Below are 72,089 nucleotides of genomic sequence, written 5' to 3' on the forward strand. Positions count from 1 at the left end.
ACATGTACCCAAGCCAGCATATTCAAAACCTGACAAGTGACCATCATCCAGTGTAAGTGAGATAGTCCGGGCACGGACTGTGTAGCGAGTGCACAACGTCGACGCAACCCCTGATTCTGTCAGCAGAAACTACGAAAATAGGCCACCATTTGACGCATGTAACTCCAAAAATATAGAACCTGTGTAAAATCCGAGATAGTTTTTTGTATATGAGATTTCTTTTAAGAAAAACCTCTCTCAGTTTCTTCAAATTCTTCCTTAGAGCCTCAGAAAATGCTCTGAAAAATCATGGCTAAAACATAGTATTTGTGCAGTCCGAAAAAATGGGCTTTGAAGATGCAATCAAATATCTTGATCTGTGACATCTGTGAAAAATATGGAAGAGGTTATTGTGTCTTGGTCTGTGGCGGATAAAAACCTCCTTCAGTTTCCCAAAATTATCTCCCGTGTGGTTGGAAACCGTTCTGAAAAATGGTCACTAAAACAAAGTCCTGCATTTGTTGTATCCGTTCCTGTTTCAACTTTGTTGCTCTTGTAGTAGGCCTGCTAGATTCCATATCAAGCTTCTTGGGTTGTTCTTCATATGCAACCTTCTTACCTTTGTTTTTTGTGTGATTTCATACAATGCCTTCTGTAATGATTTTGAAAATGATTCAAAATTATGCTTACGTAATTTGACTTAATGTTTGATTAACACTCCATATGAAAACACTTGAAAATCAATCATTTGGAGTTTGGGGGCATAAAAAAATCTAGGGAAACGATGTGGTATGATGAATGATTAATATATAATGGATATGGGCAGGGATTAATCATCATTCAAAATGATGTTTAGGTAAGGGAAATTTCGGCCTAGGAACTTATACTTAGGGTAAAATGGGTGTATAGGCCTAAATAAGAATATAGGGATGATGTGAATGTTTAGGAATAGGACAATTTAAGATAGCAAGGGAATAAGGGGATGAGAATGAGGGAATAAGGGGATGAGAATAAACGGAAAAAATTGAGATATTAATGACTATATTGCTTTAACATCATTCCTTTGACTGTAGACACATGACCAAGTAGACATCGTAACCAACTCTTAGTACCTTGACTTAACAGTCGTCATAATCGCTTTCAATACTTAGACACCCCTTCCCATGGTTGGACTTTAATGATCAAGGTGATGAACATGCTCAAAATGACTTTCTAGACAGTATAAGGTCAAACTTATAACAATGATAACGTTTATGAATCCCACTCCCTCCAAGATATCAAACTAATATTTCGAAGACCTTTGACTAATAAATTAACCTACTCTAACATTGGATCCATTGAGGATGGTAAACTCCCTACGAGGTGCCAAGAACAAAAATGCAAACCATGTCCCTAACCATTGGGTAATGGAGTCAAAAATTAAAAACTAAAACTTAACTGACAAACTGAAAATTAACTACCAACTGAACTTACTTATGGCAGCAAATCACAAGAATCTCAGGGCCTTCTCCTCGGGCTTCAAATTCCAATGATAACTACCTACACATGCTGAAAATATATATAAAATCATGTGAGATGATCCCTCCAATGTAGCCAATCCAACAAATGGCTACTTACGTGAATTCTGCTCACACTTCCTTGATCAGGCAGAAAAAACAAGAGAATGACAACTCAAAATCCAATTGAAGCCAAATTCTATGGTCCATAGACAACACAAAATCTTCTTGCACTGATTTTTCCAATAAACTCGCAAAAGAATCTTCAATAACATAAAAAACTATGTTTTCTTGATAACTCAAAAGAAAAGGACATTCTTCATTTCCAACTGCTTCTTGTTTTATGTTCTAAAATTCAACAACATTCTCAAATGAAGAAATAACAACCTCTTCACTCCTCCTCTCATCCTTATCAGAAACAAGATTTGTATGGATTTGAAAATCTTCAATTGAAATAGACACATCTTGTATGACAAGAACATTCAGAAATAAGTCTTCATATATTTCAACAAGAGTATTATTTGGACCTTTAAAATTTTATGAACTTTTCAATTCCAAAGATGAAAAATCATGAATATTTTTTTGCATCATTCAAGGGGTCTAAAACAATCCACTCTTCTTCATTATTTTCTTGAAAATTTGGATGATTATCATCATGAATGATTTCATGACATGCAATTTCATAGATCTAATTTTCTTAAGTTTCTTCTTGAGACAAAAACTGAGAAAATGAATGACATGAAAAACAAATTGATCTACTATTCTCCTCCCTTTCTTGTTCATTTGAAAATTGTTGAATATGTTCATCAAGATCAAGAGAATAAACATGTTGTATTACTTCATCAGTCTCAGGTGAATGAACATGAATATCTACATCAACTTCCCGTCCAGTTTCTTCTTCAGCTAAGGAATAAATCATTGCCTGCTGGGAATCCATATGGATATCATGGCAACTGTCCTCTACCTTTTCCTTCTGTTGTTGAAAATGATTCTCATGAAATTCCTCTATAATCTCATCATCCATAAACTCATCATTTCCATAGAAAGTTTCCAAATGCTGAATGAAATTCTCAAAATGATCACACCAATTTTGTAGTAGTAGAGATGGGTGTCAAGTCAATTTACTAAATAAACTAACATAGGTGTTTTACTTGTCAATCCGAGTTTGTAGACTTGGAAGCATGTCCAAAATGGGTTTAAGGTAAAATCAATTTCATAAGACGAGGTTCAAAAGTTAAAGGAAATGCATATTACAAATAAGTTACAAGTTTAAAGAAACTAAAAAGTCTCTCATTTAATATGCAGTAAGCAAAGGAAGAGGATCCTAACTTAGGAGGTCCTGGTTGTCCTTCCGCACATTATTGTCCCCAAGAAGAGAAACTAAAAAGCAGCAGTTTGTGATGTGTAGATAGCAAGAGGAGAGGCTCCTAACTTAGGAGGCCCTAGTTGTCCTTCCTCACAGTTCTACTCCAACAACATTACCATTGCATCAAATCATAAACTGGAATTCAAGAAACAATTCAAGAAATGCAAAAAGATGATTTTTAGTTGTGATTCATAATTAAATAGAAAGATAATTTAACTTAAATTCTTGGTTTTCTTTTCATATGCAAATGAGATCTTAACCCAAAATCATCCAGAAATCATACATAAATCAAAGAAACTGAGAACGATTCGGATGATCGGGCTCTGCTAGGGTTCTGAGAGACCCGTCTTCGACGCCGACAGCTTACCAAGCAAAACTTTCTCAGCAGTGAATAAGCGGCTGCAGATTACCAGAACCGCAGCGCATCAGGGCATCACTATGGCCCAGCCTCTGGGGGGGGCGTCAGAGCCCTCCCCGTCGCAGCAAGATCCTGCGCAAACTGTCGTTTTTGGTTCCGTGGACAGAGAGATCTTAAACAGGGGGAACAAACCCCAGAATGACAACAAGGGAAATGGCAAACGTAAGGAAGGAGACAGCGCTCACCAAGAGGGTACTGAAAGGACTGATGAAGGTCCGAGGATAACCTCAACTACATGCAGACCAGTAGCCAAGGAAAGGCCACGAATCGAGCTGCCAGGAGACAAGATTGACAGAAGGATAGAGTTCATGCGAGATCATGCCCTTATTGGGAAGTTTATTGGGTTCTGGCCTACTGAAAAAGCCCTAAATGGTTGGATTGCGGCGAAATGGAAACCAAAAGGGGATGTCACGCTGCAGCTAGGGCCAAAAGGCTTCTTCACAGCAATCTTTTATTGCTTGGAGGACAAATACAGAATATTAGTAGGAGGGCCTTACTTTTTTAATTCGGCTGGATTATATCTACGAGATTGGATCCCTAGATTCAACCCAGACAAGGAAGATCTAACATGGGCGCCCGTCTGGATCAGGCTTTACTCTCTCCCGGATGAATACTGGGAGGAAGACATTCTCAAAGGGATTGGAAATGGGGTGGGAGAATATATCAGAACGGCTGAAGAAACCAAGTCTCGTAAGTATATCTCCTATGCCCGAATTTGTGTATTCATTCGCCTCAATGAAGCTCTTCCAGAGTCTGTAACTCTTGCCCATCGAGATGAGGAATGGATCCAGCCTCTTGATTATGAACATGTCCCATTCCGTTGCAGAAAGTGCCATACCCTAGGTCACCTCTTTAGGGACTGTCCTCAAAACGTCCAAACCAGCTTTCCTAGCCCTTCTGCTACCCCTGCTCAGGACGGCTTCACTAAAGTCCCTAGCAGAAAGCGCTCTCACAAAAAACCCCAAAGCGGGTTCAAACCCCAGCCTAATAAGTCTCATGGCCCAGTAACCAAGAACAGCTTTGATATTCTTGGACAAGCCTCTGAGGATCTCTCCACCCAAGCTGATGCCATCCCTGACTTCCCATCTTCTTCTTCTCATCCCCCTCCTTCTAACCCCCCCCCAAATCCCCGTCCCCCATTATCATCCCCACCATTCTTAAAAGGGATCAGAAAGATGCTACAGAGGCCCTCAAAGACATGGAAGTTGAGGGCAAATCAGACCCTCCTCAGAATCCAGAGACCGACATTGAAGACAGCGATCAAGTGCGAATCATGGAAGAAGAGCCAGAGAGCATTACTCTAACTGGACTAGACATCTTGGAACTGGAGTCGGCCTGTAAAAAGAAAGCATATGATTCTATTTCAGAGCTCCAACTCGACAGGCTCGAAGAGATCATTTCGCGAGCTTATCATCAGAACCAACTGGGGATACAACCAGGCAGCCAATGGGATGGAGGCCAGCGCCCAAAAGACTCCAAAAAACGAGGAAGAAAGACAGATTTGCAGAGAACAATAGAGATCGGGAGAGTCCTGGTAGATTCAGGGAGATATGCCAAGTTGACAAAGTACTACAAACCCTCTGTCAACGGTTGATCATGAAGCTGGTATCTTGGAATATAAGAGGGCTTAACAGCCCCGGAAAACTCAGGATATTAAAAAACATGATAAAAAAGGAAAAGCCACAAATGTGCTTTCTCCAAGAAACTAAGTGTAACAGCAACACGCTAGGCAGAATTCTTTCAAAAGCCTGGCCCGGATGCAGCTCGGTCGCAGTAGATGCTTCAGGAGCTTCAGGAGGACTGGCAATAGCATGGAATACCCAAGCGGTATCCCTTTCAGATTTTCATGCAGCGCACCACCTCATTCAGGCAACCTTTCACATCCTGGGTACCAATATCTACGGTAACCTTTCAAATGTTTACTTTCCACAAGATACAGGAAGTAAGGTAGCGCTCCTTGACACGATTGAGGCCCTAAACAATAGCAGAAGGTACCCTCTCTGGATAGTTGCTGGGGATTTCAACATGATAACTAAAACCGAAGAGAAGCTAGGCGGCAGAAATAGAATGGAGCCTGAAGTCAGTCGTTTCAAGGACTTCATCCAAGCAACTTCTCTTATAGACTTGCCGTTCTGTAATGGAACCTTTACTTGGAGCAATCGCAGAACTGGCAAGCACCAAATCGCCTCCAAATTGGACCGCTTCCTCATCTCTGATAATGCGATTCACCTGGGAGGAGACATCTCTGCAGCCATTCTTGCTCACACCGGTTCGGATCATTGGCCAATAGCTCTACAATGGCAAAGACCAGGTAACTTAATCAAAAGACCCTTCAGATTTGAAGGATTCTGGCTCACGCATCCCACTTTCAAGGAGTTTGTCAAGAACACCTGGGCTTCATTCATTCCCCCAGAAGGAGCAAAAATGTACCAATTCCAGCAAAAGCTAAGATATCTCAAAAGTCACCTAAAAAGATGGAACAGGGAAACTTTTGGAGATATCTTCAAGGAGCAGCAAAAGCTAACTCAAGACCTGGAGACTCTTCATCAAAAGATCATCAAGGAGGGGCACACGGAAACCACCCTGGAGCAGGAGCGCCTCATCCACAGTCAACTGGAGAACAGGAGAAAGCAGGAGGAAATCTATTGGAGGCAAAAATCTAGGGTCAGATGGTTGAAGGAGGGTGAGCGTAATACTAAATTCTTCCACAGAACTACGGTTCAGCGAAGAATGCACAACAACATACCCTTCATCCAAAACCAAACAGGGGCAAAGATGGAGTCTCATGAGGAAATTGAAAAGGAACTCCTCAACCATTTCCAACAGATTCATCAAGAGCAGAGAGAAGATCGGCTACAGGCCATTCGCAAAATCACCAACAATATTCCAAAAATCATAACGGAGGAACAAAATGATCTCTTAATGCGCCCTATTCGACCCCAGGAAGTGGATGACGCTATGAAGCAGCTCAAAGAAGGTAAAGCCCCGGGGCCAGATGGATTTACCACTACTTTCTTTCACTCTTTCTAGGACTTGATAAAGGAGGAAGTCTGGCAGATAGTTGAGGAATCCAGGGCAATGCGCTGGCTTCTTCCCTCACTCAACGCCACCTTTATAACTCTCATCCCCAAAGAGGAGGATTCCATCACCCCTGATAAGTTCAGGCCTATTGCTTTATGCAATGTCATTTACAAAGTGATATCAAAAGTCATAGCAAATCGTCTCAAACCTCTCCTTCCTGGGCTCATCTCTCCGGAGCAGTCAGGGTACGTGGAAGGTCGGCACATAATGGATGGCATCCTTCTCTCTCACGAAATTATTCACTCCCTCAAGCACTCCAAGCAAGCAGGTATGCTCCTCAAATTAGACCTTTCCAAGGCATTTGACAAATTAAGTTGGAACTATATTCATCAAATGCTAAAAGCTTTTGGTTTTTGCCCGGATTGGATCCGCTGGATCATGAGCCTGATTACTTCCACTCATTTCTCTATTCTTGTTAATGGTATTCCCTCCCGCCCCTTCAACCCTTCCAGAGGTATTCAGCAAGGGGATCCCCTCTCCCCCTTTCTCTTCGTCCTTATGGCTGAAGGGTTAGGGAGGCTCATCAAGCATGCCCTTCACTCGCATCAAATCAGAGGCATATCCGTTCACAACTCCCCTGCCACGTCCCACCAGCAGTTCGTAGATGATACCATGCTGTTTGGTTATCCTTCAGCTCAAGAAGCCACCCGCCTAAAATCCCTCCTCCAGGACTTTTCGGAAGCCTCCGGTATGCACATCAATTGCTCTAAATCTCAGGTCTTCTTCTTCCATACTCCGCCCTCAGTTAAAACCGCTGTCTCTCGCATCCTGGGTTTTCCTGCGGCTTCCCTGCCTTCCAAATACCTGGGCGCACCCCTCACAGCCTCAGGCATCAAGCAACCTGCATGGCGATCCCTTCTTGAGAAACTTGAAAATCGGCTCAATCTCTGGACCTACAGATCTCTTAACTTAGCCAGTCGAATCGTCCTCATCAAATCGGTTTTGCAGGCAATGCCTTTGTACCTATTTTCAATTCTAGCAGCGCCAAAATGGGTTTTAAAGAGTATAAGAAACCTTCAGCGAAATTTTCTGTGGAGCAGTTCTGCCACCAATCGCAAATGGGCCCTGGTGAAGTGGACCAATGTTTGCATGCCCAAAGATAAGGGAGGCATTGGGTTAAGGGATCCTGAACACAGCAATTCCATCATGAATGCCAAGATCTGGTGGCAATGGATCACTAACCCGGACAAGCCTTGGGGAAAAATCTGGACAGCCAAGTATGCGGGAAATCGACCTCAAGAAGAACTCATTAGATTCATCCCCACTGAACAGGGATCCACAATATGGAATGCAGCCAAGCAACACTATCAAATTATTCAAAAGCATAGCTTTTGGGAAATAAGGAATGGAGGTACTGCAAGATTTTGGACTGATGCCTGGAATCAAATGCCTATACTCAAGAATATTCTCCACCCTTCTCTAATTCCAGAAAGGCAGGACCAACAGCAGGAAAAAGTTCACCAATTCTGGGCGCCAGAGACGGAACATGGATTCCGAAAATGGAAACAGAGCAACCAAATTTTCAATAGTACAGATGCTCGGAAGGAAGAGGAGTTAGAGATCGAGCTAAGGAAATGAAGCATCAGGCAGGACAATGGTGTGGACATTCTCAGATGGGGACACCTACCAAAGGGATCCTACACTACCTCTGAAGCTTACAAGTTGATATGCAACTTCCCTTCCCCTCCAGACCCGGTTTGGAGCAAGATTTGGGAGCTTGGACCCTGGCCGAAAATCTCTTGCTTTCTCTGGTTGGTTGGACACAAAAAAATCCTCACTTGGGATAAACTCAGAAAGTGGAACTTTCATGGTCCCTCGATCTGTCTCAATTGCACTCAAAATGAAGAAACTCTCCATCATCTCCTGGATACCTGTCCTCTGGCCAATCATCTCTGGGATAAGGCAAGCTTCAGATGCCAGAAAAGATGTAGAGGGGAGGGTGACATTATCAACTCCCTAAGACAATGGCCAAAGCATCCCTTCAAAAGCAAGATTCTCAACCATTTATGGAGTATCATCCCGGGGATCATCCTCTGGAATGTATGGAAGGAACGAAATCAACGCATTTTCAAAAACAAGCAGTCTCCTTCAGAAGTAATCTGGACCAGGATCCACAGGAATATTCAAGAGACGATGGCGCTGCAGATATGGTCTAAGGAAGATCTCCCTTCCACTGATAATGAACATAACATTCTAGTTAACTGGCAGCTGCAGTTACCTCAAGATTCTCTCAAGACCAGTACTTCCAATAACAACTGCAAGAACGACTGCCATTGGAAAGCCCCTCCCAAACACTCATTCAAGCTGAATTTCGATGGGGCTTCCAAAGGTAATCCTGGAGAAGCCGGATATGGAGGCATTCTGAGGGATCATGAGGGCACTCCTATTCAAATTTATTTCGGGAACATAGGGTGGGATACCAACAACTCAGCAGAGTTGGAAGGGCTGTGGCAGGGCCTTTTGCAAGCTGAGAATCTCAACCTTCAGCCCTTGATCGTGGAAGGGGACTCCCAGATCCTCATCAACATGGCGACCCGCATTCAGAATGGCTCGCATGCTAGGAAAGTGGCTCCCAGCTGGAGGTTAGAAGCTAGGTTAAGCGACATAGCACATAAGCTCAGCAATTTCAGAGCCATATCCTTCACACACACTAAAAGGGAAGGCAACAAAATTGCGGACCTCCTAGCCAACATTGGAGTAGAGACCGTTCATCCCCTTCTATTTGGGAGCACAGATATCATCTCTAACAGGCAACAGCTCCAGGAATGTCAAAGCCTGATCCAAGAAGAGGCTGTCGCCCCGGATGCGGGTGTCATTAAGGCAATAACAAGGGAGACACATGGCCAGCACGAGCTGCCACGTGAGGTTCAGGGGCCTTCAATGCCCTTCGCCGCCGAGACTGCAAGGCACAAGGGCAATCTTAATGAGGGCGCGGGAGGCGATGGCGTCACTGCAGAGTGCATTCAAGGCGGACAGGCTCCGAGGGACTCAGTTGGATTTTAAGGATGATGGAATGTTGGAATGTTGGAATTGGTCTCAGAACTCAGAGCGCAGAAGCTCTAACGTGGTTATTGAAAGCTCGGCTGCGGTCCGCTCCTTGCTGGTTTCTTCTGGTCACTGTCTGGGCTCAATTGCGCTCAGCCTCGATTCATATTGGGGTCAGCAAGCCTCAGGAAGGCTACGCAGCCTCAGCGGATCCTCCGCTGCTCTGGAACAGGAAAAGGAATTGGAGGATTCCATGGTGTGGTTGCGAGAACGGATGCCTTGCAGAAGAGGCACAGGGCGTGGACAATCCTCTCGTCCCCCTGCAGCGGATGTCCATCACCATTGTTGCTGCTGCTATTGCTATAGAAGGGCAGGTGCCGCCCCAATTCCATCTGGTCAGTTTCTGGAAGCTGGTAGCTCCAATAATGGAGCACCCATGCTCCCAGCGTTTGGTTCTGTCATTTTTACTCTGGATGGCTCCAGGGACAATCCGGGAATCAATGCGCACATCTCAGTGCTTTTCACCAAAATTCCTGAGGAGGAGGAAGGACCTTCACTGGTACCTGAAGGGGTTCGTTCAGAGGGTGACAAAGGGAAGCGCCCAACGGGGGAGCCTTCAAATGCACAGGAGCATTCAGAGAGGGAGCCTCAGCAGACCCCCTTCCGAGCTCGAGAGCAAGAGGAGCCAGACGCCGCGCAGGATCCCGAGGCTTGGTTGGATGGCCTCCCAGAGGGTCAAGGCTGGAGTAGAATTCTGGAGGCAAAACCAGAAGATTAACGCTCAGATGCGCAACCTCGTTTCGGCTTCCTTCGCTCAGGATGAATTTGGGGACTTGGTGGATATCAGGTTCTCATATTTTGGTTTATTCCGTTTTCTTCCTTTCTATGTCATGGCCAGGGCTATATTAGTCTGGCCGGGTGTGGTGTTTTATGTTTGGCATGCGTCTTATGTATGTGTCGGTTCAGTGTTATGGTCTCGGCGTTTACAGCCTTTATGGGTTGCAAGTTTTGTTGGGATGCCCCTGCGTGGGCCGCTTTGTTTCAGCATGAATTATCAAAGAGTCATCAATTTTGTTCTCGTCTGGACAGTTCGCCCTGCGAGGCAAAAGTGTAAGAACGATAGAGTCACCCAAGAAGCCACAGTTGGCCCTGGGCAGACAGTTTTCCTGGCTGTAAATTTTACCTATACATATTAATATAAATTAGTTAGTATTGCTGAGAAAAAAAAAAAAGAAACTGAAATAAGAAATATTCACTACAAGGAAAAAGTACATTGATGAGGGTCGAAAAATGTCACCATAAGCTCATTGGTGACGGTCAAAAGAGCCTTCGTCACCAAAAACTGAACGTTACCGAAGGTGGCATCGCCAAAAATATAGGTGTTGTAGTAACATCAAAGTCCGTCACCAATAATGATTTATAATGACGGATAGCGACCATCACCATTTTATACGAGCAATGGTGACGGACCATAGCCTTTGTCACCAAAGGTGGCATCGCCAAAATTATAGGTGTTGTAGTGACATTCAAAGTCCGTCACCAGTAATGATTTATAATTACGGATAGCAATCATCACCATTTCATATGAGCAATGGTGACGGACCATAGCCTCCGTCACCAAAAACTAAACGTCACCAAAGGTGGAATCCCCAAAACTATAGGTGTTATGGTGACATTCAAGGTCCATCACGAATATTGATTATAATGACGGATAGTGACCGTTACCTTTTAATATGAACAACAACGATTTATTGTGATGAATCTTTTATAGCCGTCACTATTGGTGCATATATATAGTGACGTTTGTTGATCGTAAAAAAAAACAACATTGCCGAAGTATAGGTGTTGTGGTGACATTCAAGGTCCGTCACGAATAATGACTATAATGATGGACAACAACCGTCACCATTTCATATCAACAAAAATGATTTATGGTTACGGACCTTTAAGGGTCGTCACTATTGATGCGTATATATGGTGGTATTCGTTGACCGTCACCATTTCATATTTTGGTGAGGGTCGAAAAATGTCACCAAAACTCATTGGTGATGGTCAAAGAGCTTCCGTCACCAAAAATTGATCGTCGTCATTCCATATGGATGTCAGGGCACGATAGAATCGAACCACCAACCTCCTGCTTGTAAAGCATGTGCTCTTCCATTGAGCTAGCACCCTTTAAATAATTAGACTTTTAAAAATTAGACCTTGAAACTTCATAGATTGTAAATTCTACAACTTTCAATAAATTAAAAGCTCAGCAATATTTTACTAAACAAGCAAAGCAACGTTGAAGTTGCAAGTCCCAACCTAATGGTGATGGAAGTTATGAAAAGTGGGTGGAAGGAAAAATAGTTATGTATAAGAGAATCAATATGTTCAGTTGAATACTCAATTAGAAGTGAAACTATGAAGACATTTATAATCTATAAATGACCTATAACTAGCAAATGCACCAAATATTGCAAAGGAAATGGCATAAGTGAATATCATATGGAAGAAAAGCGTTGATGAAGACAGATGCAATATGTTATAAGTTGAGTGAAAGAGAAATCTCATTGTTGTTGTTGTTTGGTGTTTAGATATCTTAATTATATATAAACTTTTGTGCAAATGTAACATGGATCTCCGGAAATCATGAATGACATAAGATAAAAAAAATTATATATATATATATATATCCCCTTTACATAAACCAACATGCAATTTGGAATTTTATAAATCCGCACTCAAAACATGACTGCAACTAACAAATAAAAGAAATTGACTTTGACAGAAAGCAATAGCTTCACCTTCATTCTTGAGTTGCTTCTGTTTATTTGAATTTGACTCGTGACATTCTTTATCTGACAAGGAATCAAAATCATCACTAGTATTAAATTCATCCAACACGGACTTTGGATATCCCACTAACATCTGCATTTTTGTTGCCATGCCTAAAAACCATGGAGTTTCCTGTCGATAGTAGAATAAGATGTGTTCTTGATGCTCAAGAACACATTCCTTATTAACCATTGTTACCTGACAGAAAACAAAGAGACAACACAATATCAGCGTACACAAAATCCCCTACCGAAATATAATCATAACTTAGCAAAGAAGTCTAAAAGATATTCTTAATTAATAAATTTTGTATTTGGAAATACTGTTTCTTTAGATATAAAAAGGACTATGTTGTACAACACTTCTGTCTATTTATCGAGGAAATTATATCATATCATATGTCACACAGTAGCAATCTACAATACCTAAAGTAAAAAGACAAATTTGCTCAAGAAAATAGATTTAGAAAAGAGCTTTGAAAACTATAAGTTTGTCATCAAAGCTTTAATTAATTAACAACAAAATAGTTGGAGTTTGAAAATCAAAATCATTCATAGGAAACAAATAAGACAATGGCCAAAGTCGTTATTCATACAAATAAAGCTAGAGTCACTATTGCCATTGCAAATAATTGAAATTTGGGCAGTGGTCTAACAGTTAGAGCTTATTTCCCGGGAAGACTCATCAATACTATCATTCTTTTTCCACAGTCTATTGTGTCTCTAGATCCAGATCAGATAGCTTTCAAATTTTAAGTTCTACCTTTCAAGTAATAATTTTGGTTTGTTTTGGTTTGTTTTGTTTTGTTTTGTCAAGAGAATTAGGTGTTTTGTTGCAAAGATTCTTGTAATAAGGTTTTTCTACGTAAGAAGATGGTTCAATAAGATGAGGAACTAGATAGTGTAACTAAGGAGATCATTTTGGACTAAAGAAAATTTAAGTGAGAATTCATACCACTCCATGTTGGAAGAAATTGAGATAATGTGTGACACATGTGGATGTATGGGAATACTGACACCTCTAGTCATGTTAAATCGGGGCTCTCTTATTTAAGGCAAGAGGCCTACTTTCCTCCACCAACCATAATAAATTGCATAGGAAGCACAATTATCATTGTTTTGGGTGGAGGAAAAATATTGTTGCCTACCTCTATTTTCCTAGCCTATTTTGAAAAGAACAGCAGAAGACATCTAAAAAATGTATAGTGCAGTCATTGATCTAGTTTGAAACATAGTGCGTAGAGGAAACCACTTTCAGGAGTTTTTGAGACTCTTGCTAGACACAAAGGGGCTTGTAGTTCAACATGTTCGCTAATGATACCCCAAGAAATTAAACAACATGAAGCTTTGAATAGAAATTTGGTGCTAACACATTGGTCAAGGTGATGGTAGTTGAAGAAAGGGCCATTTGAAAGGAATATATATATTTCATCTAGGAATTCTTGAAGCAAAGGCACCTAAGGATCAAATCTTGGCATAAGATAAATGCAATTTTTTTTATCATGGCCCTTGCCAGTGAGCTAGAGCCACCTTATGGGGATGCACCCACCCTACTCCCTTGGGTTTTGACCTCGTGGCATAGCTCATGTGTCTAACTAGACTTTGCCAATCCGTCTACACCCTGAAGGAACTAATGGTTTGTGTTCAAATGGTTAGAATCTTTTAGGCAGTGGTCTTTGATAGGTAAACCAGTGATAATACAGAATAAAGGTCTTGGTAGAACCCTCTGTTGGGCACCAATGTAATTATGTGTAATTGTGATACAATTTTTTTGTTCCCCCCCTAAAAATGAACATGATACAACATGCAATGAGTAGAAAAAGATAAAGAGGAAGATTACCCATTGAGAAGCTTGCAATTGCTAGGAGTTAAAATGTTGACATACTTTGTAGCCATGATGAACCAAAGGAAACACATCAAAAATACCTTTGCAATGGGTAACACTGCAAAAGTTAGCATTTTAAAGATGGATTCTGAGTCGTTCCAAATTTTTTAGAATCATTGCTGGAAGAAATCCTTACAATATAAAAATATAATTTATTTTTTTTCATATCAGCTTTTCTCGTAACTCCTTACTTCATGTTAATCTCCTTCAGTCCAATCTAAACACTCCTTGTCTAATTTCCACTAAAAGCTGAGACAGATCCACAGAATGGTCTCAGCTTCCAGTAGTCGCGATTACAAACAATCATCAACCACGCCAAAATGAAAATAAAATATATTTTCTCAACAATAGACCAGAGCGGAGCCTATAATCACCAAACTTATATAGAAGGATATTCATTTATTTAAGAAAAAAAATAGTAAGCAAAAAGTAGTGTAACTCATGTAGGACACAATCCAGTCCAAGTTAATATAGTTGAAAAGTTATCAAACTCATGCAACAACTATATCTTGAAATAAGTGCTAGAATTACAAGGGATCTACGTATCTTGAAAATTCAATGCTTCAAATAATCACAATTTTATCAATAAATTTGCATGCAAACTGTTGATGCACAAAATTATATGCAAATGAAATTTGCTCCAAAAACCATTCAGTGTTAATAAATTTTACTACGATTCAGCTATCTGCCAAATATCTGAAATGAATAAAGAACATGGCACTCTGTTTGATACAAATAGAAGCACAATTATGAATATTCTATAGGCAACCAATCTAATATGCTCTAGATTCTGATGTAGTCTCTAAACAATTTTTATACATTTTGAGAAGACACTGTCAAAGACAGTGACTAGAAAACTTGGTCAGGGGCCCAACAATGTCTACTCATAATGCAACTAAGAGTTAAACTACAAATGAAACCTGTCACGCAATGTAGCATTATTTTACAAAGTTGTTCATGATGGGCTACTCAAGAAGGCAAAATCACGAGATTGCTTGTCTGAAGAGCAACCATCTATTTGTAGATTTTGCATAATGCATGGAACTATGAAACGATGATATAAGTACACACATAATGGCTACAATTTTTATTCACTTTCTACACTTTCTATTTTCCTCTTCAATTACATAGATTATCAATTCCATAAGTTTAGAGACTTAGCATATGCAGATCAGAACTTTGCCTCTTCAAAGGGACAAGCAAAAAATTCTTACCAAATGTTAGAATAGGCATACAAAAAGGTATGTAATAATCCACATGTGAAGCAGATTATCTTACCATTCAATCATATTTTGTAGTATCACAGATCTTCCCAATTTTGTGAAAATCAGACATAGTAGAAATAAACTAAAAACAAAGTACACAAAAAAACAACAAAGTTTGTCAAGAAAGAAAAGAAAATTAGAAATAGTCAAAACAAGAGCACATATAGACATGCATCCACAACTTGATACAAATTGCCACCAAACTAAACCCCTTACCTAAAGAGGTACCTCCACAGAGTTGGTTCATACTAAATCTTGATGGGGCAGTTAGGGTCCAAGCCGAAAGATCTAGGAATAATGATGTAATAATACATCACAATGATAGTATCATTTTTCCTTTCTCCATTGACATATCAAACAATAGTTGAATTTGAGGCTCCAATTCAAGGACTAACTTCTGTACTGAATAAGGAAATGATACACTCAATATTGAAAGAGACTTTACCCTCCAGTAGTTAGGTTTTAGAAAAATGGGGTATCAGAGATTGGAGTATTCAAGATCTCTCAAAGGAAATTAGGTGTATTGTTGCAAAGATTATTTTAATAAGGTTTTCCTATGTAACAAGATGGTACAATAAAATGAGGAACCAGATATGTAACTACTGAGATCATTTGGGACTAAAGCAAATTTAAGTGAGAATTCATACCACTCCATGTTGAAAGAAAATAAGGGAATGTGTGACACATGTGGATGTATGGGAATACTGGCACCTCTAGTCATGTTAAATCGGGGCTCTCTTATTTAAGGCAAGAGGCCTACTTTCCTCCACCAACCATAATAAATTGCATAGGAAGCACAATTATCATTGTTTTGGGTGGAGGAAAAATATTGTTGCCTACCTCTATTTTCCTAGCCTATTTTGAAAAGAACAGCAAAAGAAATCTAAAATATGTATAGTGCAGTCATTGATCTAGTTTGAAACATAGTGCATAGAGGAAACCACTTTCAGGAGTTTTTTAGACTCTTGCTAGACACAAAGGGGCTTGTAGTTCTACATGTCTGTCAATGATACCCCAAGAAATTAAACAAGATGAAGCTTTGAATAGAAATTTGGTGCTAACACATTGGTCAAGGTGATGGTAGTTGAAGAAAGGGCCATTTGAAAGGAATCTATACATTTCATCTAGGAATTCTTGAAGCAAAGGCACCTAAGGATCAGATCTTGGCATGGATAGTCAAGGATAAATGCAATTTTTTTATCATGGCCCTTGCCAGCAAGCCAGAGCCACCTTATGGGGATGCACCCACCCTAATCCCTTGGGTTTTGACCTCGTGGCATAGCTCATGTGTCTAACTAGACTTTGCCAATCCGTCTACACCCTCAAGGAACTAATGGTTTGTGTTCAAATGGTTAGAATCTTTTAGGCAGTGGTCTTTGATAGGTAAACCAGTGATAATACAGAATTAAGGTCTTGGTAGAACCCTTCGCTGGGCACCAATGTAATTATGTGTAATTGTGATACAATTTTTTTGTTTCCCCCGCTAAAAATGAACATGCTACAACATGCAATGAGTAGAAAATGATAAAGAGGAAGAGTACCCATTGAGAAGCTTGCAATTGCTAGGAGTTAAAATGTTGACATACTTTGTAGCCATGATGAACCAAAGGAAACACATCACAAATACCTTTGCAATGGGTAAGACTGCAAACGTTAGCATTTTAAAGATGGATTCTGAGTCGTTCCAAATTTTTTAGAATCATTGCTGGAAGAAATCCTTACAATATAAAAATAAAATTTATTTGTTTTCATATCATCTTTGCTCGTAACTCCTTACTTCATGTTAATCTCCTTCAGTCCAATCCAAACACTCCTTGTCTAATTTCCACTAAAAGTTGAGACAGATCCACAGAATGGTCTCAACGTCCAGCAGTCGCAATTACAAACAATCATCAACCGCGCCAAAATGAAAATAAAATATATTTTCTCAACAACAGACTAGAGTGGACCCTGTAATCACCAAACTTATATAGAAGGATATTCATTTATTTAAGAGAAAAAATAGTAAGCAAAAAGTAGTGTAACTCATGTAGGACACAATCCAATCCAAGTTAATATAGTTGAAAAGTTATCAAACTCATGCAACAACTATATCTTGAAATAGGTGCTAGAATTACAAGGGATCTACGTATCTTGAAAATTCAGTGCTTCAATAATCACAATTTTATCAATAAATTTGCATGCAAACTGTTGATGCACAAAAATATATCCAAATGAAATTTGCTCCAAAAACCATTCAATGTTAATAAATTTTACTATGCTTCAGCTATCTATCGAATATCTGAAATGAATGAAGAACATAGCACTCTGTTTGATACAAATAGAAGCACAATTATGAATATTCTATAGGCAACCAATCTAATATGCTCTAGATTCTAATGTAGTCTCTAAACAATTTTTATACATTTTGAGAAGATACTGTCAAACACAATGACTAGAAAACTTGGCTAGGGGCCCAACAATGTCTACTCATAATGCAACTAAGAGTTAAACTGCAAATGAAACCTGTCACGCAATGTAGCATTATTTTACAAAGTTTTTCATGATGGGCTACTCAAGAAGGAAAAATCATGAGATTGCTTGTCTGAAGAGCAACCATCTATTTGTAGATTTTGCATAATGCATGGAACTATGAAACAATGATATATAAGTACACACATAATGGCTACAATTTTTATTCACTTTCTACACTTTTTATTTTCCTCTTCAATTACATAGATTATCAATTCCATAAGTTTAGAGACTTAGCATATGCAGATCAGAACTTTGCCTCTTCAAAGGGACAAGCAAAAAATTCTCACCAAATGTTAGAATAGGCATACAAAAAGATAAGTAATAATCCACATGTGAAGCAGATTATCTTACCATTCAATCATATTTTGTAGTGTCACAGATCTTCCCAATTTTGTGAAAATCAGACATAGTAGAAATAAACTAAAAACAAAGTACACAAAAAAACAACAAAGTTTGTCAAGAAAGAAAAGAAAATTAAAAATAGTCAAAACAAGAGCACATATAGACATGCATCCACAACTTGATACAATTTTCCACCAAACTAAACCCCTTACCTAGAGAGGTACCTCCTGAGAGTTGGTTCATACTAAATCTTGATGGGGCAGTTAGGGTCCAAGCAGGAAGATCTGGGAATAATGAGGTAATAATGCATCACAATGATAGTATCATTTTTGCTTTCTCCATTGGCATATCAAACAAACGTTGAATTTGAGGCTCCAATTCAGGGACTAACTTAAGTACTGAATAAGGAAATGATACACTCAATATTGAAAGAGACTTTACCCTCGAGTAGTTGGGTTTTAGATAAATGGGGTATCAGAGATTGGAGTATTCAAGATCTCTCAAAGGAAATTAGGTGTCTTGTTGCAAAGATTATTTTAATAAGGTTTTCCTATGTAACAACATGGTACAATAAAATGAGGAACCAGATTTGTAACTACTGAGATCATTTGGGACTAAAGCAAATTTAAGTGAGAATTCATACCACTCCATGTTGAAAGAAAATAAGGGAATGTATGACACATGTGGATGTATGGGAATACTGGCACCTCTAGTCATGTTAAATATACAATTCCTTCAAACTTGTTAGCTCACCAAGCCATGGTGGCATCACATCCATGATACAGCTGCCAGGAAGAGACTGTATCATGTGAGGTGGCCTAAGGTTATAAAAGGTGGAGAAAACAACAAGATAATGTAGGGGATTGACAATGAATGGAGTTGAACAAAGAGGATTGGCATAATGAAGCTAAGGTTTTTAAGAACATTGAGTTTAAATGGAAAATTCTACTGAAGCTCATAAAGGATAATGATGCAAAATTCACAAATGGAAAAATCATAGACCTGGAGGACAACATAACAGATGACAACCTGAATATTAATAATAGACTGAACCATTTCAATCTTGACCAAGGTATTGGCAATTCAACTATCTAAGAGAGTCGAGGGGGTGTAGCAAACATCAGAGCCAGACTCTTCAGTAATGATGGATGAGAGCCAAGGTTTCAGGCCATCGTATTCGCAACCAAAATATGAAGAGGTTTCTTCATTTTTAAATTTAATTACAAGATTATTGTTCTTTGAAATTTGATGAGTTTTGCCTCATAAGTTTTAGAAATTACAGTAGAACCTAACTTCATACAAGGTGTTTTGCTTTTTCAAAATGGAACTGGATCCTTTATCTCCTTTTCATTTTTATTTTGGTTATTGGGTGCAATTTGACACTATGGTTTTATGCGAATTATTAAGTGTTATAGTTAATTTTTAGGATTATCTATGAGTCTAGTCTAATGGACCATGTTTGGCACTGCCCAAAATAATTCCACAAAATTACTAAAAAGGAAGGGAGTGAAAAGAAAAAAATCGACTCTCTGCGTGCCCTAAAGACTAGGCAACCCACACCATCCAAAAGCTCACCATTGTTGGAGACTCCAACAACACAATGCAACACGTCTAGGTGCACTCTTCTTCCTCAAATGCCAATTTGAATTCAGTCTTAAAGTGAATTCATGCAGCTCTTCCATCATTTCCTCGATTCTCATTTTTTCATGTCCTTTAGATAAACAATAATCAAGTTGATTTCCAAGCCAATTTGGCTCTACAAGCAAAAGAAGGTGATTTAATTGTCAATGGATGTCGCTCCACCCTCTCGAACCCTTCATGGCTCTCTCCTCATTCTTTGCCTCTTCTCGTGGCTCACACATGGATACCCTTCATAACCCTTGCTCCATGTGCTTTTGTTATCTCAAGTGTGATTACCTTGTCCCATCATAGTCTCCCCCCTGTACCTTTCTCATGCATTCCCTTGGCTCTTCATTGGATTTTCTCAATAATGGAGGATCCCATAGTTTGAATGTGCCATCATTTTAGAATGAGGGCCCCCTAGTTTAGATGTGCCGTCATTTTAGAATGACAGCTTCTAACCTAATGGGAAAGACAATTATGGCACCCTTCAAAAGTTAGTGTCTTGTTGTTTCCCTGCGACATCCTCTATTTTGGCTCTTGCCCCCTCCAGGAAATCAAAGCTTCTCCCTTGTCATTGATCTCCCTAAATTTTTTGAAGGCCTCCTCTCTGCCACCTCAGGTCTCATGGCTCGCCAAGCTAAGATAGTCCGAGTCAGCCTAACAACATTAGACTGGTGACTTCAAAGACCTCAAGTCCCAGATCGAGATGCTATTAGACATTCTCATTCAACACCCACATCTTATCCACCACGTTCATGACAAATTTTAGGCTCTCTGCTCTCAACTCAAAGGCCTCTAGGTTGTGTGACTAGCAGAAATTCAGAAACATTCTCCTCTAGCTCACTCCAAAACAGCTTCTTCAGCCTCTGCAACTTCGTTCCTCCCTGACTTAAAACACTCCCGCTAAAAGGGAATTCCAGGATGACAATACAACTCAACGGTTTTCTCCAATCTCAGGTCCTAAATGAAGTGCATTGTAATTTTTAATCTACGCATATACTACAAGGATTATACTGTAAATCTTTTTTTGATAACTTGTACTAGCATAGAAGAGTGGAAAATTAACAGGGGGGTCCCAAGTTTACTGCAACATATGTTAAGGCTGACCTAGTCAATCTAATGTGGGTCCATAAGCCCCCATGGGGAGGGCATGCTATTTCTTGAGATGTTTATAAATACACACTTAAGTGTCATTTGTAAATAATCAGTGTGAGCTGTTTTTCTCTCTAAAAGTGTATCCTGCAGGCACCATATACTATTGCACCCTCTCGCTATCTTGGTGTGACATTTGTGATCAATTATCTCTATATAGCACTCTTATGGTATTTTACTCTAGTGCATCTATGGTTCACAACTAGTGCACTTGCTCACTCTTTATCAAGTGTTGTTTTCTCCTTTCTTATTGCAGGTTTTAGGGTTTGTTAGTGGTTCCTCTCAATCCTTGCTTTCTCTTGTGATGTCACAATTTTCATGGTCAAAATATGTCTTCCATCTTCCCCACATTTTTGCCATTGCAATGATTCCAACTGAAGTTGTGCAAACTGTTGATCCCCAACCATCTATAAGCATTTAATTTTCAATTGGGTTAACATAAAACAGAATGCAATTATAAAGTATCATACAACCAACACATTTTGCACATACTATAATAATAATAAACATACATGTCAAACTATTTATATGCTAGCATGGAGTAAATTACCTCAATAGTTGGGGGAACAAGGGGCCGCTTGCCTTTGAGCACAATTACAAGAAATTCCAGCTTCTTTTCTTCATCCCATTCACTATAGGTACCCATGTCTAAATACTCCGTAATGACATCTAAAGTTTCTTAATGTTTGCCAGATTCCTGATCCACCAAAATTTGATAAATCTGACAGTCGATTGTTCAAATTATAAAGTTGGAACATTTGAACCATACTTATGATAAATACCTGGCGCAGATCAAGTTTCATCAATATCATTCCGAATGTTGAAACCTGCCGAATAAGGTCAGCCAGGCATCCATCAGCTAGGATATCTGACCCACATGATTGCTGCAGAAAACGAACTAAATTAATGATGCACATTTCACCCCGGCAGGAAAAGCAGATGCTCACTCCAAACAGAGAACTTTAGAAATACCATTGATTCATAGCAAAGCATCAGAGGTTCTAAAAGTTGTGCTGAATTTTCATAGTACTGATTAGGGTCATAATCACAGGGAATGCCCTCCAAGATCTCTTCAATCCGCCTACGTGTAGTGATAAGCTATAAGCACAAGTGTATAAACAGACGCACATTAGATATGAAACATTTGAAAGGAGAACAAGGTACGATTCAAATTTTAACGTTAATCCTAACTACGATAAATTCAATTCAAAACATTAGCTGATCTAAACAAACATAAAATACATCCAAACTTAGATGCCCCAAGATATTTGACAAAATGAACATATTCTTTGCAAACAAGAAACATAATCAATGGAGTAACAAACCTTTTCCCTTACGTCTCCAAGGACAATTCTATAAGGAGCAAAATCTGGGCGCTATGTAATGCTTGGATTAAGAATTTTATCAAAGATGGATTTACCCACATTAAATTCTGATGTTTTCTTTCGAGGACTGGAAAAACCAAAACCTGCTGTACTACTGGCAGAAGGAGTTCCAGTCCCTGATCCAGTTGAAGATGCATTTGTAGAAACATTAATTGTTCTGACATTTACATCCAGCTTTCCATCTTCATACTTCTCTGAATTTCTTGAAAGGGAACTCTTCAGCAGTGTCACTGAGCTCTCAGCATTGTGACCAGACTAAATGGCAACAAAAGATCATTCTCTTAAGTTACAAATTGCAATATTCAGTATTTGAAAATTCAGCATTTGCATCTTGATGCATGAAAAAAAGTCTTCAACTTTTTGAGAAAACGTTATGGAGAACATACTATATTTGTTTTTACTATTAATATCTGAAAAATTAATGATGAATTATTTTGAATTCTGTCTAATTTACCTCAAAGGAATCACTGTGATCTGTCACTGGGAACTCTAAGATGGGTAGCTGGGATTCTCCGTCATTGCATTCTATACAAGAAAGTAGAGGAAAAGAATGAACATGAGGCATGTCACATGACATTTGCACAGAAAAATTGTGTTGAACAAGGTATCAGCGGCAACTCTCTAATAGATGGCTATTTACCTGAAATAAGTTTTCAGGCCAACATTACAAGCAATAGCAAAAAATTTCCAAGCAAATTCACTGTAAAGAAAATAAATGATCTATATTGCACAAAAACAGAGAATATAGCAGATTCCAGAATAAACCCAAAGATAATGGAAAATAAGGAAATATTCATCGTGTCCACGAAAATTATATGCAAATAGTAAATACACAATGATAGGGAGAAACACACTGCTTACATGGGCTTCACACCATCTGCCCCAGAAAGATAAATGGGGGCACTCTGCCACCCAACAAGGAAGACATAATGCCTTCTGGAATACCCATCAATATCAAACATATGATAGTCAAATGGTCTGCCCTTTCATAATTTTAAAAAGGGATATTTCCAGCAAATTCCTTGTTTTATTTTCAATTTAATTTGCAGAATGTTTACGAGAAAAAATCTTGAAGGAATTTGTCAGAAATAGTATTGAATATTGAAAAAGGGATATTACAGTGGTGTCAGAGCTGCTTTCCTACCAGCCTGAGGTGATTGATTAGCAGTGGAAGATTTATCTTTTGTTCCCGGAATGTGAAATTTCAACAGGATTGAAACACTAGCTCCCAATTTATTGTGTATTTCCAGAGGCTGAGTTCATTATCTTTTTTTTTCAGTAGGAAAAAATCATCATATTAATATATTGTGGAATATATGAATCATGTTACATTGAGATACATTGAGATCGAAATATCTCGGAGAATGAGGATATAAGGCGCCGGAAGGACGCATTCGGAGATGCATCAAACAGCATCAGTCATACAATAACAGCATCAGGGAAATGTTCGAAAGATTATATGGAAAAAACAGCAGTATCTGAGACATGTGTCAGCAACAATCAAAATGTACAGCATATAAACATCATTCGGAGATGCACCAAACAGCGTCAGGCAGACATAAAACAGCGTTCAGGAATATGATCGAAAAATAAAGAACAGCAGCACCTGAGGCATCTGTCAGCAATATTGAAGAAGTATAGCATATAAACATCATTTGAGAAATGTTCCAAAATTTTCTTTGAGGATGAGCGGCAGCCTGTAGACAACAAAACAAGTGATTTTGTAGCAGACATGTGAGGAGAATAGCACAGAGAGCAGCCCGTGCGCAGTGTAGCTACCGCCAAGGGATCCTTATTGTGCTGAAGAGGATAAGGAGCCCGAGATGAGAGGAATGATTCATTATCTATCTGGGCCAAATTTGTTGTATTTGCACAAGCCAAGTTCGAGGGTTCAGAAGGGCCAAATTTGTGAGGGCCGCATCCATTAATTGTTGAGGCCAAGTCTGCCATTCACTGGAGCCGAATTTGTGATACTCGCAGTGGCCGAATTCGTGGGTTTTTGGAGGCCGAATAGCTGTGCAAATTCACGGGTTTTTGGAGGCCGAGCCACTGTGCAAATTCATGGGTTTCTGGAGGCCGAATCGCTGTACAAATTCGTGAGTTTTAAGGGGCTGAATCAATGTGCAAATTCGTGGGTTTTTGGAGGCTGAATCACTGTACAAATACGTGGGTCTTTGGAGGCCGAATCGCTGTACAAATACGTAGGTCTTTGGAGGCTGAATCACTGTCCAAATTCTTGGGTTTTTGGAGGCTGAATCACTGGGCAAATTCGTGGGTCTTTGGAGTCTGAATCGTTGTACAAATTCATGGGTTTTAGAGGCCGAATCATTGTGAAAATTCATGGGTTTTTGAAGGCCGAATCTTTGGAGAAAATTGAGGTTGAATCGTTGTAAGAAATTGAGGGTTGTGGAGGGCCAAACGACTATGCGCATTGGAGCGAATTTGTTGTGCGTGTTATTGGCCAGGTGAGGTGATTGACCAGGCTTCATTATGTGTTGCTGGAGACAATGATTCCTATGAAAGGGTTACTGAGTTTGGTTATGATGTTGTCATTGCTGTGTCAAAGATATTTGGTATTCGAAATGCATCAATGAAGGGCACGCCTGAGGATTCACTGAGGAGCTTTCAGTACCTGTCTGTAGATTCAGGACAGAAGCAGTGATAAGTAATTTGTCCAATTTTATGATTTTTTGGGGAATTAAAAAGGTTTGTTCTAGCTTGGTATATCTATTTGGCCAATTCCGTTGTCATTTGTTCTTGCTGTTTGAGATTAAGCCCATACAAGAGGAATATATTTAAAATTAATCATAGGCTGGCCTTGATGGGGAAAGAAAATTCATAGGTTTCGTGCATCTACATCGAGGATGAGCAGTTAAAAGATGAAGGAAAGCAGCCAAAGAGAGTGCATGATTGACCAAACATTGTCTCAATGGGCCCTATTTTAAATTGTTGCTTGCCATTCATCATTTCTTGGGCATGTAATACATAGTCAACTCAAACAGCATACAACAAAACCCCAAGCTTCTATCCTGATTAGCTGTTTGGTTTCTCTATTTTACATAAATACGTATCGAGCTCTCATTTATCTCAATTTGGTTCTATCGAATTTAAAATAGAAGTTATTGTATGGTTAAATATCGTTGAAATCACTGCCTGTCCATGCAGAATCGAAAAAAATGTTCTCTGTACTTTCCAGGCAACTGCCAATCTGTTGAGTTTAATGTATTTGTACCTGTCTTGCTCAGAATGCTTGCATATGTCCATCTCTGACTTGGCCTTTCAAAGCAGATTACTGTGAGATAAAGTCTGAAGTAAGAAGAGACAGAATGGAATAGTGGCTTGTTGTAAAGGGAAATATCTATTTCTTTTTCATTTGTCATTCAGATTACGAGCTGCTGAGGAAACGTGATCTCATTGATCTGTTTTTCAATGCTTGAGTCTACAATCCTATAGAGATCACCTTGCTAGTTCCACTTAATTTCATGGGAGGTGTATCAGAAACAGAAATGGTCGTGCATCTCTTAGGGAATTTAAACGCAGCAAAATATAGCATGTGTGCCTCTCAGGGATACTTCATGCTTTGCCCAAATCATGGGGTGTATGGGGCCTTAAACATCTTTCTATCTTTTCAAAAACCCTTTCGTCAAAAGTCAGTTGGAGACTTCTCTCCACAGAGAGCCTGTGGACATCGGTAGTTTTCAGTGTTGAAATTTGGTACCGGAGGACAGGTGGTTCCCTTAGGCTTTGATCTTTGGCCTAGGGAAAAGTGTCCAAAAGAATTTAATTTTTCTCCTAAAGTGACTTTATAATTTTATAAAGTTAAATCTAATTTAAAAGTGACTTTAAGTGATAAAGTTATTAAGTCTAATTTTAAAGTGACTTTTATAAAGTCAATGAAAAATTAGAAAGGAAAAGTGACTTTGGAAATAAATGACTAAGTGGGTCTTTATTAAAGTGGGGTGAATTAAAAAATAGAAAGTGAGATTTAAATGAGCATTTAATCTCAGCCATTGATCTAAATCTATTTCAGCCATTGGATTTAGAGATCACCCAAAAGTCACTTGGATCACCCAAAAGTCACTTGGAGTTATATTAAAGGAGGAAAAGGAGGAAAAGGTCATTCATTCTTTCATGAGCAGATTGGGAGAAGGAGAACAAGAGAGCAAGAGAGATTTCTGAGCAGGGAGGAGAAGGAGACAGCAGCTTGGCACACATTCCAAGGCAGCAGTTGAGCAGATTTGTACAGCTGATTCAGCACATAGTGAAAGGCAGATTTTTGCACAAAAATCGAGGAGCAGTTTGCTGATTTTTCTGCACACAAAACGGAGGCCGTACAACATTTATTGCTGTCCTGTTTGCTGTAATTTCCAGATTGCTGTGAGGCACGGGAAAGGAGATAAGTTGTAAATTTTCTTGCTGAATAATTCTCACTGTAAAAAGACAATTTTCAGAAATAAAGAAGAGCTCTCAAACTGGTTTTCCCCAAGAGTTGTAGGGGGTTTTTCCAGGGTCAAGTTGACCAAAAATATCAGTGTTTTAATGGCTGTTTTTGATTGCTGATTTTTAATTCTGCAATTTCCAGCATTCTGAAAAATTTCCAGAATTTGTGTTTTCAGCAATATTTATTTTTTCAGTCTGTTAAATGTATGGTTATGGGAATGGGCATTTAACTACATGGGAGAAATAAGGAGAAACTGAAAACCGGGGTGGGAAAACAGAAATTTCTATATGGTATCGGAGCTTGAGTGCTGAAGGGCAGTTTGGGACAGCAAAAGGAAAAATTACAGTTGCTGATTTTTCACTCAGAAAATTCCAGCAAGCTGATTTTTTCATAAACAACAGTTTTATCTTTACTACAGCAGTGCTATTTTTCAGTTTTAGGACAGCAGGATGTCATTGGGATTGAGGGTGGAGGATAGGTTGGATGGGCATACAAATTACAGTGTTTGGAAGGAGAGAATGCAGAGTATCTTTGAGGAGGCAGAAGTCTGGGATATCATGGTGCATACCGCACAGAACCCTGTTGTTGTGCCCACTGATGTTACTCAGTTGGCTGAGTATAAAAAGAAGAACAATAAGGGTAAGAGGCTGATTCTAGACGGAATCAAAGACCATTGCATTCCTCATGTGAGAGGAAAGAGCAATTGCCCATGAGATGTGGACAACATTGTCCAATCTCTACCAGAGTACCAATGAGAACCGGAAGATGGTCCTGAAGGAGAAGCTGAAGAACATTAAGATGGGTAATGATAGTGCAGTTGGATATCTCACAAAGATTACTAATGTGAGAGATGAGTTGGCAGCGATTGGAGAGGCCATTCCACCCACTGAGTTGGTGCGGATTGCAGTGAATGGCCTCCCCCGTTCATGGTTGAACTTTGCTGATGGGGTTTGTGCACGTGAGACCCTTCCCACATGGGAGAGGTTTTGGGATGATTGTATTCAGACAGAGATCAGGAAAGGACAGCTTGGGGCAGCCAAGCCAGTTGAGCAGGATGAGGACGTAGCACTGGTGGCAGGAGGCAAGAAAGGCAAAGGGAAGAAGCAGACTTCCACAAGCGGTGGTGGAGGCAAAGGCAAAGGTAAAGGTAAACAGGGTAACACACAGAAGGACTATTCCAAGGTGAAGTGTTGGAATTGTCAGAAGATGGGACACTATGCAGTTGTGTGTCCGGAGAAGAAGAAGAAGAAGGGGAAGAACCAGGACGTGACAGCTTCAGCAGAGATTGAGGACTTTGCAGGTCGTTTTGACCGGGAGTTTGCGTTCACTACATGTGAGTCCTCTAGTGCAGGATCACCTGCCACACAGGTTCAGAGTGAGCATGCTTTTCCCTCGATTAGCGGAGCATCTTCAGGTATGTGGTATGTGGACAGTGGGGCTTCACGTCATATGACAGGATTCCGTGAGTACTTCTCAGAGGTTTCAGAGAGTGGCACTGATATTGAGGTAGTACTTGGTGATGACAGAGTTGTTAGAGCAGTCGGGGTGGGGACAGTGACATTTCAGAGGGAGTCCAAACCTCCCTTGAAGGTGTCAGAGGTTCTTTATGTGCTAGGGATGAGGAAGAACCTCATATCCGTCTCAGCTTTGAAGGACAGAGGATATGAGGTACTGTTCAGGGGAGGACAGGTGTTGATGTATCCCAGGGGCGCTCCGGTGTTGATGTATCCCAGGGGCGCTCCAGCTGATTCAGCTAGAGTGATAGGTGTACGCCATGCAAAGGTGTACAAGTTTGCATTTCAGCCCCTTTTGGCATTGAGCAGTAGTACCAACAGCAGAGCTAGCAGTTCTGAACTGTGTGAGATTTGGCACCGCAGGATGGGACACATGTATCATGGAGCCTTGAGGACATTGCGGGAGATCACTACAGGTGTGCCAGATTTCAGTACTGATCACTTTGATACTTGCAGAGGTTGTGCGATGGGCAAATTTGCCAAATCCCGTTTTCCCAGCAGTGACAGCAGAGCGACGGGGATACTTGATTTGATTCATTCCGATGTGAGCGGTCGGATGTCTCATGTTTCCTTGAGTGGATATGAGTACTATGTGTTATTCATTGATGATCACTCCAGGAGGACCTGGATTTATTTTTTGAAGACCAAGAGTGAGGTCTTCAAGCGGTTTCAGGAGTTCAGAGCTCTTGTGGAGACTCAGACAGGTCGAAAGATCAAGTCCTTGAGGTCGGACAATGGAGGAGAGTACACCCTTGGAGATTTTGTTGACTATTGTGCGGAGGCAGGCATTAGGAGGGAGTTCACTGTTCCTTACAACCCCCAGCAAAACGGGGTTGCAGAGAGGAAGAACAGATCCAGCATAGGGGCTGCCAAAGCCATGATACATGATCAGGGGTTGCCATTGTTCTTGTGGGCAGAGGCCTGCAACACAACTATTTACTTGCAGAACAGGAGTCCGCATCGTGCCTTGGGGCTCATGACTCCGGAGGAGGCTTTCTCTGGGAAGAAGCCTGATCTTGATCATCTTCATATCTTTGGATGCATTGCATACTCCTATATACCCAAGGAGAAGAGGACCAAACTAGAGCCCACCGCAGAGAAGGGTATCTTTGTGGGCTACAGTGAGACCTCAAAGGCCTTTCGGATTTACATTCCTGCACAGAGGAGAGTTGTTGTCAGACGGGATGTGAAGTTCGAGGAGGACAGGACCTTTAGGAGGTCACGGGAGTTAGAGTATCTGGATCAGCCAGACCCTCAGTAGCAGTTGAGTCAGTCGCAGGGATCCAGTGAGCAGGGATCAGGAGGATCCGGAGGTACATCTATGAGGATGTCAGGTCCGTCAGTGAGCAGTGGCTCGCCGAGCCAGAGGGGTGGTGCTCCGGGCAGCATGCAGAGCAGTTCACAGAGCAGTTCACTAGGGAGTCCACTGATGGACAGTTCACACGGTATCTCAGCTTCTACAGGTTCAGGTGTAGGCAGGAGGACAGCAGACAGACAGTCAGGAGTTCAGGCTACTGATGATGATGAGGAGGAGGAGTTTCATTCTCCGGTGGGAGAAGTGCGCTCAGGGAAGAGGAAGCCCAAGTGGCTTCAGGACACCTTGAGAGATGCCACATCTGTTGCTGAGCCGAAGAGGCCGGTCAGAGAGAGTAGACCACCTGAGAGGTTTTGTAGCTATATGGCGATGGTTACCAGCATCCTTGACTCTGAGCCTTCTAGCTATGAGGAGGCAGCTAGCCAGCAGGTCTGGAGAGAGGCCATGCAGGAGGAGTATTCTTCTATCATGAAGAATGATGTTTGGGAGGTGGTGCCGAGGCCTGAGGGCAAATCCGTGGTTACTTCCAGATGGCTTTACAAGGTAAAGCATGCTGCAGATGGCAGCATTGAGAAATTCAAAGTGAGGTTTGTGGCTAGAGGGTTTTCCCAGGTAGAGGGAGTTGATTATGAGGAGACCTTCGCTCCCGTGGCTCGATATACTTCCATCCGCTCCATTATATCGATAGCAGCAGAGATGGGTTGGAAGATCCACCAGATGGATGTGAAGACCACATTTCTCAATGGCTTCATACAGGAGGAGGTGTACATTGAGCAGCCACAGGGCTTTGAGGTGCATGGGAAGGAGTCCCATGTGTGCAGACTGAAGAAGGCCCTTTATGGCCTGAAGCAAGCTCCCAGAGCTTGGTACTCCAGGATAGATACATATTTGCAGGGGATGGGTTTCACAAAGAGTGAGGCAGATCCGAACCTTTACTTTATTGTGATTGGTGAGGAGCCTCTCATTCTGGTGCTGTATGTGGATGACTCGATCATTACAGGTGCAGAGAGACTCATAGAGCACTGCAAGAGAGATCTTGCGACGGAGTTTGAGATGAAGGACATCGGTTTGATACATTACTTTTTGGGCTTGGAGGTGTGGCAGGAGGAGGGGCATTTCTTCCTGGGGCAAGGAAAGTATATTGTGGACATCCTTAGCAAATTCCACATGGAGGATTGTAGACCCATGTCGACACCGATGATCACCAACTGGAAGAAGCTTCATGCTTCGGATTCCGAGTTGGTGGATCCCACATTGTACAGGCAGCTGATTGGTTCCTTGATGTATTTGGTCAACACTAGACTAGATATCTATTTTGCAGTCAACACGATGAGTCAGTTTATGAGTGAACCTAGGAAGGTTCACTGGGTGGCTGCAAAACACATCTTGCGGTACTTGCAGGGGACAGTGGATTATGGTCTGGACTACAGGCAGGGAGATGGAGTGAGATTGGCAGGATACACTGATTCTGATTAGGCAGGTTGTGCTTCTGATAGGAAGAGCACTTCAGGGTGCTGTTTTGGGTTGGGTTCAGCAGTAGTGTCATGGTTCAGCCGGAAGCAGCAGTCAGTAACACTGAGTTCAGCGGAAGCAGAGTATATGGTAGCCAGTCTAGCTAGTTGTGAGGCTATCTGGCTTCGCAAGATGTTGTTTGGCTTATTTGGTCAGCCGTTGAGACCTTCAGTGATTTACTGTGATAATCAGAGTTGCATTAAACTCACGGAGAATCCAGTATTTCATGACAGGTCATATCATATCGGGATCAGATATCATTTTATCAGAGACTATGTTCAGAAGGGAGCTGTGAAGCTTGAGTATATTTCCACTGATGAGCAGGTTGCAGATATCCTTACCAAAGCCTTACCACGGGGCAAGCATGTCTACTTCAGAGACAAGATGGGTGTGGTGAGGAACACCTTCCTCGGTAAAAGGGAGTGTTGAAATTTGGTACCGGAGGACAGGTGGTTCCCTTAGGCTTTGATCTTTGGCCTAGGGAAAAGTGTCCAAAAGAATTTAATTTTTCTCCTAAAGTGACTTTATAATTTTATAAAGTTAAATCTAATTTAAAAGTGACTTTAAGTGATAAAGTTATTAAGTCTAATTTTAAAGTGACTTTTACAAAGTCAATGAAAAATTAGAAAGGAAAAGTGACTTTGGAAATAAATGACTAAGTGGGTCTTTATTAAAGTGGGGTGAATTAAAAAATAGAAAGTGAGATTTAAATGAGCATTTAATCTCAGCCATTGATCTAAATCTATTTCAGCCATTGGATTTAGAGATCACCCAAAAGTCACTTGGATCACCCAAAAGTCACTTGGAGTTATATTAAAGTAGGAAAAGGAGGAAAAGGTCATTCATTCTTTCATGAGCAGATTGGGAGAAGGAGAGCAAGAGAGCAAGAGAGATTTCTGAGCAGGGAGGAGAAGGAGACAGCAGCTTGGCACACATTCCAAGGCAGCAGTTGAGCAGATTTGTACAGCTGATTCAGCACATAGTGAAAGGCAGATTTTTGCACAAAAATCGAGGAGCAGTTTGCTGATTTTTCTGCACACAAAATGGAGGCCGTACAGCATTTATTGCTGTCCTGTTTGCTGTAATTTCCAGATTGCTGTGAAGCACGGGAAAGGAGATAAGTTGTAAATTTTCTTGCTGATTTTTTGCTGAATAATTCTCACTGTAAAAAGACAATTTTCAGAAATAAAGAAGAGCTCTCAAACTGGTTTTCCCCAAGAGTTGTAGGGGGTTTTTCCAGGGTCAAGTTGACCAAAAATATCAGTGTTTTAATGTGTTTTAATGGCTGTTTTTGATTGCTGATTTTTAATTCTACAATTTCCAGCATTCTGAAAAATTTCCAGAATTTGTGTTTTCAGCAATATTTATTTTTTCAGTCTGTTAAATGTATGATTATGGGAATGGGCATTTAACTACATGGGAGAAATAAGGAGAAACTGAAAACCGGGGTGGGAAAATAGAAATTTCTACATTCAGGAAATACATTTCCCCCTCTCGCTTGATGAATGGATCAGAAAACTGAATAAAATGGTGCCAAACTCTTCAATTATCTGGAAAGTTGTTATAGCTTCATTTAATATTATTGGAGGTGGCCTCACTTGGAAGGTGGGCAATGGGCAGAAAGTTAATATCAGTTTGGAACCATGGGTTGGCTGCCAAGCTAATTTTAGACTTCCTTTGGATCTTGTGGCTTTCCTGAATGAGCACGACAAAGTTTTCCACAATCAGGTTGTGGATGAGGATTGGACTACTTTCTGGTGGCAAGGTTGGCAGAATGTGGCTCATTTGGGCCTTTAAGGAGAGCATGCTGATATGTGGTAGGATTATATTATCTCTCTCAGAAGGTCAAATGTCAGAAAAAGAGATAGGGTGGACTCTTTGTGTTGGGTTCACTCTCCTTCTGGGGTATATACCCCAAAATTAGGATACAGTCACCAGATAGTAGAAGTCAAGACTTTTTCTATGGTGTTTATTAAAAAACAAAGTGACAACTTGGGACAACTTACAAAAAAATATAAAAAGAAGGTCCCAACTTGTGTATTTTATGTAAAAATGCTAAAGAGTCTATCTCACACTTGTTTCTTTTTTGCCCTTTCTCACTGCATATTTGAGTTAAAGCTAGGAAAATATTGAATTTCAACTTGCAGTGGAGAGGAAACAATAGCTTGATTGAGGCTTGGAAGTCGCAGTGGGATTCGTCAAACAACGAGACCCTCAGAAACATCCCTCCCCTCATTTGTTTGGGGGTCTAGCTTGCCAGGAACAAAGCCACTTTTAGGGACTCCTCATCCGCACCCAATCTTATTGAGCTGAAGTGGGTGCAATTTATGCTCTCCTTCCATCAAAAGACTTTATTCACGTGCCTCGCAATATCATTGAAGAAGAGATCAATCGACACATTCCTTGGTCTTATTTTGATGGTGCTTCAAAGTGAGGACAGTAGTTGTGGTGGTGGCCTCGTTCTTTTCATAAATGAACATCATTTCATGAAGTCAAAAATTGGTCTAGGCAGAGGATCTAACAATATTTCTTAACTATCTTTAAAGATTCTACTCTGCTAGGCTCTAGAATATGATTGTTTCTCTCTTCCAGTCTTCGGGGATTCTTTAAATGTTATTAATTGGTTTAATGAAGTTCAAAGATGTCACAACCACACACCTTCCCATTCTAGAAGAAATTCTTCAGATTAAACAAGCTTTTAATAATATATCCTACTGTCATATCTACAAGGAAAGGAACCATGAAGCAAATTTTCTATCCAAGGAAGGTGCTAGAAAGGCTATGAGTGATTAGCAGGTCACGGAACATATGAATGGGACCGTCCAAATTTTCCAGCACCACTCTTTTATAGATATGTGATGCTTTGTGTTTCTCCTCTGTGTCAAGCTACAGATATATTTCTCTACCCTTTTTTTAACAGTTTGTAAGATATTTGATTTTTTTGACGTAAAGATTTTGGTTACAAAGGTCAGCTGTTGATTTTTATTTACTGCTAGATAGGACTTATTATGAACAGATCAGTATATATCATTTCTTCTCCGACGTTGTGTGGATGTAACAATTTTGATGTTTGATCTCAGGGTGCTTTTTATCACACACAAATTATTTGGAGGTTGTACTACTCACGGCTTTGGCCATTGACAGATGGTTTTTTTGCTGAATGCACATAGTGCATGTATTGTAACTTTTTGTTGCGATTTTTTCTTCGGAAAAAAATAAAAAAGATTGTTTTCCTTGATCTGCAATTCAGGCACCATAAATCTTAATACAACTATTCTAATAAATTGAACTATACAACCTTAGCATCCACATCAATGAAGGTAACAACTCTTTTGCTAAGTCAATCCTGGCATTTAACAAATTTCAAACCATATCATTAATGAATTTCAAAACCTAGCAATAAAAAATTTAAAGACTTCAAAGCCTTTCCATTACGCCAGCTAATTACTCAAAAAGGCCAAAACTGTTACACTAAACATAAATAAAAAAAACAGTACAGATGCTAAAGAAGAAACCTTGGCCACCGCAAAAGAGACCTTGACGCTCCTCACTCTGTGTTTGTCCAGGGCCAAGTCCAGCAAAATTATCCCCACCCCACCAAGTAAGAACATAAACCCCGATGAGAGCCCTTCGATAATATATTGCCCTTTCACTCTTCCAGATAGGAAGACAACCGGTTTTATGTTCATGTGACAGGACCCTTCACGCTCCCAATGCCCAGTGACTCGATGATGACATCGTAGATGAAGCTGAAGACCACCAAGAAATAGGTGGCCAAGACGAGGGAGAAGACAATCATCGTTGAGGGCAGCGAAAAGGAGGGCACCTTCAGGCGCATGCGGGGTACTCTGAGAGCACTATAAGGAAGCTTTAGGATGAGAAGCAAGGGATCCATTGAATATGGCGAAGATAAGTCTATGCTTGATGATGTCGAGCTCTGGTGATGAACAGGAACCTCTGTCGACATTTTTCCAGTGACAGGCATTTTGCTCAGAGATGAAATTAATGACCGAATTGAGGATGAATATTTAAGCTTTTGTTTTCCCTCCGTCACTTGGGTTTTTGGTGTGACCCTAAGGTATTAGTTACCCAGCCTTTAGTTAGCCCAAAACAATGTTGCAAGAATAATGAATCCGCTACTATAACACACAAACAAAATTCATCACTCCAATAATGTAAAACTGAATTAAATTTTGATTAAAATTTATCGAGAAAGATGCATTTCAATAGCTTTTTATAAATGGGTTAAAATAATAGTCTGAAATAAATATTATCCCATAAAAATTGAAAAAGTGCATCTTGGTCGAAGTATGAGATATTTTCGATTTACTTCAAAATTTTATTGGAACTTTGATCATACTATGATTTTTACTAGAATTTTGGAGAAATCAATTGTTACTATGAATTTAACTTAATTTAAATCAATATTATTTTATTTTTATTAAAATTTTCTAGAAACCAATTATTGACCATTGTTCATTTTAAATAAATGTTATTATGTACCTAAACTAGCATCTAAGGGTTTAGTTTTCAATAGTGGTGGTTCAAGCTTACATACATGTTAGCTAACCCTAATAATATTATTTTGGAACAAGTTTATAAATTGATTCAATTGGTCTCATTTTTATGTTAATAATTCAATCACCTAAATATTGGTAGTGAGATTGAAAATGGGGTTGTTCTTTAATGTTCATGAAACATGAGCCTAATATGTATTGCATGTGGCTTTATTTTAACCTTATCCTTGATCGTTATTTGAAAAAATTATTTTGTCAAAAGAAAAACCTAGGTCTCCTTGTGGTGAACCCTATGAAAATCGATGGTAAGGCCATAGAGAGTCTTTTTTGTATAATCACTAATGACGAGGAACATACTTGTAAATAGAATATTAATATATTTGAGAGTTTAGAACTCATGGTGCTCCCATTGTAGATGAATTAAAACCCTAAAACATGTGTTCTAGTTTTGTCCCTTGGCCAAATCTACATGGGCTTTGGCAAAGTCTTTGGGTTGCTAGTGACCCTTGCTAATATTAGATGGAATGCAATCTTGTTAGGAAAACATCTTCCTGAGGCCACAAAGTTTCATTCTTCTTGGATTGTTGTTCATGTTGTAGTGTTTTTCTTTTTGTGAAAGAAATGCAACGAAATCTTATTTTATGATAAAGAGCCTTCATAAACTTTCTCGTGGTATGATAGCACACTAATTTGTATGAAACTACGCTTGCAGATTATAATGCAAGTGCAAAGGATTTAGATAAAAGGGGTGTCTTTTTAGCAACTACTAGAATTATAGGGTGTTGCCCCTTGCAACATGAGTAAGGAGCCCCTTGGCCCTTTCGCCACCTAGTCAAACTATTCTTAATGTGGTGATAATAGGTCGTGTCACATGGTTAGTGGACATATTTGTTAAAGGAAGAGACACAAACACAACTAGCCTCATTCTTTAGTGAATAAAAACAAATTCTTGAGTATTGTGTCGAGCATTTTTTTAGGCATTGAAGACTCATAAGACATGATCCTTTGGTTACTATTGGAGTCTAATCGAAGGGGTAAGGCACAAAATTGAGTTTCCATGTTAGTGTAAGACATACATCCAATAGTTAGGTGCCAGGGTGTTCCAACACGTGCTAGGAAGTGTTAGGGAGTGTCAGGGAAACAAAAGGGAGAACTAGGTCAAATTAATGCATGGAAATGAATGAATAATAGTTTGTGACAAGAAGTGTCACTGAGTTCCAAGTGTGCTAAGGAGGGAGTGACAAGGTATGCTAGGCAGTGCTAAGGCTTGCTAGAGGCCAGGGCAACATGCCAAGATGTGCCAGGTGCCAAGGTGTGACAAAGCATGCTAGGGAGTGTTAGGGAAACACGAGGGATCACTAGTTTCAAATGCATGGAAATGAATGAATAAGAGTGTGTAACAGGGAGTGTCATCGAGTTCAAGGTGTGCTAATGAGGGAGTGACAAGGAATGCTAGAGTGCCAGGGCGGCATGCCAAGATGTGCCAAGTGCTAGGGTGTGTCAATGTGTGCCAAGGAGTGTTAGGGAGTGTCATGGAAACACAAGGGAGAACTAGTTCAAAATGCATGGAAATTAATGAAAAAGAGTGTGTGATAGGGAGTGTCAGTGAGTTTCAGGTGTGCTAAGGAGGGAGTGACAAGGTTATATGCTACGCAGTGCTAAGGCATGCTAGAGTGCCAAGGCATATCAAGGAGTGGTAGTGTGTGCTAGGGAGTGCCAAATCATGCCAAGGAATGCAGGGGATTCTAACACATGCCACATAGTGCCAAGGCATTCTAAGACATGTCAAGTGATATGGCATGTCAAGATGTAAACTGTGTTGCTTAGTTGTTTTACTGCCACGGTTGGATGTGAGCCTTGTCTTGGTAACTTGTTAAGTGGGATGAGTTGATATTGGACATGAGTAGCCTTAGATGAGTTACATGTAGTTCTTAGGTGAACAAGGCATGTGTTGAATTTCCACGACAAATGATAATTTGGGTTTGGTCTTAGAATCTTTGATGCAAACACGCTCAAGTACCACAACACATCTACTTTAATGCACAATGAAATATACACACATTAGGGAATCAACTAATGCACATGACAATTTTTAACTTTTTCAAACCCTTCTTCATTATATTACAAACTATAATACAACAGGCTAGATCTCCCATACTAGGGATCATGACCCTTTACAATCACATTGATACAAGGAATACAACTAGGGCTCGGTGTTAGTCCTTTAACAACCAGTCTATCCTGAACAAGACAACACTTGACCTACTTGCTGATGGTGGCCTGATCTAGGTGGATATTGGTGGTCACCTGCCTATTCCACCTAGACCTCCAACCAGTTTCACTAGTTTCATTGTTTCTAGCAACATTTACTATTTTTAGCAGTTTTTTGGGTCCTGAACTTCCTGAGCAATTTTGACCCCCTAAACGGAGTTTTTTTTAGGTCTACAGCAAGCTCGTCTTCATAGGCCGTAAATCCTTTAGTACTCAGAGAGATATTTCTAATGAGGTATCGTATGCACCAAACAAAGATAATATGACCAAATTATAATGACCCTAGGAAGTTGGCTGCCCAACTAACCCCAACGAGGCCCACAAACTCTTGGTGTTCCATCTCCTGGGGTTAGGGTTTTGGTTGTTTAGGGCTTTCTCTTGTTGTTCAATAATAAAAAGGCCCTTGAGCCTCATTGTAACACAGTTCAGAGGCATGTATCCACCACATCTCTTCTCAGATATAAGATACCATCGCCCGAGCTATTTTATTTCTATTCTATCTGTAAGCATATTTCAATTCTTTGATATTAATGAAGTGAAGCTTTATTTCTACTGCATCTTTGTGTTTATGTTTTTATCTATATTTTGTCACATTCGTGCATAAGTCTAGATTAGTGGTATCAGAGCAGTTTTCTCTTTCTCTATTTTTTCTCTTTGCATGTCCCCAATGAAGTCAGGGTATAAGGAGTTAGGGCTTGAACTGGTTGAACCTTTGCAAGACCAACCTCGCAAACCCCGACAAGCTCCCATGGCAGAAGAAAAGAAAGACGAGGGAGAAAGAGATCCTTTCAAAATATTGTTGGAGGAAGCCCTCAAGTGACATAGGAACGCGATGATATATGAACAATGAATAATTCTGGAGGTCAAGCTACTGTTTGGCTATTGTTTGTATGTTGGATATACAAACAATAGAAAAACAGTAGCTTGACCTCCATAATTGTTCATTATACCTTTACATGGAAAATGAAATAAATATTCTCTATGCCAATACAATATGTAGGAAGAAAAAATCTTACTGAAGCTAGTAAACAAACCTTCTTATAGAACTATCTACAATAGGCATGTTTCACATTTTGGATAATCTCTTAATAACTATTATCTTATATTCTCTTATAGCTGATTATAAACTAGTACAATGGCTTAACTTTATGTATTCTAAGGCAGCCAGTGTTGCATGTTTATCAGAATTTGAATCATGGGATTCATCCTACAACTAAATTAACATAAATTATATCCAAAACCGAAATCAAGAAAATTCTTTATAGAAGCAGTAGTTATATTGTATATGTATGTTACAACCCACACTAAGGTAAATAAAAGAAAATTAATTGTGGATCCATAAGTAGCTAATATGGTGTTTAAAATAATTAATGAAAGTTTTGATAATGGAAAAGAGACTATATTAGTCTTAGAAGGCACCCCACACATGGATCATTGACCTCCAAGTCATTCCAATGCGATTGAAGGTTGTTAGTATTATGACAAGGAAAGTTGGAAGGACTCGTTCCCTTGCTTTTGAGTAAAGGATTTTTCATAATGGTAATAAAATTACAGATTTGGAAAGAGGTTTTTTAGCTACTTTAACAACCTCTATTTAAGCCTAAAGGCTTGTTGCAAATTAATTCATACTTGGGTTGTGGCTAGTCTGGAAAATACTGCAAACCTATTCACTGAAGACATGTTGGTATGGTGTTGCCATGCTACTGCCTTTTACACCAGCAACTAGAAAAGAGATATGCCCAGAACATGTGATGAATGGTCAACATTCTGAGGTCCTGACTCCTAAGTCCTGACCGGGCATGTTTCTTCTTTTTGAAGCTTAAGGAGCCAGGAGTAAACAATCCCATTGATTCCAAGTTATAAAGAAATGATCCATGTTCCTTGACAAGAAAATTCGTGCATATCCATGGGAGATGGTAACAACCACCATTTTTCCCTTTTAAAGGATCCTTATTTATGTTTCATATCACTGTAGTAGTGACAAGGACATTGCCTTGTTTGCAACAAGATGAATTGCTCACTGATGATACATTGACAAAGATTTTTTACCTCAGAGATGTCCTCTTGCAGGCATGGCATGTTATAGAAATAGTCTTCTAGCATGAAAGGATCACAAGGATCCTTGATGAAAAGGTTCTTCAATATATGGAAGAATCTTGGAAAGAGTATATTCCACTAGAAGTTTGTGGATGCAGTCTGGCATATTATGGAAGCAAGCATCAAAGAAGTTTACTAGTTTAGTTGCAGCATGAAGGCATAATTGAAGTATTTTATCATCTTGAGAAAGGAGCCTCATCATAGACATTTTCTTCAAAGAAAGAGGCAGTTCACGAAAGAAGTTGACTAGATGACAAAATGAAGGAAAGAGGTATGCACATCTTTAGATAAGAGTTGTTCTTTAGAAAGTAGAATTCATGTATTCAGAGATATGGTAGGAAGAGTTAGATGCAGAAATATATTTGAAATCATGTGCATGGTATGTCTTGGTTAAATACTAGATGAAATAAGGACTCTTCCATATGGGTACTCGATGTATAGAAGCATGACAATTGTGCATAAAACCTGGTGATATTGATCAACATCCGATATGGTCTTTGTTAGGGTCCTATGTTCCATAGTAATCAGGATTTGTTAATCTTTCAAGTCAATCAAGGTCAAAAGCCAAATTTTGGTCTATACTAGCAAAATTTGCCAAGTTATAAAGCAAAGAGTATGAGTCACTGTATAGGTGTCATTTCTACTCCCACTCCAAAAATGAAGATATCATTTCATCATGGTAGGTCATCTCCATATTTCATGAGTCTTTTGATTAATCATGGTCAGTCAAACCCTATCAATCATACTTGCACCTTCTTTCCTCAGAGATTGAGTCAAAATTCTGCTACTAGGGTTTTTGCTACGCTTTCCATTTTCCATGGTTCATAGCTTCATTCAGGAGTCAAAGGCCTTAGTTTTAAGCTTATACCTCCTTCATCATCCTTCACTGACCATTCTCCATCATTCCCCTCATCAAAATCCTTTCATTTCCTTATTTTACCAAAAATTGTAGAAATCTGTTGCGCTTTTACCCTAGCTCTGTGTTTTTACCTTTTCCCCCCTTTTACTCACTATTTTTGAGAAATTCCACATCTAGTATTTTCCTAACACCCATACCTATCCCCCATATTTTTCCCATAATTTTTCCTACCTCCCTTCCCTCTCATTCCCTTCCCCTAAGTTGTTGCTCTTTTGCGCTGCGCTTTTACCTAGTCACCATGTTCGCATCATATCTCTTAAACCTCACACCCGTTTGCCACGAAATTGTTATAGGAGATGACTAGGGATGAAATGAAAACACCCACTCAATTTCAACGCAAAAGGATGCACGGTTTTCGAGAAATGAGTCATCATCATCTACAACCATTTTGGGATTTCCTCGAGATTTGTGACTCTAATTGGGCTGAAAGTTTTTTTGGAGATGAATTATGATGATATTAACTTTCTATAAAAATTTCAGACCATTTGGATTTACCGTTTGGGAGATATGCCAAAAATACAATTGCTATAGGAGAGTTGTTGCGCTTTTGACTCTATTTTTATCATCATTTTCAAAAGATATTTATGACCAAATGGAGATGAATTTTGGAAAACCAAAGGAGGTTTTGGTTAACCATGGAACCAAGCACAATAACCTCCTTCAGGTTTTGCACAGGTGTTATTGTTAAAGAGATATGAGTTTGTCTTCCTTGTTGTGCTTCTGGACAGTCAGTTTTGGAATCAAGTTTGAAGAGGCTAAAATGATGTTTTTGCATGGTTTAAAGGCTCCAGGGTGTAGTGGACATCTCCAAGTTTCTTCACAGGTCTTCAGCAACACTCAAAACCTCATTCAAGTCATCAAAATTTCAAGTCAACTATTTGTTGCGCTTCTGCCAGGATTTGTTGCGTTTCTGTGTGACCAACTTCAAGCTTGGATTCTGAACAAATGGGAAAGTATTTTTGAAAATGGGAGGAGGTTTTTGTTCATAACATATCAAAACAAAATTTCTCTCTCATTTTTTACACAGAATTTACTGTCTTGGAGTTACAAGTGGCACTTTGAGACCCATTTTTCACAATTTCGCTAGGCCATAATTGTTGACGGGGTTCTAGAACTTTTTGAAATTCGACTTGGTGGACCTCCAACTTGGCATGGTTGACCTAAAATCTATTTGGATAATGAAGTTTGAGGATTTTTCTATCATATCCCATGATTAGATCTTCATTTATCACATTTTTAGTTAGTCAAAAACCAAACCCTAGATAGTAGGATATGGGCAAATTTTGTAAATATTTTATCCATGCATTCTAGGGAGTGTGAGGGCCAAGTGCCAGGGAAACACAAGGGAGCACTCATTTCAAATGCATGGAAATGAATTGTCAGCAAGTTCCAGGTGTGCTAAGGAGGCAGTGAAAAGGTATACTAGCTAGTGCCAAGGCGTCACAAGGGAGAACTAGGTCAAAATGCTTGGAAATGAACAAATAAGAGTGCAATGTGCCAAGGAAAGTCAGCGAATTCCAGGTGCCCCAAGGAAAAAGTAACCCATGCAACCTTACAATCTCCTTAAAAAATAGATTAGCAATGTGAGTAGCATCACTGGTTTTATAACATGGAATAAAATGTGCCATTTTAGAAAATCTGTCAACCACAACATAAATTGAATCATTTCCTCTTTGAGTTTTTGGTAAACCCAAAACAAAGTCCATACTTACCATATCCCAAGGTCTATCTAGAATAGGTAATGGAACATACAAACCTGTGTTTTGGCTCCTTCCCTTTGCATACTGACAGATTTTACAATTTTTTACATACTTCTCCACTTCAGATCTCATCTTCGGCCAGAAATAAAACCGATTCAACTGTTCATAAGTCTTGTCTGCACCAAAATGTCCTCCAAGTCCACCACTATGTTTCTCCTTGATTAAATTTTCTCTCATAGAGCAATTTGGTATGCACAACTGATTTCTTTTAAACAACAATCCTTCTTGCAAGAAAAAATCCAGCCACTTACTTTTGTCTAACAAAACAAGATTTTTACAAGCTTCAAATGCCTCTTTAAAATCTAAATCTTTCTCATATAATTCTTTAAGAAAATCAAAACCCAACACTTGAATTTGACTTTCTTGAACTAGGATACTTTTTCTGCTTAAGGCATCTGCTACTTTGTTTGATTGGCCATTTATATGTTTTAATACAAAATTAAAACTTTGAAGATATTCTACCCATTTTGCATGTTTCTGACTAAGCTTTGGCTGTTGCATAATGTACTGCAATGCATGATTGTCTGAATAAAGTATAAACTCCTTAGACATCAAGTAATGTCTCCACTTTTTCAATGATTGCACAACTGCATAAAATTCCTTATCATAAGAAGAATATTTCTTCTTTGATTCATTCAGTTTTTCACTGAAATAAGCTACAGGTATGTCCTCCTGACTTAAAACAATGCCAATAGCTTCTCCACTAGCATCACATTTCACTTGAAAAGGTTTATTAAAATCAGGCAAAATTAAAATAGGTTTTTCAGTGATCTTTCTTTTCAATAGCTGGAAGTTCTTTTCTGCGTCAACAGTCCATTTAAATGGTTGTTTATCCTTCTTTATAGTGTCAATAATAGAAGCATTGATCTTACTAAAATTCCTTATGAATTTTCTATAAAAACTAGCAAGACCATGAAAACTTCTTACCTCAAAAACACTTTTTGGTGAAGGCCACTCTATGATTGCCTTTATCTTCTCTGGATCCATCTTTAATCCATCAACAGAAACAACAAAGCCCAAATATACCAACTCTTCCTTCATGAATGAACATTTCTTTAAATTTAGCAGTAACTTTTCTTGTTGCAGCTTCTGTAAGACATAATCTAGATGTCTCATATGCTTCTCTTTATATCTGTTGTAAACGATTATATCATCTAGATATACTATTACAAATTTACCGATAAATTATTTCAGCACTTCATTCGTAAGCCTCATAAATGTACTAGGAGCATTTGATAACCCAAAAGGCATTACCATCCATTCATACAGTCCTTCATTTGTTTTAAAAGTAGTTTTCCATTCATCTCCTTCTCTAATCCTTATTTGATGATACCCAATTTTTAAATCCATCTTTGTAAAATATCTTTCTCCACTTAAACAATCCATCAAATCTTCAATTCTAGGTAAAGGAAATCTGTACATGATTGTTATTTTGTTGATTGCTCTTGAATCTGTGCACATTCTCTGGCCTCCATCTTTCTTTGGATTCAACACTGTTGGCACTGCACAAGGACTCAAACTCTCTCTAATCAGTCCTTTATCTAACAATTCCTGAACCTGTTTTCTAATTTCTTCATTTTCTATGGGAGTCATCCTGTAAGCTGCTTTATTTGGCAGATTTGCCCCTGGAATCAAATCTATATGATGACTGATTTTTCTAATGGGTGGTAACTCATTAGGCAAATCATCTACAATGATATCACAATAATTTTCCAGCATCTCTTGAATTTCAATTGGCAAATCAGAAATTTTGGTATAAGTAGTTATTACCTTGGGTTTGAAAATCAATGCAAAATTTACCTCATTCTCTTCAATCTACTGCAAGTATTCTTTTCCACTCAGCAATAGAGTCTTTGGATCAGATTTTCTTGATGCATCCTCTTCTTCCATAGGAAACAATGTATGATTAATACCATCTTTACCGAATTTGTATGTGTTCTTTTTCCCATCATGCATAACTCCTTTGTCATACTGCCAAGGTCTTCACAGCAATATGTGACACACATACATAGGCATCACATCACACAGAATTTTGTCTTTGTAGCTGCCCAACTGCAACTCCACTTCACACTATTCATTCACTAACAACCGATGTCCTTTTTGGAGCCATGACACCTTGTAAGGTGTTGGATGTTTCTTTGTCTTTAATTTCAACTTTTCGACCACTTCTGCAGAGACCAAATTATCGGTGCTGCCACTATCAATTACCATTTGACAACATTTTCCTTGAACCTTGCACATAGTCCTAAACAAAGTCTTTCTCTGTGCTGGTTCAACAAATTCCTTTATTGGCTTTAACAAAAATTTGTTAACTACCAAAGATTCCCCTTTCTCTGGTACATTTTCTTCTTCTGGCACCTTTGCTGCTTCTCTTCAATCTGAGCAACAATTACATTTCTCTGATTTGTTCCTGCGTTTTCTGGGCACTCACAGGCTCTGTGTCCCAGCTTGTTACATCTGTAACATCTGATTTCTCTTCCTCTGTCTCTGCCTCCTCTTCCTATGGAAAAACACCTTCTACCACTTGCATCACATTCTGTGGGTGTATGCTGATTCAAGCTGCTGCTAGCTCCATCTCTAGGTGTTGTAGGTCTTCCTCTACCACCTTGACTTCCTCTTCCTCAGAAAGTACCTCTACTTTTGGTAGATTTCTTCCTCATGAGTTTTTCTTCATCCTTCAATACCATCTGATAACCCTCTTCTAATGTTTTAGGAAACAACACACTTATCTCATCTTGGATCTCCATTCTGAGACCATTTATATATCTTGCAACCTTCTCGTCTATATCTTGAATTTGTTCAGCTCTTATGCTCACTTTGTAAAATTCCTCTGTGTATTCTTTCACTGTCAAAGACCTCTGTCTAAATAATGAAAGTTGATAATCACTTGGCAAAAACCTACCTCTCAATTTTGCCACCATCCTGTTCTAATTTTTAATTGGCTACTTACCAGGTCTCCTTCTTTCTGCCTGCACTCCATCCCACCAAAGTGCTGCATGTCCTTTCAATTTTGTGACAACAAATTTCACTCTCTTTCCTTCTTCCATTTCTTCATAATCAAAGAATTTATCCATGTCATTAATCCAGTCTATCAACTCCTTAGGGTTTAAACCTCTTGTATAAACTGAAACCTCAAGTCTAGGTTTAGATGTGGATCCCAACACTGATTTAAAGAATCTCATTTCAGGAGTAACTTCTGCAAGTTCCTCTTCTTCTGTAGCTTCAACTTTAGGCTCACTGACATCTCCAACACCTGCATCTCTTTGATTTCCCATTTCCACTGCTTCTAATCTAGCTTGCATCTGTTGCATAGCTTCCAACACTTCAGCATTTGCAATTGGTCTTCCTCTTCTTTGACCACCACCACGTCTTCCTCCAACTCTGAAAGCCATGTTGGATTTCTTTTTCTGATCTTTGAGATCTTGCTCAGTGTCAATAGGTTGCTCTGATACCACTAATGGTGGGCTGGTTGCAGGTGTTAAGGATAATTGTTCAAAACTAGAAATTACTTCTTCAAGTTCGGGTGGAACTTCTTCTCGGGTTTCCTTTGGAGTATCAGTCATCAACCTCCAATTTTAGTTATTCTGCTAAAATAGCAGAACTATTTAATTTACTCGGTATATGGAAAACCTTCAAATTTTCCACGGAACCAAAAGGAATTAAAACCCCAGTTCATAACCTTATCACATCTGAAATTTAAATTAAATCACGTGCATCTTCTGATGCGATCACCGTCAGATCTGACCCCTTCAAGCAGACGGTCACGATTAACTGAGCTATTAACTCAGTTCTATAAATCATCGCGTCTGATTTTGGAATTAACGTCTATGCTTGTTGGCATGCAATAACCGTTAGATCTGTCTGATCGGACAATTCTGATCTTCTCTTAGGTTTCTTGCGAATTTATCAGGTTTCCTCGTTTCGCCAGACTTAGCACTTCCACCAAGTTTAATCTGTCTCTAAATTATATTTCTGTGATCTTGAAACATATCTAGGCTATTAACGGTTCACTGTAATTGAAAAATTCAAGAAATAACAACACAGGGTTCATGTGAATTCAACCCTATAGATTCAATTTTGAAATCAAATAACTTTAGAACTATTTCGAAGGAAATTTAAGAGACCTCCGGGATTTGACCATCCATGCACAGTATTCACGAGATACAGAGAGATTCCAAATTTTACATTCCAATCCTCCTCAGCCAAAATCCCATTCTACTAATTCAAAACTTACATAAATACCTGTACATACAACAATCAGATCCTAAATCAATGGATCGAATCTGCCTAATCCTAGATAATATCTAATCTGCATGATATTCTCCTCAAGAATCTCAACTAAGCCTAATACTTGAATTAATTACAAGATAATTCAAATCCCTAAATTCTAGCTCAAATCCTATCTAGAAAGCTTTGTAAAGTGACAGCTAAAGGATCCCACTCCTTTGCTTGTAAACTTTTTTTTTGTATTTTTGGAATAAAATTTGAAGTCTTTTGTCTTCAAGCCTCATGCTCCAGCATCACTATACAAGGCATGTGATCTGGAAATCCTGGAATACTAGGTTTGTCCATAGGAGCACACCTGTGTTCCATTCTTGAGCTCATATTGAAAATGTGGAGAAACCAATGGAACTCGAAAAGTTGGTTTCTGCTTGATTGGAGTCGCCAGGTGAATAGTTCAGCCTTCCTATGTCTGAGTGTTGGTCACCATCAACAACTAAATCTGAAACTTTGAAAATCTGACTCGGGGAAGATGAAACCGTTCGGTCCCCGGCAACGACGCCACTATGTTATCACTCTGTAAATCCCTTTAGGCTGAGGAAAGGGCCACAAAGGTAACCACAAACCGCTCAGGGTTAGAAAAATGGGCTTTCTAGCCGGAGGGGGCTCCCTCAACTAATGAAAACTAAATCTTTGACTCTATAGCACACAATGACTAGTTCAAGAATGTTTGGATTTTGATAATGAAGGTGGTAGAGGATTCTATGAAAAACTATTGACAGTAATAGTGATCTCTCTATTGTGACATGATGATGTATCTCTAACCAAATTCATAAATAGAGGCTTAATTAGCACAATTTTCGGAAAAAATAATGAAATTGTAGTATAAAAATGGGCTTTCTAGCCGGAGGGGGCTCCCTCAACTAATGAAAACTAAATCTTTGACTCTATAGCACACAATGACTAGTTCAAGAATGTTTGGATTTTGATAATGAAGGTGGTAGAGGATTCTATGAAAAACTATTGACAGTAATAGTGATCTCTCTATTGTGACATGATGATGTATCTCTAACCAAATTCATATATAGAGGCTTAATTAGCACAATTTTCGGAAAAAATAATGAAATTGTAGTATAAGAAAGGTAGAGTATCAAGACATCTATCAAAGAGTAGAAATAACAACATTTATCACTGTAACTCAGATCAGTGACCATCAAGAAGAAAATACAGTACTTTTAAAGGCATACATACTTCACTTGCAATTGAAATATACTTGGTTCAGTCATACATGAGCATATAAGATGAACTCAAATATAACTGTCCCCTTCACCTTTAAAACAATATGAAGAAAAACAAACAAGAGAAAGGCACATAAACTGAGAGAAAAAAACCTATTTCAGAAACATTGATACCATAAGAATCTCCATAAATCGACTGGAATCCCTTCATTCAGACATGTTCATTAAAACCAAATCATAGGCATAACAACAATAATTCCTCTAGCAATTGGGAAACCAACAACAACAACCTTCTTTGTCTTCATTCATGAAAATATATAATAGGTACATGGATCAAAATATGTTTAGGTTCACTGTATCTTTGATCCAACAAAGGGTCAGTCCAAAACTCTAACAAACATAGTAAATTGTTGTTTTTTTATTTGCTTTTCAACCAAACATAAAACATAAAGCATCTTTCTGTCCCTTTGAAAGAAAAAACAAACTATTTTAATACAAGTCAACTTAAAAAATTCTTCGAACTGATTCACCATAACTGAAAGAGAAAAAGCACAAAAAACTGCTTTTCTAACTGTTCAAAAGCCTCCGTAGCAGCTGCGCAGCACTAGAAACTTCATCCTTCTAGAAAATACACATGGAAAGCCTTTGAGGAGGTGATATGGACACCACATGTACCCCACGCCAGCGTCTTCAAAACCTGATAGGTGGCCATCATCCAGTGTACATGAGATAGTCTGGGCATAGACTGCGTGTAACTCCCATAATAGGCCACCATTTGACTTGTGTAACTCCCAAAATATAGTACCTATGTATAATATGAGGTAGGTTTTTGTAGATGAGGTTGTTTTTAAGAAACACCTCTCTTAGTTTCTTCAAACTCTTCCCTAGAGCCTCAGAAATTGATCTGCAAAACCATGACTAAAACAAAGTATTTGTATAATATGAGGTAGGTTTTTTTCCTAGATTGGTAAGGAACCTGCTCAGTTCTCCCACTGAATATGCAATGTCTAGTCATGTACATACCATGGCATACACCAAGCTGCCAACTGTCGAAGCATAAGGACTCTTTCTCATTTCTGACTTCTCCTTGTCATCATTAGGACATAAATCAATACTCAATTTGAAGTGGGTTGCAAGGGGTGTACCAATTGGCTTGGCATCCTTCATATTAAACCTGTCAAGCACCTTCTTGATATATTTTTCTTGTGACAACCACAACCTTTTGTTTTTCCTGTCATGCATAATCATCAAGCCCAATATCTATTGTGTTGGACCCAAATCCTTCATTTCAATTTTTCTACCGATTTTTTATTCAACTTACTGATCATATTCTTATCATGCCTGACAATCAACATGTCATCTACATATAACAATGATTCCTTGATCATACCTCTTGATATAGACATAATGGTCAACTTCCAACCTTTGAAAACCATGTTCCAACATGAGTGCATCAAATTTCTTATACCATTTTTGAGGTGCCTGTTTCAACCCATAGAGGCTCTTCTTCAACCTACAAACAAGGTCTTCTTTGCCTTCTTCTATGAAGCCTTCTGTGTTATGAAACCAGTTCACAAAAAGATAGAAAAGATAGATTAACTCCTTAGAAATAAGCCTCTTCGAGGGGGCAACCTCCTTTACATTACACAAATGAACAATTCTTGGATGATACAAATGACCTGACCTCATTTCTTTATATAGGAGTCTAAGGGGTCATAATATAATCAAAGCCAACATAACAATAATATTGTAAGGGCACAACAATAACAATAGCGAGCTTCTATGGGGTACAATAATAACAATAAGTGTACTACATGGGCACAACAATATAATAAGGGGGTTGCACTAATAATAATAAGGAGTTACACTAGTAGTATAGGGACCTAACATGCCCCTCTCCTTCAAAAAGTGTTGTCCTCAAAGCCCGTGTAGTTCTGGATGCTTCTGTATAAAGTTATCATCCTTCTATGTGGAATCTTCAGTGGGTAAGTTCTTCCACTTGATGAGATACTCTGAAATTGATCGATTTCGTAGCTGTCGACTTCTCGGTTCTGTGAATGCTTTAGGTTCCAATATGATTTTTCCTTCCTTGTCAAGTTCTGGCAATATTGTTGGAACTGGGATCTTTGACAACTTTTGAATGAGTTCCCACCCTGCTTCGCCATTTTTCCATTCATCCCTTGCTTTGTTTATCAAATTTGGTTGGATAATTATACCAACCTCTACCATTTCTGCAACCATATGTTCAATTTCACTCCTTTGGGCATATGGATATCTATAAGGCCTGATGTTTGGAGGAACACTTCCTGGAATCAAATGAATAGCATGATCATGATCACGAATACGTGGGAGACCTTTGGGAGTTTCAAATACCTTGGAATGATTTTCCAAGACTTTTTGGATATCTGGAGAAATAGATGATTTCGATGTGGGAACCATTAGCGAACATAATTGTGCAATTACGCCTCGTTGTTCTTTCTTTAGAAGCTTTGTCATTCTGTTAGAGCTGATTATCTTTCCTGGTTTCCCTATGATACCCCTTAATTCAACTTCCTTTCATTCCAAAGAAAATTTCATGAAAAGTTCTTGAAAAATAAAAGCTATTGTACCCAAGGATTGTAGCCATTGGAATCCTAGTACGACATCAACACCACCCATTAGAATGGAAAGCATTGGGATATTCAATACATATTCTCCCATGGATAGCTTGATATTATGGCATTTTCCAGAGCAATTTATGGTTCCTCCACTTACAACCGTCACTTGACACTCAGGTGCTGGATATAGGAAACAATTCAATTCCTTGACTATCTTACAATGAATAAAATTATGGGTACTACCCGAATCAATCAACACTGTTACCTTTTTCTTCTTGATATGTCCTTCTATCTTTATAGTTTTAGGAGTGGTAATTCCGACCAATGCATTACAAGATATGGTCGGATTCATTTCTTATTTCTCTAGGGTTGGTTCCTGGTGAATATCCTTTTCTTTTGATGTTTCTTGATACTTTTATTCCTAATATTTGACTGCTTGAACCTTCTTCTTCTTGATATGTCCTTCTATCTTGAGAGTTTGAGGAGTGTTAATTCCTGCCTTTGCAATACAAGATATGGTCGAATTCATTTGTTCTTTCTCTAGGGTTGCTTCCCAGTGTATATCCTCTTCTTTTGACGTTTCTTGATCCTTTTCGTCATTAGAAGGCCTTTCTTGTAGCAACTTTGTCCCACCTTCCTTCAAACCTTCCATGTCTTTCTTCAAATCTTCCATGCCTTTCTTCAAATATGCTTTCATACCATCGATATCAGCTTTCAAGGCATAGATAAAACTATTTATCTTTTGCTTCTCTAGAATATCATTTATTCTTATATTCAATTTTTGAAAGTCCTTAATGTGCTCTTCCATTGAACCCTTTTGTTTGAGATTTATCAATTGGCTAAATAAGGTGTTGTTCTTTGTATCCTCATAGTGTGTTATCATTTCCTCCATGAAAATTGAGCATGTGATAAGTGGTTTACGAGAACAAAGCCCTTTATACCATAAAAATTGATTCTAAATAATTAGGTGCAATACTTACCTTTTGTAATAGTGGTACACCATGTAGATCAAAATATTTCTCCATCTGTAGTATCCAATTTACCGGATCCTTGCCATCAAACTTCCTCATCTCGATTTTTCTTGATTTTAGGAGCTCAATATTAAAACGACTGTAAATCTGTAATTTCAAATCTTTAAGTTCTGAAATTTCTATGTGTAATATCCCTCTGAGTCCTCTTTCTAACTCCGCAAGTCTAATCACAATTGGATTCCCGAAGAAATATTTGTTCCCAATCTTCCGTGATGACCTAATTATAGACTAGTTCAGTAGAGTGAAATTGTACGATGTGCCACGTATCACATTTCAACCTTAGGTTTTGAAAATTATACCCAAACAAAATACAGTCCGTCCTCTTTCTATAACTTCTTAAGAAATTTCATTTTGATTCTCAGAGAGAAATTTAGGACGATTTTCCCAAGGTCACCTGTTTAGGATATAATCCGGGAATCTTCAAAAACCCTAACTTACTTAGATCATATATCTGAAAATATAGCGAGAAAAGATCTAAAATTTGGACCCGATGTTTAGACTGATTTCTTCTCAAATGGGTTTTTTTTTAGCTTCAGAAACTTCGTAGCCAAAACGTTATAGCGAAAATTCCACGATGGCCTGTTTGGAGCAGCGAAACCCTAGAATCCAAAGCTTTGATACCAAATGTTATGAAACCAGCTCACAAAAAGATAGAAAAGATAGATAAACACCTTAGAAATGATCCTCTTCGAGGTGTCAACCTCCTTTAAATTACACAAATGAACAATTATTGGATGATACAAATGACAAGACCTCCTTTCTATATATAGGAGTCTAAGCAGTCATAATATAATCAAAGCCGACGTAACAATAATAATGTAAGGGCACAACAATAACAATAGTGGGCTTCTGTGGGGCACAATAATAACAATATGGGTACTACATGGGCACAACAATATAATAAGGGGGTTGCACTAATAATAATAAAGGGTTACACTAGTAGTATAGGGACCTAACATTTTGGCTGCTCCATATAAATTTCTTCCTCCAATTCACCATGAAGGAAAGTATTTTTAACATCTCATTGTTCACATTCCAAGTCTATAATAACAACAAGACCAAGAATGACTCTGATGGATGACATTTTGAAAATATGTAAGAAAATCTCAATGAAGTCAATATATTCATTTTGGGAAAATCCTTTCACCACTAGCCTTGCTTTATACCTCTTCTTCTTTTCATCACCTTCATGCTTAATCATGTATACCCATTTATTTTAAAGGCATTTTCTACCTTTTGGGAGCTTTACCAACTTCCAAGTTTTATTTTCGAGCAAAGAGTTCATTTCTTCCTCGATTTCTTTCTTCCATTCTTTATTGTGCTCGATTTTACAAGCCTATTAAATACAATTAGGCTCACCTTCATTAATTAATATGATATAGTTTGAAGGACGATACCTTGGTGAAGGATTGCAAGGCCTAGAATATCTATGAACCAACTATGGTGGTGGATTGTTAGGTTGAATCTCTTGTAAAGGTTCCTGTAAGATTCCTTCTTCTTATGTTCATCATTTTCCACTTGTTTTCCTTCCTTCTCTTGAATTTTTTGTCCATTTTATTGCATTGGTGGGATGTTTTCTTATTGTTATTCAAACATGTTAATAACTTTCTTGATCTCCAGCACACCTACAAACCTCTTAAACATTTATGACTCATTACATATAACATCCCTGCTTCTAATAACTTTACGTTTGACTGGATCACATAGAAGATAACCAAATTATTCATCTGCATATCTAAAAAATACACATTTCATAGATTAATTATCTAGCTTAGTTCTATTTTCTTTGGAAATATGTGCAAATGCTTCATATCCAAAGATTTTCAAATGAGAATAATTCAATTTCTTACCAGTCCAAACTTCTTCAGGAATGCCACCATCCAAGGTTGTAGTTGGAGATCGATTTATAAGATATAAAGTTGTCCTTAATTCTTCTCCATTCTTCATCAGTCATCAATCAAGGTTTCTTCATTATACCCTCAATCGACAAATATTGATATTTTAAAATCAGTATATCCTCCATTTATGATTTCCATAGGGAAAAATTAGCCCCACTCAACTTCTCCATGTAAGTTAATGTTGTTGTCTCCATTCTCAATAAAATTCAAAACCCAAAAAATAAACACTCCACTTAAAAAATAAAGCTTTAATTATTACACCTTTTAAAAATCAAGGTTAATAAAAAATCATATAACAAACTATGAACTCCTTCCTTTTTCATTTAAAAAAAAAATCAAAATGACTTTAATAAATAAGTATATGAATGATTCTTATATTTCAAATTCCTTTGCATTTTCTTTTAATATTTCGAAGGAGACACTTCTAAAATTTTCTATAGTGCTTCAACCCAAGAGAGTGACTAGGTTCAAAGCCCTTCCTCCCATACACTCTTAATGAGAATAACTTTGATATGGTTTAAATAATACATAAAAATAGCAAATCAATATAGGACCTCCAACTTGAGAAAATATTTAAAGCACCATACCAGACATGGTGTCAAAAGACCATTGAAATAAATTAAGGAAATATTGAGCCGAACTCAGGCATTGGTAAACTTGGTGAGGGCCTTGGTTTCCTCTGAGATGGAATGCTTTGTAAGTTCGACTAGAAGAGAAATCCTTAGAGCAGTCTAAATATCCTGGAAATAATTGTTGGGTTCTTGTTTTAGCGGGCGAGCTTCGGTGCCTAGCTCTGATACCAATTGACGGAATCAAAGGATTCAAACAAAAGACAACACAATCCAATTTCAGAGACATATCTTAAAAACACTAAAGCATTAACAATGGAGAACAAAAATCACAAGATTTACACTATATTGCAAGCTAAACCTTGCTTTCATCTCATATTGAGGCAAATTAGAAATTTATAGTTGATGGACAGAGCTCTAGATTTTTCCTCATTTTTTCTAGATGAGCTACAATGTGATTTCTATAAGTCAAGGGCCGTGGTGGGTGGTGACTGTCAACGTAGGTTGTGGTTGTCAGCATCGAAATTTTTGTTGACTTCACATCTAACACCTCTCTCGGTGGTCGAGTGACTTCAACTCTCCCTCATCATGATGAGGGAGTCGACAGACAAACCTACTATCACCATTCTGGCTACTATGGAATGCATTGAGGCTCAAATTTGGGCGATGACACAAAATGACATTGTGTATTGGTCTTCCTAGAGGTATGTTTTCCATCACTTTTAATATTAATGTGTTACTCCCACTCATGCTTTCAATTTTATCATAATGTTGAATCCAAGCACCATTTGAAAACATGGTTAGTACAAATTGCAACTCTCAATGAGAAGGGTTTTGAATATGCCCCTTGGCAACCGAAACAATATGGGATAATACTAGGTGTGCTATATTCTGGTATTTGAGTATTATATTCATACCTCTTCATTTGTCTTCTTTGCAAGGGAAATTGAGTTTTCAACCAAGGAAATGGATATAACAAATATGACAATGCAGAAAGAAAAATAAGCTCACGATATGGATAAATAACTAATGATCCTGATCAGGGCTACTTTATTTTACAAGTTTGACTCTCTTGATTTGCTTAAGGTTAGGCTCCATAATCAAGGTCATTGGCTTACCCTATTTTACATCCATGGATCATGGGGAGGTACTTAAAGGGTTTTTCAAGAGGTGTTTTCCTTGGGAAAAAAAGTGAATATTTTATTTTTTAAAAGTACTCTAACTCTGACACAAACACACAAATTCAATATCAAATGCTACGATGAAAACTTCCATGAATTTGTGAACTAAGGATGTCCTTATGAATTGTTCAATGTAATGATATCCTTCATATATAATTTGGCACCTAAGCATGCATTAAGAATTGCCTTCATTTTTCTACCCTTCATGAGTGCATTGTTTATATGGTATGTGCATTTTGTGGAACTATGATGACTAAATTGTAAAAATTGTCATTTTGTACTATATGGAAAGCCAACTATTGATCTACAATCAAGTTTTGGGCATTAAAAAAGTGTTACATCAACGTGATAATAAATGCACACTTGGACTATGTAGAGGCAAGCCAGGTGAATAATTATTCAATGTTGTATACAAAATTGACATGGACAATTTTCAAAATGAATCTCCAAAATGCCCATAATAATTTTTCCAAAACAACATAAAAAATATGAGTTGGCATGTTTGACTTGTTTTAACCAAAATGAACAACTAAACCTCATTAAAACTCCAATTATTATTATTATTATTATTATTATGAATTTTTTTAGTATAGATTTTAACCTACTTAACCATTCTACATTTCCATAATTTCAATTCCATTCCAAAAAATTCCTCTATCAAAATAAAAAAAATTGCGTTCATAAGTGCCTTAAGAGAATGCACATTGACAATAACATAATAAAAATATCCCTATTTATGCCGATAGGCATGGTCTATATTGGACTTGGCCTTGAGGAATTTTGATTCTTTAAAATATTAGAAATTATGAATGGTTGAAATTTAACAGTTTAAGAATAGTCTTTGTCTAATACATAATTCAATGGATGATATAAAAGGATTATGAACGATTTTTTAATTTCAAAACATTGAAATAATAGGTGTCCAATTCAAACATTGAAATAAAACTCCACTCTCCCTATCAGTTTGAGCAATCACGATTTTCAGTTTAGGGCCCATCCAATTTGAGTAATCAAGTGCTTCAATTTATCATAAGTGGGATTGTTCGTTAACACAAGTGCTCTTGTTCCTATTGATGGAAACAAAGGATTCAAATAAGAGACAACACAACCCAATCTTAGAGACAGATCTTAAAAACACTAAAACATTAAAAATGGAGAACAAAAATCATTTACATTACATTGCAGGCTAGGTGTTGCTTACATCTCAGGCTGAGGAAAATTATAAATTTATAGTTGATGGATAGAGCTCTAGATTTTTCGTCATGTTTTATTGATGAGTTACAATGTGATTTCTAGAAGTCAAGGGCGATGAGTGGCATGTGCAGTGACTGTCAGCATAGGCGGTCATTACCAGCGTCAGTGTCAACGTCTTCATTGGCTTCACATATAACATTCTCCCACTTGAATCCAAATGAAGATTCCTGAATCAAGTCACATTGAGTCCTACCATGCCTCTACATAACTCATGTTTATTTATGGGCAGAATCTTATTAAACATATCAACAAGGTTCTTACATGTATGAATCTTTTCCAAGGATAACTTCCCTCCCTCCAACACATGTTAGGTCCAATTATAGGTTAGGTCAATGTTCTTGGTTTTTGAGTGAAATGATGGGTTCTTCGCCAAGTGAATGGCACTTTGACTATCACAATATAACACAAAATTTTCCTAATTTATTCTTATTTATCCTAAGAATCATTGCATCTAATACATCTCTTTGCAAGCTTCTGTTGAAGCTATGTACTCTGGCTCTGTTGTAGAGAGAGTTACTATTCTTTGTAGCCTTGACACCCAAGATATTGTTGCACCTACAAATGTATACAAATAACCTGTAGTGGACTTTTTGGTGTCCATATCTCCATTCATATCTACATTTGTAAATCCTTCAAGCACAATATCATTATGACCAAAACATAAACAATAATGACTAGTACCCTTGAGATACCTCAAAATCCATTTTACTGCTTGCCAATGTTGTTTTCCTGTATTGGCAAGGAACCTGCTCACTACTCCCACTGAATATGCAATGTTTGGTCATGTACATACCATGGCATACATCAAGCTTCCAACTGTTGAAGCATAAGGAATCTTTCTCATTTCTTCCTTCTCCTTGTCATCATTAGGACATAACTCAGTACTCAACTTGAAGTGGGTTGCAAGGGGTGTACCAACTAGCTTGGAATCCTTCATATTAAACCTGTCAAGCACCTTCTTGATATATTTTTCTTATGACAACCACAACCTTTTGTTTTTATTGTCACGCATAATCCTCAAGCCCAATATATGTTGTGTTGGACCCAAATCTTTCACTGCAAATTTTTTGCCCATTTTTCTTCAACCTATTGATCATATTCATATCATGCCAAACAATCAACATGTCATCCACATATAACAATAATATTATATACGAAATGGAGCACAGGCTACCGGGTACAGCGCTAGGGTTTTGACAGAACCCTGCAAGCGGCAGGTCTGCAGAACCAGGTACCTGCGACAGCGATTGGAGAGGCCTGGTGCAGGCGGACAAAACCATACGAGCAGGAACAATGATTCCCCCCCAGGGGGAGGGCCAGGAGCCTCCCCCGTCTCCGGGTACTAGCGCACGGCAAACGGCGGATTGGGAGACCGCAAACAAGGTTAACGACAGCACAAGGGACAACATTCAGCATAAGGGTAAGGGTATTGATTCAGAGAACAGAAATAAAGCAAGTTCCTCAACTTGCAAACCAGTTGCTACCAGTAGACCAAAGGTCTACTTCCCAAGTGAGCGAATCAATGCCCGAATACAGTACATGCGGGATCATGCACTGATCAGCAAGTTTATAGGGATTTGGCCAACAGAAAGAGCTCTGCGAACTTGGATCAGCACCGTATGGCGCCCAAAAGGGGATATATCTCTGCATTTGGGGGCCAAGGGCTTCTTTATGGCTGTATTTAACTGTCTAGAGGATCGAACTAGAATTCTGGAGGGTGGTCCATATTTCTTTAACTCTGCAGGCCTATTTCTCAAAGGCTGGGTGGAAAGATTCAACCCCGATAAGGAGGATCTAAGTTATGCGCCAGTGTGGATAAGGCTTTACTCATTGCCATGGGAATATTGGGAGGAAAAATCTCTGCAGGAGATCGGAAACGCCATTGGTGAATTTGTAAGGGTAGCAGAGGAAACAAAACTCTGCAAGCACACTTCATATGCACGGATCTGTGTATACATGGATCTCAAGCAACCACTACCAGACACGGTAAGCTTCTTTCATGAAGATTCTGAATGGGTTCAAGTCATTGATTATGAACAGGTTCCATTTAGGTGTAGAAAATGTCATGATATAGGACATCTCTATAGAGACTGCCCGCTAAATAAGATACCCTCCTTTCTTGAAAAGTCTGATAACCACACCACAGATGGATTCACAAAGGTAGTCAATAGAAGGAGAGGAAACAAAAAAGCCACCCACAACCCCAAAGCAAATCCGAGCAATAAAGCAGCAACGAGCAACAGATTCGAAGCTCTATACAAAACCGATGAGAAGGGTGCGGAAGAGGAACAAGAGAAAGTTGAAGCGGAACAACAGAGGTAGCCAGGTGAAACATCAATGCAAGGAGGCCAGAAATCGACAAATCCAGAGCACTAGATATCACAAAACAAAAATATGTCAAAGCAACGGGAAAAAATGGATATGGAGTTCTCTCGGCCAGGCGAAAAAGCCTCAAACGAAACTGAGGACTCTTTTCAATTGCCCCAAGTAATGGACGAAGACCAGGAGCCCATCGATATAGGGGAGCTGGACATTTTAGGTCTGGAACATGCTTGCCGCACAAAGAACTTTGAAAAAATTCCAGAACAGCAAGTAGACAACCTAGTAGAAGTGTTAAACAGAGCACAGAAGAAATACTCTCTAGGGGTCCAGATTGGCAGTCCATGGGATGGCAAATTTATCACCAAGGACAACAAGAAGAGGGGTAGGAAAACAACCTTAGAAAGAAAAATCAAGATAGGAGAAATTCTGGTAGAGTCAGGGAGGTATGCCAAACTGACTAAGTACTTCAATGCAAACCCCCACCCTTCTCAATGAAGCTAATTTCTTGGAATATCAGAGGGCTCAATAGCCCCAGGAAAGGAAGAATCTTAAAAAATATGCTGAAGCAAGAAAAACCCAGTATTCTCTTCTTGCAGGAGACGAAGTGTAGCTCCACCATTTTGGAAAAAATAGCTGCGAAGGCTTGGCCAGGAGGCCTAGTCACAGCGGTTGATGCACAAGGGGCCTCGGGAGGCCTAGCAATACTTTGGGATGCCCGGATCATCCATCTCAACAATATTCAAGCTCACAAAAATTTCATCCAAGCCACATTTCACCTCTCAGGTACGAATGCTCATGGACTGCTAACTAACGTTTATTTCCCTCAAGACTCAGCTCAAAAGAGTCAGCTTCTGAATACATTAGCAGAACTCAACAGAAATAGACCACTTCCTCTATGGATTACTGGAGGGGATTACAATATGATAGCCAGCATGGAAGAAAAGAGAGGAGGCAGAAGCAGCTCAAGCAATGATGACGGCCTTCTAAAGGAATTCATCAACAGCAACTGGTTAATGGACATCCCAACAAGCAATGGTATCTTCACCTGGACAAACAAGAGAGTAGGAGCGCAACAAATTGCATCACGCCTTGATCGGTTCCTAATCTCAGACAATGCCACTCATGTCGGCGGAGAATTTACAGCTTCCATTCTCCCTTTCTCCGGATCGGATCATTGGCCCATCGAGCTCCAATGGAACAGGCCAGGTAACAATATTAGACGCCCTTTTCGTTTTGAAGAATTTTGGTTCTCTCATCCAGAATTTGAAAATCTGGTCAGATCAAGCTGGACAAGCTTCAATCCGACCGAGGGGACAAGAATGGCCAGAATCCAACAAAAGCTTAAATATCTAAAAAAGACCATCAAACAATGGAACCACAAGGTTTTTGGTAACATCTTCACCGACCAAGCCCTGCTCAATACTGAAATGAAGAAAATACAACAATCCATTATAAATGAAGGGCGAACAGAGGAACTCTCTAAACAGGAGCAAGCCATAGAATCAAAAATTCTAGAAAGGGCCAAGCAGGAGGAAACATTATGGAGGCAGAAATCCCGAATTCGCTGGCTGAAAAGTGGAGAAAAAAACACAAAATTCTTTCACAAAACCACTGTCCAGAGAAGAATGATAAACCAAATTACTCATGTTAACAATGAGCAGGGAGAGAAGATTGAAACGCATGAGGGCATTGAAAAGGAATTTATCAACTACTTCAAAAAAGCCTACCAAGAGCCCGACTTTAATAGAATACCAGCCATCAATCAACTTCTCCAGAACATACCCAAGGTCATAACGGAGGAGCATAACAATTTACTGATCAAACCCATCAATCCGCAGGAAGTTGAAGAAGCCGTGCAACAAATGAAAGAGGGAAAGGCGCCAGGTCTGGACGGCTTCACAACAAACTTCTTTCACAGATTCTGGGACCTGATAAAAAATGAAGTTTGGCAGGTTGTCGAGGAATCCAGAGAGCTCAAGTGGATGTACCCGGGACTAAATGCTACTTTCATTACACTTGTGCCTAAAGGAGAAGACTCCAACACCCCCGACAAATACAGGCCCATAGCCCTCTGTAACATGATATATAAAATTGTTTCAAAGGTCATTGCAACCAGGCTTAAAACGCTTCTTCCTCTCATCATCTCGCCTGAGCAATCGGGCTATGTCGAAGGGCGCCAAATAACGGATGGAATCATTCTCACGCATGAGCTAATTCACTCCCTAAAGATGACCAAAAAGCCAGGTATGTTACTTAAACTAGACCTTTCTAAAGCATTCGACAGCCTCAGTTGGGTCTACATTCAAAAAATTCTTATTGCTTTTGGCTTTGCTCACTCTTGGGTTAGATGGATCTACAGTTTAATATCCTCAGCATTCTTCTCAGTGTTAATCAATGGCACCCCTTCAGCCACATTTCGACCTTCTAGAGGCATTAGGCAGGGGGATCCCTTATCTCCCTTTCTTTTTGTAATTATGGCTGAGGGTTTGGGTAGAAGCATCACAGCTGCTAAGCTCTCTAGGCGTCTCAAAGGGCTCTCATTTCACAATTCCCCGGTCCACACCCACCAGCAATTTGTAGATGATAATATGATCTTTGCCCACCCTTCAGTACAGGAAGCTCGTCTTGTAAAATCCATTCTATCCACTTTCTCTGACGCCTTTGGTGCCCTTATCAATCGAGTCAAATCACAAATTTTTTTCTTCAATACCCCTGTTTCTACTCAAAAAGCCATTGAACGCATCCTAGGCTTCACCTCTGCTTCTCTGCCTTCCAAATATTTAGGAGCCCCGCTTATGAGCTCTGCTCTCAAGCATTCTTCCTGGAAACAGCTGTTAGAAAAATTAGAAGCACGACTATTCCTATGGACCAATCGAACTCTGAACATGGCCAGCCGAATAGTTCTCATAAAAGCTGTTCTTCACTCCATGCCTCTGTATCTCTTCTCCATTCTAGCTGCCCCCAAATGGGTCCTTAAAGCAATCAAGAATCTACAACGAAAATTTCTATGGGGAGGCTCTGGACAGAACCGAAAATGGGCGCTACTCAAATGGGAGAAAGTGTGTCTTCCCAAGAATGCAGGAGGCATAGGCCTTAGAGATCCTGAGCATAGTAACAAAGCGATGGGAGCTAAAATCTGGTGGCGGTGGCTGGCCCATCCTAATACTCCATGGGCTGCCCTTTGGACAACCAAGTACGCAAGTAACTATCCTATGGAGGAAAGACTGCGAATGACTGAGACAAGTTCGGGATCTGCAATCTGGAACACAGCCCTACAACATAGATCTCTCATTCAAGAACACTGCTTCTGGGAAATCAAAAATGGTAACATAGCACGGTTTTGGGAAGATTCATGGCAGCAATTGCCAAAAATCAAGGACATTCTCCAAGAAATTCCAGCTGATGAGAGAGAGATACACAATCTGGCCAAAGTTAACCATTGCTGGACTTCCGCTGCCACTCAGGATTACCGGAAGTGGAAAGACATTCATCAGATACTACCGAATAGCTCAGAACAGACTCAACATCTATTAGAAACAGAGTTACAAAAGAGGCAGATAAGAGTCTTAGAAGAACCGGACATCTTAAGATGGGGCTACGGAGAAAAAGGAACTTTTACAACCAAGGAGGCTTACAATATAATCATACAAGGGCAGATACACAAAGACAGCTTATGGGAAAAAGTCTGGCATAAATCTAATTGGCCGAAAGTCTCCACATTTCTATGGCTTCTCAGTCACAACAGAATACTAACGTGGGACAATCTCAGAAAGAGGAGTTTCTCTGGACCATCCATATGTTACATGTGCCGACAGGAGGAAGAAACAGCTCTTCACCTTATGCAGAATTGCCCAGAGGGGAAAAAATTATGGGAGAAGATCGCCTTCCACTGTCAAATTGAAAGAAGGATGCAAGACGATCTCAAAGGAACTATCAGCAAAGGAAGCCAAACCCCTTTTCAAAGTTCTCTTCTCAACGCGTTATGGCAATTAATTCCAGGTTTACTAATGTGGAACCTCTGGAAAGAACGCAATCGAAGAATATTTAAAGATCAATCGATGCCGCTGGACAACCTATGGAATAATTTTCATCAAAACATAACAGAGACTCTTTCGCTCAAAGAATGGTATCCTGAGGACCTTCCTACTCTGCCACAGGAAAAAGCTGTATGGGATAACTGGAAAATACAGATTAACCATAACTCAGCCAGTAGTAGGAATACCAACAAACACAGACAGGAAGCAAACTCTTGGATGCCTCCCCCAGTTGACATGATCCAACTAAACTTTGATGGGGCATCTAAAGGAAACCCAGGACAAGCAGGTTATGGAGGAGTTTTCAGAGATCATAAGGGCAATTCTCTCAACATCTACATGGGTTCGATAGGCTGGGACACTAACAACTCAGCGGAATTGGAAGGACTATGGCGAGGGCTCAAAATAGCACACAGAAAGCACTTCTTTCCCCTAGTCATAGAAGGAGACTCGCAAATCATCATCAAAATGGCCACAAAGCTTCAACATGGATCTCCTATTCATAAAGTAAGCAGCAGCTAGAGAATGAGCCAGAGACTTGAGCTTATCAATCGCTGGATCTCCCAACACCAAGCAATTACTTTTAAGCATACCAGAAGAGAAGGGAATAAGCTGGCTGACCTTCTAGCCAACCTTGGAGTGGAAGCAAAAGAAAACCACTTTGAAGGAACTATAGACAGCCTATCGTCCAGAGACCAAAGGGATAAGTTGAGAGCAACGATCTATCAGGACAAAGCTCTGATAGAGAATTCGCACCCAGATGCGGGTGCTATTAATTGACATTAAGCATGACACACGCCACGCCACCTGGGCTGCGGACAGTTGAACGGCACCTGTACGCGGAGGCCGGCAGACGAGGTTATAAGTTAATGCGACTTGCAGACGGAGGAGATGTGAGACAGAGCCGAGGGGACGACCCATTCAATTCGAGCATGGAAGCTCTGCAATCGATGCCAGCTTGGTTTATGGTTCGCCGCCATCCTCCCGCGATGCTAAGAGATGCTCCTCCTTATATGAGGATAACCATGCCAATTCACAACCAGAATTGTCCAACTGCTGCTGGTGTGCCGAGCTGGGATACTCTGGTCTCTAGAACTCGAGGGATAGAGGAGCGTTTGAGGTCTTTGGACTTAGATGCCATGCCGCGTAGCAGAGGCGTGCCTCGACGAGGAGGGAGGTCCGGCATTCGGGTTGCCCCTGATATTGCAGAATTGCATTCAATTTCTCCGCTAACTTCTGCTCCACCCTCATCTCCCAGCTCTGAGCAGGAAAGCCTTGTCTCGCAAGGCACATACCAGATGTTTCGTCTCAGGTTCCCTAATAGGCTCATCAGGCCAGAGGTAGTAATTAACCTCACGGTCTACATTTCTGAGGAGGAGCCTGGAGACCACACCTCGATCTCTCCTGCCTCTGCAAGCGTCCAAGACAGTGAAATTCTACTGGGAGACATGAACGGCCTAGTGTATAAAGCTCACCGCAACGGAGAACCTTCGGCTCAGCACGCCCTGGTACAGGAAGCCGTGGCTCAAGAGGTTTCGGGTCAAGCTGTTCCGGTTCAGGCGGTTCTGCCGCCTCACAACTCAGTTATGGAAAGGGAAGCGCAGGGGGGCCACGCTCAGCCAAGCTTGGGAGAGCCGTTTCTGGATGGGGAGGGGCTCGTCATCTGGCTTGACTCGCCCAGTCCGGACAAAGGAACACAGCCAGCGTCGCCAAGTCGCCCAGCCTAATCCTCACCGGGTGCTCTGTCTTGTGTTTTGACGCTTATGTCTATGTTTATGATGTTTTCTCCTTCAGTCTATTTCAGTCTAAGGTCTCAGTTCATCCACGTTTGTCAATCTCAAGCTATTATAGTCTGCTTTTTTTGTATCAGAGACAATAGTGTACACTGGTTATGTCTGGCCAGCATCATTAGTGGTTTTGTTAGTTCCAGTCCAGGCTGTCTGAAGCCCAGGAAAAATCATTGTGGACTGTATTTTGTTTCTCAGTTTCAGCAGTCAGATAGTAAGGTCCAGCTTCTGTTGTTTGAGGACTGGCCTCGGCCTCCTCGGAAGATGTAATTCATGTACATATTTTTACTTTTATTAATATAGAACTAGCCTTAACTTAGAAAAAAAAAAAAAAAAACAATAATATTATATACTTTACTTGACCATACCTCTTGATATAGAAACAATGGTCAACTTCCAACCTGTGAAAACCATGTTGCAACATCAATGAATCAAATTTCTTATACCATTTCCGAGGTGCCTGTTTCAACCCATAGAGGCTCTTCTTCAACCTGCAAATAAGGTCTTCTTTTCCTTTTTCTTTGAAGCCTTCTGGCTGCTCCATATAAATTTCTTCCTCCATTTCACCATGAAGGAAAGCATTTTTTACATCTAACTTTTCACATTCTAAGTCTATAACAACAACAAGACCAAGAATGACTGATGGATGACATTTTGACAATAGGTGAAAAATCTCAGTGAAGTCAGTACATTCATTTTGGGAAAATCCTTTCACCATTAGCATTGCTTTATACCTCTTCTTCTTTTCATCACATTCATGCTTAATCTTCTATACCCATTTGTTTTGCAAGGATTTTCTACCTTTTGGAGCTTTACCAACTTCCAAGTTTTATTTTCCAGCAAAGAGTTCATTTTAATCCTCCATTGCTTTCTTCCATTCTTTATTGTGCTCAACTTTACAAGTCTCTTGAAAACAATTAGGCTCACCTTCATCAATTAATATGATATAGTTTGAAGGAGGATACCTTGGTGAAGGATTGTGAGGCCTAGAATTTCTATGAACTAGCTATGGTGGTGGATTATTAGGTTAAATCTCATGTAAAGGTTCATGTAAGATTCCTTCTTCTTGATGTTCATCATTTTCCACTTGTTGTCCTTCCTTCTCTTCAATTTGTTATCCATTTTATTGCATTGGTGGAATGTTTCCTTGTTGTTCTTCAAACCTATCAATAAATTTCTTTACCTCCAACTCACCTGCAGACTTCTTAAACATTTCTAACTCATTAAATATAACATCCCTGCTTCTAATAACTTTATTTCTGACTAGATCACATAGACGATAACCAAATTCTTCATCAGCATATCCCAGGAAAATGCATTTCATATATTTATTATCTAGCTTAGTTCTATTTTCTTTGCGAATATGTACAAATGCTTCACATCCAAAGATTTTCAAATGAGAATAATTCAACTTCTCACGAGTTCAAACTTCTTCAAGAATGCCACCATCCAAGGTTGTAATAGGAGATCAATTTATAAGATAGAAAGTTGTCCTTACTTCTTCTCCATAATGGTGTGATTCATCTTTTATGAAACACCATTCTACTGAGGAGCACCAGACATAGTCTTCTCATGGTTTATGCCAAACTTATTAGAATATTCCTTGAATGCTTTTGAGGAATATTCTCCATTGTTATCTATTCTTCAACATTAACATTTTTTTAGTATCGCTTTCAATAGAAACGTGGAATTTTTGAAATATTTCAAACGGTTCACTTTAATTTTTATAGGGTAGGCCCAAACCTTCCTGGATGCATCATCTATAAATGTTACAAAATATGATGCTTCTCCTAATGACTTAATGTTAACAGGCCCAAACACATATGAGTGTATCAATTCTAACCAATTTTTCTTTCTGTCATGGCCACCTCTAAGGGATGAAACCCTTCTTTGTCTATCATATATACAATGCTAACAAAGATCAATATTATATGATTTCAAACCTGGCAGTAAATTTTTACAAGCAAATATTTTTAAGCCCTTCTCACTCGTGTGACCCAAGCGCTTATGCCACATATATGTTGAATTTCCTTATTTTGTGATAACAACCAAATCCGATTTTCCTATCATTTCCTTCAAAGTATATAATGTTCCTGTCTTGGGTCCTCTAGCCACGATCAATGCTCCATTGCTAGTTTTCCAGCTTCCTTTTTCAAAGCTTGTGAAATAGACTTAATCATCCAGTTGTCCCATATCATGCGTATTTCTGGTACATGCCTGACCTGTTTCAACAATATATCTTATCTATCCTTCATCTTGATCTAGACATCTCCCACTCCAACAATACTTCAAAAATGATTGTTCACCAAATGCACTCTATCATAATCACGAGGATTCTATGCAAAAACACTATATTTGCACGGGGTTACAAGGTGAGATGTCCTGAGTCAAGGATCCAATTCAAAGCTACTATTAGATGTATATAAACATTCATCTTATACTAAAACAATAAATAACACATCACCATTTGTGACTACAACAATAGTCTCACATTCATTTGTGTTGGATGACTTGTGATTTGTATTGGTCAATTTATAATCATTTTATCCTTTCTTCAAGGCTTGACACTCTTTCTTCATGTGCCCAGGTTTACCACAATGAAAAAAAATGAATTTGTCCCTCCTTGATTTTAATTGGCCTCTCGATCTTGAACACCCTTGTTGGCCCCGATCAATTCTCCTACCACGACCAACTAGAGCTAGAGCTTCTCCTCCCCGGTTTTTCACAATTGACTTGCGTCACAATTCTTCATTCATTAAAGTGTTGCTAACATCATTAAACTTCAGGCCCCTGTCCCTGTCCCTGCATGTGCTGAAGTGCTCATAGCTACAATTAAATCTTCCTAAGTGTCTGACATAGAACACATTAGCAAGATAGCTCTAATTTCATCATCTAAAATGATTTTAATAGAGGCAAGCTCACTAGTAATAATATTGAATTCATTCAAGTGCTCACCAATTGAAGCACCCTCCTTCATCTTGAGATTATAAAGCTTTTTCATCAAGAACACTTTGTTTGATGACGTTTTCTTCTCATATAGATCATGGAGCTTCTTCCATAATCATTCTGTTGTCTTTTCTCCGAATACATTGAAATACACATTCTTTGCTAGATATTAGCGGATTGTAGCAATCACCTTTCTATCTAGCTTATTTCATTATTCATTCATCATCGATGAGGGTTCTTTGTTGTACCCTCAATCGACAAATACTGATATTTTAAAATCAGTATATCCTCCATCAATTATTTCCATAAGGAAAAATTAGACCTACTCAACTTCTCCATGTCAGTTAAAATTATTGTCTCTATTCTCAATAAAATTGAAACACAAAAAATCAATACTCTAATTAAAAAATAAAACTTTAATTATTACACTTTTAAAATAAAAAACCAAAATAAATTTCTTTGATAAAAAATTATATAACAAACCTTGAACTCCTTCCTTTTAATAAATAAGTATCTAAATGATTCTTAGATTTCAAATTCCTTTGCATTTTCTTTTAATATTTCAAAGGAGAAACTTCTAAAATTTTCTATAGTGCTTCAACCCAAGAGGGCGACCAGGCTCAAAGCCCTTCCTCCCATACATTCTTAATGAGAATAATATAACTTTAATATGGTTTAAATAATCCATAAAATAGCAAAAGAGTTAGCTCAATCGGTCAAATCAAGTGCCTCGCCAATGGGAGGTCACAGGGTCGAATCCCGAAAGCTCTTGGGGTTAGGTCAGTAAATAGGCCGAGGGGTGTTGATGCCCTTCGGGTGGCGTCCACTCAGTGTTTAAAACCCTGAGCTTATCGTGATTGCGGATTTCTGAATATTTGGCAATAGGAATGACTCCGAGGGGTGTTGATGCCCTTCGGGTGGCGTCCACTCAGTGTTTAAAACCCTGGACGTAGAGGCTACCCACTGACCCAGGTATCCGTGAACCAGTAAGTGAAAAAAAAAGAAAATATTTAAAGCACCATACCAGACAGGGTGTCAAAAGACCATTGAAATAAATCAAGAAAAATACCTAACTGAACTCAGGCTCCTGAGCTTATCTTGATTGCGGATTTCTGACTATTTGGCAATAGGAAGGACTCAGGCGCGGTCAAATTTTTTATTATAATTTTACACTAAGAAAGACTCGGTCAAATGTTTTATTATAATATATTTTTCAGATTGTTGAATAGTTGGGAATCTGCAATCGAGATAAAGATGTATCATTTAAATATTCGTTAACTGGATGACCGCTTTACAATAGTCTAAATATCTTAGAAATAATTGTTAGGTTCTTGTGGTAGGGTTCTGACACCAGTTGACTGAATTAGAGGATTCAAATAAAAGACAACATAATCCAATTTCAGAGACAAATTTTAAAACATTAACAATGGAGATAAAAAATTACAAACTTTACATTACGTTGTAAATCAAATCTGGTTTGCATCTCAAATCGAGGAAAAATTATAAATTTATAGTTGATGGATTGTTTTCTGAATGAGCTACAATGTGATTTCTAAAAGTCGAGCGGTGGTAGGCGTATGCGGTGACTGTGAGCATAGGCGGTGTTTGTGGGCGCCGGCGTTTTTGTTCGCTTCACATCTAACACCTCTCCCAGTGGTCGAGTGACTTCGACCCTCCCAGGGAGTCGACAGACAAACCTACTATCACCATTCTGGCTACTGTTGAGTGCAGTGACACAAACTGGCATTTGTGTATTGGTCTTCCTATCAGAGGTATATTTTTCCTCATACTTGTAATATTAATGTGTTACTTCAACTCATGCTTTCAATTTCATAATGCTGAATCCAGGCACCATTTGCAAACATGGTTAGTACAAATGGCAACTCTTAATGAGAAGGGTTCTGAACATGTCCCCTGGTAACAGAAACAATCTGGGATAATACCAGGTGTGCTCTATTCTGGTATCTGAGTACTATATTCATACCTCTTCAATGGTCTTCTTTGCAGGTTGGAAATTGAGTTTTCAACCAAGCAAATGGATATAACGAACATGGCAACGCAGAAAGAGAAATAAACTTATGGCACGCATAAATAACTCACGATCATGACCAAGCTACTTTATTTTAATGGTTTAGTTTTTAGGTAATAATTCATGATTATTTAGTGTATTTTAATTCAGTTTAAAAAATAAATAAATTAATGATTATTTTGATGGGGAGGACGGGTGATTAAGTCCCATTAAAAACAATTCTATTTAAAATTAGATGGATAAACAAACATGAATTAATAGGGATAAACAAAGATGAATTAATAAACTTATATATAGTAAAATTAACTTATATATGGTAAAATTTTGAAGTTTTAAAGACAATTCCATTTAAAATTAGATGGATAAATGGAGACCAATTAATAAATTTATTCATAGTAAAATCTTGAAAGTTGGGTTGTTGATTGAAATTTGACACGTGCTTGTACTGGAATTTTTTATATAGCCTTCAGTTACAAGTAAAAAAATATGTACCGCTTTCATGGAAAATAAATAGGCTTAAAGGTTCTTAGTGTAATTGTTCAAACTTATATTATTAAATGTAAATTTTATTTGTGAAATTTTCAAATTAGTATTTTAGTGGAAGAATAATTATAAGTGTTTATTTAAAAGAATGATTTTATAATTTTAATTTAATTAGTGTGGTTATATGGTTTGACAATATCTAAAAGTATTAATTCATGATAACAATTAAAATATTTTCTCTATGATATATAACATTAAAATGGGGTGAATTTCCACAATTAAGTATATATATAATTTAAAATATGACATTTTTTAAATTTTGACAATATGAAATGTATTATAAATTAAGTGTTTTGAAGTTTATCATAGATTCATATTTATTTACATTTTCCACTAATTTAATTTATATCACTGCATTAATATTTATAATTATAAATAAATGTTTTATGTTTTTAATTTTTTATTATATTTTTAATAAATTTATCAAAAAAAATTAACTAAAAAATTTTTAAACAACAATATTAAGTTTTAAAATCTATATACATTAATTGTAATAAATGTTTCCACATTCTTAATTAAGTAATTGATTTATATATTAAGACATACCTTTCAAATAATAAAAATAATAAAAAATAACAACACTGATTAACTAATTAATAATTTTCACCATTATATTTAAATATTTAATATCATATATAATAGAGTTTAATATTATTAATATTAGAGTTTAATATAATTATTAAGATTTATTAAGATAATATTATTAATGTTAATGTTAATTTACTTTAATGTTAATATTGAAGTTAAATATTAATTTTGTTATTAGAGTTTATATTATTAACATTACTATTAATTTTATTAAACTTAATATTTTTTATTAATATTAATATTATAGGATTAGTGTTATTATTAACATCAATATTAAATATGTTGATGTTTTAAATTTTTACATATTAATATTATGAGAAGTGTATTTATTAATATGGTTTATATAAAAAGATAGGTGTTATTTTCATACACTCATTAGCTTATATGAAAAGTAGAAAATGATACTTATAGACATATTTCAATCATATTGTTAAATATAGTTGTGCTAGTTTTAATATAAATAAAATACAAGACAATAACATAATACAAATATTTCTTGAAATAGATTTTATAATGTTTAAGTTAAATTGGGGAATTGTTTGATATTTAGTATTTATTGAATTTAGGCTTCTGTAATCCATATCAAAATTATTAAGATGGTTTTTGGCAATAATCACATCGAAATTTGTTTGTCCACGCGCTTCAAACCAACAAGTGTGGTTCATCGTCTAACAAGTGTGTTTCATCGTCAAACCAACAAGTGTGGTTCATCGTCTAACAAGTGTGTTTCATCGTCAAGACGACCATAAACCACACTTGTTGGTTCAAAACGTGTCGACAAATGAATTTCTATGTCATTATTGCCGAAAACCATCTTAATAATTTAGTATTTATTTTAAATTCATCTAATATTTAAGTTATAATTAGTTTTAGTTTTAAGCAAAATATTTTGATAAAAATCATGTAAGAAAATTTTTGGCTAACGCTTTTTAAACTCACAGATATATAATTAAATTAAATACTTTAGTTTAATTAAATAAACTAAATACTATTGTATAATTAGATTAAAATTTATTCAGTTAGTTTCACCATAACATTATATAAAAAGTATTTGAACATGTTTTTAAGTTTCAAAGGAAAGAATAAATTTAATTTAAAATTTAATTATTTCGCCACCCGTCAAGCACAATGGGTGATTCGAGGGCTTCGTTTAATTGAGCCGCGCGTGCAAGGATGGATTTGAAGTCAGTGTGCG

At 38.5% G+C, this 72,089-nt stretch overlaps 1 protein-coding gene across 1 annotated transcript; it reads right to left on the reverse strand.

The window, feature by feature from the left end:
• Positions 1-12,005: 12,005 nt before the first annotated feature.
• On the reverse strand, positions 12,006-57,925 carry LOC149241480 (uncharacterized). The gene is made up of 8 exons (XM_089370559.1): positions 57,801-57,925; positions 34,629-34,792; positions 22,765-22,835; positions 22,350-22,565; positions 21,898-22,023; positions 21,708-21,809; positions 21,476-21,622; positions 12,006-12,343 (listed from the first exon to the last, which is right to left on the reverse strand). Exons 1-7 carry the CDS (start codon positions 57,923-57,925, stop codon positions 21,605-21,607), a joined length of 822 nt encoding a protein of 273 aa, XP_089226685.1. The 3' UTR covers positions 12,006-12,343; positions 21,476-21,604.
• Positions 57,926-72,089: the final 14,164 nt, after the last annotated feature.

Source organism: Pinus tabuliformis, chromosome 8 (assembly GCF_031772625.1).
Source record: "Pinus tabuliformis cultivar Carrire ecotype Pingquan chromosome 8, CPIR1, whole genome shotgun sequence".
In the NCBI taxonomy this organism is placed as follows: domain Eukaryota; kingdom Viridiplantae; phylum Streptophyta; class Pinopsida; order Pinales; family Pinaceae; genus Pinus; species Pinus tabuliformis.

Bases quoted from the DNA above. Each gene is read 5' to 3' on its own strand.
- LOC149241480 (XM_089370559.1), bottom strand. From the start codon at position 57,925: ATGGTTTTGTCCGCCTGCACCAGGCCTCTCCAATCGCTGTCGCAGGTA. The intron at 34,793-57,800 runs GTATATAATATT...GGGAGCGTGAAG, and splicing joins GGTAGCCTGTGCTCCATTTC to GGTCCTGTCACATGAACATA. The intron at 22,024-22,349 runs GTGGGTAAATCC...TTGTGCTTATAG, and splicing joins AGAAAACATCAGAATTTAAT to CTTATCACTACACGTAGGCG.